At 41.7% G+C, this 64,665-nt stretch overlaps 2 protein-coding genes across 2 annotated transcripts; both read left to right on the top strand.

The window, feature by feature from the left end:
- Positions 1–4,473: 4,473 nt before the first annotated feature.
- On the top strand, positions 4,474–22,181 carry dnm3b (dynamin 3b; the record flags this gene model as incomplete). The annotated part of the gene is made up of 20 exons (XM_079225333.1): positions 4,474–4,634; positions 6,540–6,613; positions 6,823–6,972; positions 7,656–7,859; positions 8,833–8,931; positions 9,179–9,339; positions 9,627–9,769; positions 9,962–10,097; positions 11,416–11,483; positions 12,074–12,212; positions 12,396–12,482; positions 13,129–13,199; positions 13,360–13,414; positions 14,983–15,096; positions 19,030–19,139; positions 19,909–20,023; positions 20,468–20,632; positions 20,826–21,058; positions 21,139–21,312; positions 22,026–22,181. 20 exons carry the CDS (start codon positions 4,474–4,476, stop codon positions 22,066–22,068), a joined length of 2,502 nt encoding a protein of 833 aa, XP_079081459.1. The 3' UTR covers positions 22,069–22,181.
- A 4,184-nt stretch (positions 22,182–26,365) lies between these two features.
- Positions 26,366–40,646, top strand: LOC306750503 (SUN domain-containing ossification factor; the record flags this gene model as incomplete). The annotated part of the gene is made up of 24 exons (XM_079233938.1): positions 26,366–26,430; positions 29,588–29,702; positions 29,973–30,092; positions 30,388–30,620; positions 30,849–30,953; positions 31,129–31,270; positions 31,358–31,475; positions 31,577–31,701; positions 31,803–31,870; positions 31,988–32,095; positions 32,994–33,099; positions 33,536–33,556; positions 34,518–34,573; positions 35,257–35,339; positions 35,595–35,660; positions 35,756–35,821; positions 35,977–36,067; positions 36,426–37,754; positions 37,879–37,966; positions 38,291–38,395; positions 39,075–39,232; positions 39,581–39,654; positions 39,804–39,859; positions 39,969–40,646. 24 exons carry the CDS (start codon positions 26,366–26,368, stop codon positions 40,434–40,436), a joined length of 3,966 nt encoding a protein of 1,321 aa, XP_079090064.1. The 3' UTR covers positions 40,437–40,646.
- Between the last annotated feature and the right edge of the window lie 24,019 nt (positions 40,647–64,665).

Genomic DNA, 64,665 nt, shown 5'->3' with positions numbered 1-64,665 from the left:
CAGTATGCGACTGGACTGTTGAAAGGATTTGGGTTACGTAATGGGGCCACTGTTTTCTCCCCACTGATGACGGTTTATTAACAAGAAGGCTTTTCCACTGTGGTGCAAGTCAGGCTAAGATTTAGCGACTCTGCCGCCAAACTAGCTGCAAACAGGAGAATGAAGAAAACAGTATTTGCCTCAAACCGTGAAGCCATGAATAGTTTGCAACTTACTCTGTTTTCAATGTAATTAGGACAAGAGCGCAATTGAAGCCTTTGCTCACACCTCTATCTCTTCACATATAGTGGTTTGCTGCTTTATTAATGCTCTGAATGTCATGTATATTACTCTTTTAACTATGTTTTACAGTTGGGGGCTTTTCAGAAAACCAGCACTTTTTGAAAATCATGTTTATCAGCAGAAAGGTCATAAAGTATGAAGTTTTATTTCATTTAGCTGACTTGTTCTTGGAGGACATCTTGTTGTCTGCGGTTGATTTCTCTCTTCACCCTCACCGCCTCACACTTCTCCTCCAGAGCCTTTTCCTTGTCCGCTTTTTTATTCAGCTACTTCTTTACGAAGGCCGTCATAATGTTTCTCTGCTCTCAGGGAGTTGTAGATGTCGGTCAAAGCTTTTTCAACCTTGACTGTGTTGCTTAGCTCCTCAACCCTAAACTAAAGAGTGCCATTTATTTGGCTCAGGGCTTTGTTCTCTGGCTTCATTGATTCATAATTTGCCTTAAATGCATCCAGAACTATATGAGATTGTCATTTACACACTGGATTTTTTTCTGTACATTCATTGTTCTGAAGCTTTAAGGCGTCAGTCTGTTCAGCACGTCGTATTTTGTTTTCCAGTCTTCTTCATTTAGAAGCTTGTTGAAGGCCTCAGAGTGGGATTTAATCAGGACATTGTTTTGTCCCACTAGGTCTTTCTCTTCAGCTTCCAGTTCAAAACATAGAAATGGCATTCTCCGCATAATACTTCTGTATTTTTACAGTATGTAGAATTCTTAATACAGGAGGTGCATTCTCATTTCGTTACTTTTACTTCAACACAATATACGAGTACTTCCTCCATCACTGCTATGTTCTGGTGGTAATACTACAATACTACGGCATTGCTTTATACTATATAAAGCAATGCCGTAGTATATTGTATAGAAATGCAATAAAATGCATTACATTATATGCAATGCGCTGTCTTCTATTGATAATGTGCATACAACATATAATGCCATTCTCCCCACCTTCACTGCTGAATCACCCAGGGTCTCATTTTAACAGTGTCCCTGCTCTGTAGGCACAGGTCACCATTGAAGTGATTGCCAGGTCCTGAACTGAAAAAGGGCCCACCTATATTGTTAAGCCCTAAATACTGACCTGGCGACCAACTCTCCTGTTCCTGCAGACACCTCAGGAAACAGGATCTTTGGCAGGCGATGAAAGGGAGGGTGCAGAAAAGAGAGAGGGAGAGAGGAGGCAGTGGCGGTTCTACATGTAATTACGTCCCGGCGAGAACCCCCTCCGAGCGCCCCTCCACCCCCCGGATACCGGATACATCCGTCTGTGCGTAGCCTCAAACGTAACATCTTGACACATGTCATTCCATACGTTACCCCAAAAAGTGAAACTTAAAAGTCCGTTACAACTCTGTGTTCTGAATTGAAATCAAGGCAGAGTTACTGAGATCGCCAAAAAAGCTCTGAAACCCTGCCTCCATTTCAACATCCTGTCTTTGTGAAGCAGGTTTTAATGAAGTGATAGATTGCATATAAAGGTTTAAGGTACGGAGTAGAGTCAGTAGACTGGACATAAACAACAGACGTAGGGGCTCGGTCTTTTTCTCCCGTCACACCGAGACGGACCGGCTCGTAGCAGAGAAACAAGCTCAGGGCTCCACTAATGCAGCGTCATGGTGAGTTGTATCTTTATGCACTTTATAATTCTATTTATGCCGGTCGTATTACATCATATTTATTACGTCATATTTTTCGTCTACACCGTGAAGGCCGGTCCGGGAAAATATTGTCTGACACAAAACCGGTCCGTGGCTCAAAAAAGGTTGGGTACCACTGCATTAGAGCATGGCCCTATAGCCCACAGTGGATCCCCCCCCCCCCCCCCCCCCCCCCCCCCCCCCCGCGCGCGTCGTCCCCACACACACGACCCGCAGCCGCAGGGGGCGCCAACCCCCCACACAGCGACATGATAGATATTGGAAAAACGCTTCACGGCCCAGATGTTTTTTTTGTTTTTTTTTAAGTGGTCGTGCCGCCCCCCACGTGTCATGAAAAAGTGTGTCGTCCGTGCCCAAAACCGCCCCTGAGAGGAGGTGTTGGATTTATGTTGCTTCCATACCGCTGCTCACACAACTTGTCTCTGTCAGGTTACGTCACAGGGTATGAGTTTTCCTGTTTTTATGTCAGAAAAACTCTTCATAATATCATAAACCACGTGATTTGGCTACTTTCACCCCTGTTTTTCCAGAAAAATACAGAAATATTAAGATCGGAAATGACATAGGCCTACGCTTTTCTCACTTGATTGGGATTAAAAATGTATCTCCCTAAAAATGTGTCTCTCCCTATTATATTACCAAATCATTTTTGCATGAATTTTTGAATAAGTAGCAGACATCAACTGGGCCCAAGTGCAGAGCTGCAGTTTGGGTTATACTGTTAACGCCATCTAGTGTTACTTCAGCTTACTACAACATGATGTGCTGACGAGATCCATCTCCAAAGCATGCCTGGAAAGGACAAATACTGACTTAATCGATGAGATTTGACTGTCACGGGCAGATGGAAGGACATCCGACCCCTTTGCAGAGGGCCTCGATGCGCTAATTAGATCTCTCCTCCTCGATCATCTAGATAGGCAATGTTCACATCCAGTGCAAGAGAGACACTTGTTATCTGGCACAGAGGTTGTCCTGGGAGAGGTTAAGGCAGGTTGGCAGTGTCCTTTCTGTTTGACCGCCTCCACCAGCCTCGGTCGGCAGGGACCATCCGGCACCAAGCATCACACTTATTTTGTGTCCGGTTAAAGCGAACCCTTCTGGACTTCATGTTTCCAAACGTGGCCCGATATGGTCAAAGTCATAAAGGATGCAGCTCATCCTGTTATTGTGCGCAAGGCAACATACAATGACTGCCATGGCCTGTAGGCCTAACATGTATACAATGTGTATGGAATTTACGACCATGGTTTCTGCACCTACTGCAGGGATCTGAAGGAGCGCATCCACCTCTTCTGTTGCAGCGATGCGCAGCCGTGCCGCATGACTCACAACGACAGAAATGGCACGGATGTAAACAGGAGGCGGGCTCAGGTAAGCCTAACCTGTACCTGTCCAGCCAATGGGGTGCCGCGTTTCTCTGCCTCGTCTCCAATCCTGCGGTTTTCATTGGTCCTCCGCCACGTCGATATGGTGTAAGAGCGAGGCACAGCTTCGCAATTACACCGCGGAGCAAAGGAGAGGGGGGGGGAAATGATTAATCTGTCAAAGGCGAATTTGTGTTCGGGATGAGACCACTCTGACATTCAGCCGACCGGAACCAAGTCCACAGGCGAACACAATTAATGCACAGGAATTTGAGATCAAGCTGATGCACGGCCATAGCAGGTGGTGCTTGTATAATCGTCCAGGGTCTCGTCACTCGTCGTTGCTGCCTGCTCTGCGCGTCGTTTCAGCACCGGACAGCGACCGGGACCATCGGACACCGAAAACGCTGAGGGATTCCTGAGGCGGGGTAGGCTCACAACAGCGCACTAAACTGTCTTATTATTACCACGTTATATTTTCAGACGACACTATGTTCCACTGTGTATCAACGTCTAACTGCACGCTGCGAACGATGAGTTGTTTTGCCTTTATTATGTGCTATTCGTGTGCGATTTATGGATTCTGGAGGGCACGGGTTTGTTCGAAGAGACTGTATGGAGCTCATGAAGCTCCGCTCGCCAAATGCCCTTGAAAGTATATGCTTCGTGCTGCTCGCTGTGTACGTGTGTGTGTGTGTGTGTGTGTGTGTGTGTGTGTGTGTGTGTGTGTGTGTTTGTATGTGTGCATGTGTGCAAGAGAGAGAGAGAGAGAGAGAGAGAGAGAGAGAGAGAGAGAGAGAGAGAGAGGGGTTATGGTGGCTGTGGTGAGCAACTGCGCAATTGTCTGTTCCTGTCTGTTCATATCTCTTTTCTCTGCGCCCCTCTCTCTCTCTCTCTCTTTCTCTCTCTCTCTCTCTCTCTCTCTCTCTCTCTCTCTCTCTCTCTCTCTCTCTCTCTCTCTCTCTCTCTCTCTATCCTCTGCTTCCACAGTCGGTACGACCCTCGCTTGGCTCGGGGCAATGCGCGGCTAGATGACTTCACTAGCCTACATCAACAAGCACCGCGGTAGCCCGGACTAATATAGCAGCGCAACATCCCCCTCCTCTCTCTTTTTCGCTCTCCATTTTCATTCGCTGATCCCGAGTCCACCCGTCTAAAGGCACCATGGGAAACCGTGGCATGGAGGATCTGATCCCGCTGGTCAACAAACTGCAGGATGCCTTCAGCTCCATCGGCCAGGCCTGCAACCTGGACCTGCCGCAGATCGCAGTGGTCGGCGGTCAGAGTGCAGGGAAGAGCTCCGTGCTGGAGAACTTTGTCGGCAGGTAAAATTGACCACCAGAAATAGGATAATCCCTTCTCTGGTTAACCTTGAGGATGACATAAGAGGCCTATGGAGCCAATCTCTGTGCAGAGTTCAAACCATCTCTCCCGAGCTTTAATTGAGTCACTGCTGTTGCACCATGTGATGATGTATTTATTATGTTAGGAGTATTATTATTATTATTATTAATATTTTATATCCACACAACACTGTCCTGTGGCTACTGACAGAGGAGGGAAGCAGTATTTGGGTTACAGCAGCACCTTAGGGATTGCAGTCCAATCATTACCAACTGCAGTCAGGCTACTTCCCAGTCCTGGAAATATCCATCTCTTCCTCGTTTGGAGGGCATTACAATGCTGTCGTCTCCATAAAAATGACACTGTCATGTTCTTTGTCCCTGTAAAAAAATGCAGATTGTGCAGAGACATACCACTGCATGTAACCATTTTAAAACACCATCCTGCTGTACAGCACCCACTCCTGAAAACAAACATGAATATTCATCATCTTGCCCTGGATTTTGAGCGGATGCATTTAAATTGATATTTTTTAGATGAGGATAAAGCATTCAACAGCAAGGAGCGTGATTCTGTTGATAATACAAATTCAAGTGTTTAATTTAGTTAAATGAGATCCAAATCACACTACACCACTTCCCACAACAACTACCCAACAGCTACAATATGGTGTGCTTATGTCTGCTGCAAGAACCTTTTTTGCTGCTCAACAAAGCGGCACCATACTGTCTTATAGCCCATGCATTGCACCTTTTATATGATGGCTAGTTTAATATCCGAATTTGCTGAAAAACTACCTCTCTAAATTGACTAATTTATTGTAGAATTTATTTTGCTCTGCAGGGTTTGTGCCAGTTGATATAATATGTAAAACATTAAGGGGTCTCTCCAATCTTAAATGGGTGGTATTGAGTTAAAAAGATGAGAGCATGGAATTTCTAATGAAAGATGTAATGGAGTTGCAGTGTAGTAAATATAGGATACTGTGTTTTTGGAGCTTTATCGTGAATGTCTGAGCCTTGGTTGCTTCAATATTGACCGGGATTTTTTCAATCTGTGGCTCACAAATTCCCCAAATTTTGTGCAATATTAGCTACATTTTGTGCAACATTAGCTAGATTTTCTTCAGTGTGATCGAGTAGTTCATTACTTGTGCAGTTTTAACATGCGTGTTTGCAGTTCCAGATGGATGAATTGATTTTTTCCTATTCCAGCCCTCATTGGGAGTCGTGATGCTGAGTAATGGTCCATCTGTCCAGAACTGGCTCTTCTGTACAGTGCTGAATGGACAAGCAGTGGGCTGCATGGTCTTTTTTAAACTCATCCTACTTGAGGGAGTTCCAGAGAGAATGTATGTTAAGGTTTTCTTGGAACAGACCTTTAGCATAGGGGGTGGTTGTGATGGCTGTCAGGTGTGTAGCATACTCCCGTGTGCATATGCACACACAGAGAAATGGACACACACACGCACACACAAAACAAGTTGGTGTGGAACATCTCAGGAAATGGTGAAATCATCGTTTTTATCAGCGATGCAGCTTTTCATTTTGACCTGTTGTTCAGCAGGTCACATTGTTCTGTACTGTTGCAGAACTTGGTTGCAGCAGCTGCCGCTGAAAGCTACAGGAGTGGCTGTGTTTTAAAATGACACCTATTTCACTCAAACTATGTTGAACTAGCATATAATATACCAGATGTGTGACATTAAAAGGCATGCAGTAACTTGCATATAGGGTGTAATTATAATATATTTTCCCTTCAAAAGTTCAGAGTTTAAGCCTCAAGATGAAATTATAATTATGCCACCAATGACTATCTGTATACTCTTTGATAAATTGACATTGACTGTGGTTTGATATAATACGTTTTGATTGGTCTTTCCTCAGGGACTTTCTACCCCGTGGATCTGGAATTGTCACCCGCAGGCCCCTGGTTCTGCAGCTTATCAGTGCTACTGCAGGTGGGCGCACACACATTTACACACCCACACATGCTAGCATGCACACAAACACACACATACACACAAATGCAGCCTCCCCCTCTCCCTCCCCCCTTTAAAAAAAATGTTACTGTTTTTTTCCCTCTCACGCTGGCATTCTTTTTCACTCAGACACATGCAGCACAGCCACCACTAATCCCAGTTGTATATCTCAATGTTCTTCCTCTCAGAATGGGCTGAATTCCTCCATTGCAAAGGGAAGAAGTTCACAGACTTCGATGAGGTTCGCCAAGAGATCGAGGGAGAGACAGACCGTGTCACAGGGGCCAACAAAGGCATATCTGCCGTCCCCATCAACCTGCGTGTTTACTCCCCTCACGGTGCGAAGCTCTTCTCCCTTCCTTTCACTGTCAAGTAATACTACACAATAACACTTTTGAACCAAGATAGATTGTGTCAAGCTATGAGTCATCACACTTTTACTTTTTGTATTATTTGCTGGCAGAAAATGTTTTTTTAAACTGTGTCACTAAAAGCAAATAATGTGGTTTTGCCAGCAGCATACAGTACATGGATTCATTGCTTTGTCATTGAGGAGTTGAAGGGATGCAGCTTTTCCTTTTTAGTTTCTGTGTTAATATGGTTAAATATGGTATTTTCATATTCAACGCCATACTAATGCTATACTGATGCAATATGGATGTTCTTAGATTGTTTGCATTGTAAAAGTGAATGCTGTACATTCAACGTACAATTCAATGTAACCAGAGCCTTGAATTGAAGCGAATTTGAAATGAGCTCCATTTAGAATACAACTGATTATTTTTTATTTTATTTTGTTTTCGTGTTTTTTATGTTTTACTACAGCTGGCAAATAGGCCCCTCTCCTAGTTCTAGTTGAATATCCAATTGGTCCTATTGTAGGGGGCAAAGTTAAAGTACAGGGGAATAACTGAAAAAAATACTATACTAAAAAATACTGAAGATTGACCCACAATTGGTCACAGAAATGTCTCACAGGTATGGCCGGTTCTTTTTATATTGCATTTCTGTGTCTGTGCAGTGCTGAACCTGACTCTTATCGACCTACCGGGGATCACAAAGGTGCCGGTTGGAGACCAGCCCGTAGACATCGAGCAGCAGATCCGGGACATGATCATGCAGTTCATCACCAGAGAGAGCTGCTTGATCCTGGCTGTCACTCCGGCCAACTCTGACCTGGCCAACTCTGATGCTCTTAAACTGGCAAAGGATGTCGATCCACAGGGTAAGACGAGGGCACGATGGCATGGAAAGGATATTGGGAGTTAAGGAGGCTGTAGGACAGATGTAGAAAGTTGAATGGAAGTGAATGAAGCACGTAAAAGGTGGCCTTGTGGTTAGTGAAACTGACCTGAACAAGACATCTAATCTCCATCAGCTGCAGGGATGATGCTCAGCATCTGACCTTGTTCTCTGACCTCTCTGTATGTGAAAAACAGATTTTGCCTAAAGGGGTTGATCAAGTGTCACATTATTATTAGAAACGAGGGGCTGAGAGAAGGGGGGAAATGGAGAATAAGGAGAGCATCAAAAGATAAATGAGGAGAGAGGAAAAAGAAAATCAGAAAGAGATGGGTGGAATTAAAAAAAACACAGAAAAGGGTGACGGTAAGGAAAAATAGATACTGGAAGTGGGATAATGAGGAAGGGTATAAGGAATCAACTTAATTTAATGCCCAAGGAGTTTGACCTTCAGACAGGAGGACACAGTAGAGGAGGACACCGGAGAGGAGGATGGATTAGCAAAGAACAGGAGGTCTTGGACAAAGTGACCTTGTGGGAGGGATGAATAATAACAGACAAGAAGAGCGAGATGGAAGAATAAAGAAGGCAACAGAGAGATGGGATGAGAACAGCCAAAGAAGCTTGGAAAAGATGACGTGATGGAAGCAAAATGAAATAGGAGTAATGAAAGAAGTATGGAAAAGGGATGGAATAAAGGAAAGAAAAAGCTAGAGGTAAAGCTGCATTGGAATTGGGCAAAGCTCTTTAAAGGGCTCAACAGCAGTCCAAAACTCAAACATATTCCATTTACAAGTACATAAAAAAGAACAAAAGCTCCCATTTAAGAAGTTGGTACTCACAAGGGTGCATTTTTACTTTTTTAAAAGTGACCGAAACCATTAAACGATTAGTTCCAAAAATGATTTTAAAATTTCCATTACGATCTTCCTCCCTCTTTTCAACCGCTTTTCTAGGTCTGAGGACTATTGGAGTAATCACCAAACTGGATTTGATGGACGAGGGCACAGATGCCCGAGAAATACTGGAGAACAAGTTGCTGCCACTGCGAAGAGGTCTGTGTCTGTTGTACAGTATAGTGAGCTATGCCAGCCAGAACCACATTGGCTCTTGTACTTGCTCTTGAAACCTTTCACTCTCAAAGTATCACACTGTCCAATAACAATGTTCTTGTTCTAGCTTCTTTCACTTCACTGCTTGTTCTTCTGTTTGTCTCGCTCGTGATATCGCTGCCTTTATCTCCTGGGATTTATCTCCTTTCATTATTTCTCTCAATTTGTGTCCATGTTTATTGATTCCCAGGTTATATTGGAGTGGTGAATCGCAGTCAAAAGGACATCGATGGGAAGAAAGATATCAAGGCAGCGCTGGAGGCTGAGAGGAAGTTCTTCTTGTCCCACGCATCATACAGGCACATGGCTGAGAAAATGGGCACCCCACGACTGCAGAGAGTGCTCAACGAGGTGATCGTAGATTTACTCCCAGGGCTTTCACACAGTAGACTTTACATAATTAATAATTGGACTTTATTTTTTTCCGTCTTCCATTGTGTGGCACATCACTGTGAGTGACAAATGGAAAATGCACTCACTCATTCTAGTTCAGATCCTAATAATTTATAATTTCACTCAGACAGGCATTCCACATTTTCTCTGCTGCGTTATGCATTTCTATGATTGCAGAGAAATAGACAGTCTTAATTGGTACTGTACAGCAAAAATACCAATAACATAATCTACTTATTACACAGCAATTGACCAACCACATCCGGGACACCCTGCCAGCTTTCCGCAGCAAGCTGCAGTCCCAGCTGTTGGCTCTGGACAAGGAGGCCGAGGAATACCGGGGATACCGACCTGATGACCCATCCCGCAAAACCAAGCAGCTGTTGCAGTCAGTGCCCCATTTTTCTCACAACAAGAGCATTTACATGATAGTTAGTTGGTAAAAGTTTCCTAAAAAAGATTTGACCTCCGGCAGACATGTTCTCCCATGGCACCCATTGCTTATCCATTCTTATTTTAGATGTTAGAAGTCACTGCTGGTCTTTTATGTATCATGTTTATTTCATCGTTGTTTTCTCAGGATGGTGCAGCAGTTCTCTGTGGACTTTGAGAAAAGGATTGAGGGCTCAGGGGATCAGGTGGACACGGTGGAGCTGTCTGGTGGAGCAAAAATCAACCGCATCTTCCATGAGCGTTTCCCCTTTGAGCTGGTCAAGGTGATATGTTGCACATAGAGGAAGATGGCAAATTGCAAAAAGTGAAATAATCTGCTGGGGTGCAAATATTTACTTTTCTTATTGACACTTTAATGGAGAGTGCCGATATCTTGTGTATACAAGAGACCTCTTTAGCCAAACAAGACCTGGATAAACTTAATTCTGTCCATGATGATTTTCATGGGGCAGGAGAATCCACAACAGATCTAAGCAAGGGAATAGTGCGTGGCAGAGAAACCTGGTGGGGTCGCCATTATGTGGCGTAAAAAGTATGATCCACTGATCAGTGTGATTAGGCTAGAGGTGGACTGGTGCATAGCAATTAAAGTTCAAAAATCAAAAATAAAACCGGTAAAATATCCAGCATTGAAAACTACCGACCAATTGCTCTGGCCAGTGTACTTTCTAAAGTACTAGAACGAACTCTCTTAGGCTTCAAGAGTACATAATAACCACTGATCATCAATTTGGTTTTAGAAGTAAACATAGCATCGACCTATGTATTTATGCACTGAAGGAAATTGTTAGTAAATACAGGAGATATAACACCATAATATGTATGTGTTTCCTGGATGCATCTAAAGCTTTTGATTGAATTAATCATTTTAAATTGTTTGTCAAATTGCAAGAGCAAGGGGTCCCTCCATATCTGATCAGGATGCACTTTTGGTATTCACATCATGCGAGCTAGATGGGTTAAGAGTGTATCCGCACCCTTCCTAGTGACCAATGGCATCCGACAAGGTGGAATACTGTCATCTGCTCTTTTTAATCTTTATATGGATGACCTTTCACAAAAGTTAAGAGAGTGTAAGACAGGATGTATGGTGGGGGAAAATCTTATCAACCATCTGATCTATGCTGACGACTTAGTTGTTCTGTCTCCTTATAGCGCTGGTTTACAGCAATTGCTCAGAGTCTGCTCAAGGTATGGTGTGCACTATGATATAAAATTCAACTCTAAAAAGAGTGTCATCATGATAGCTAAAACCAAGGAGGATCAGAAGCTAGATTTTCCTTCCTTTTTTTATGGGAGACCAGGAGCTAAATGTGGTGGACAAAGTCAGATATTTGGGTCACATCATCAGGAATGACCTAAGCGATGATGACGATGTGCAGCGGCAGTGTTGCAAACTTTATGATCTTTTTAAAATTTCAAATCTGAAGAGTTGGTGGCTTAATATATTGAAATAACTGGAATCCCAGCATGTGTCATTTTTGTAAAATTGAAACTCTTCCTAGGTTGCTAAAATATTTTACAGTTAAGTAACTCTATTTTCTGTATCTGCTGTCTAAACTCCTCCTCTGTTCCCTTCAGATGGAGTGTGATGAGAAGGAGATGCGGCGGGAGATCAGTTATGCCATCAAAAACATCCACGGTATCAGGTAGAAATTAATCTACAAAACTACATTTTCATTTTTTGTTGCACCATAGCATCATACGTTTTACCCAAAAGGCACAACCATCCTTCAAATATTTGAGATATGCCTCCCAGTGATGCTACCACTGCCCATTAGCATTATAAAGGTTTAAATGAATTAATTAACATATATTAACATTGATGTGGTAAACATCATAACAAGTAAAAATACAAATCTTTGGTAAAAACCTAAAAATACATGGTTTGAATGAGAATTTATAAATAAGGGAGGACCCTGTCGTCTATTTTTCTTTCTCTCTTTTTTTATGTTCAGTCCAGCCTCTCTGTGTGTTTCTATATTGGTTCAGCAGCGTTTAGCCACCTCAGCCAAAATAATTGCCACCCAAGCGAGAAATCTGACATTTAAAGTTACACCACATTTTAGCCTGAAGTCCCATCAACAACAATCGCTGATCCAATATCTATCCATGACCGTTTGTAACACATCAATAAAAGATATTGCACTGCCCCCTTTTTACTGCAACCACAGATTACCACAGAATATATGTTCCAGTACAATTATACATGTTCTTTCTTCCTCTTGGTGGGTGTCAGGACTGGACTTTTCACCCCAGATATGGCATTTGAGGCGATTGTGAAGAAGCAGGTCATAAAGCTGAAGGGACCCTGCGTCAAGTGTGTGGACATGGTCATCCAGGAACTGATCAACACTGTGCGCCAGTGCTCCAACAAGGTAACTCATGTGGTTTATGAGGGTTTGGAAACAGAAATGAAATATGGAAGGAAGGATGGAATAATTGAAGAAGGAAAAGGAAAAATTAGGTCACTTTTGTTTCTGAGTTCTTTTCATTATTATTCGTTATTCCACATTCCTCATTGCATGGAGTGAGTGATAATGTGTGACATGTGTTTTCAGCTGGAGTGCTTTCCCATGCTGCGCGAGGAAACTGAGAGAATTGTGACTTCTCATATCCGAGACAGAGAGAGTCGGGCCAAGGACCAGGTAACACTCGTACATTAGCACACATCAGTTTGAAATTATGGCTGTACATATTTGTTTATGAGGGGAGGTCTGTGACAGATATGCACACATATCTTAGGAGCCAGTTGTATATCTGTATCTGTCTTTATAATGATATAGAATTATAAACAAGCTACCAATTAACCAAAAAGGTTCATGTTAATACACATTATGTATAACATAGCACATTTAAAGAAAACGTTTTGGGACATACTGAAGAAGATCACTGCCCCTGTCGCGTCTGTACAGTAAATACAAAGCTTCCACCTGCAGCTGGTTAGCTTAGCTTAGCACAAAAACTAGAAACAGAAACAGCAAGCCTGATTCTGTCTGAAAATAACAAACTCGACGCCAGAATCTCTAAAGCTCACTGATTAACATGTTATATCTGGTTTGTTAAATCTATTCAACAAAGCTAGTTATAAAAACAACACATTGTGGGAGTGTGTAGTCTTTATGCTAAGCTAACTAACTACTGGCTACAGCTACATATTTAGCGTACAGACATGGGAGTGGTTTCAATGTTCTCATCTAACTAAGCAAATAAGAGTCTTTCCCACAGTGTCAAACTATACTGTGTTCCTTCAAGAATGACTTGCTTCATGTTCAACGTTTTGTGTTGTTGCAGGTTCTGCTGTTGATTGACATCCAGCTCTCGTACATCAACACTAACCACGAAGACTTCATTGGCTTCGCTAAGTAAAGACTCCATCTATTAGCTTGGCTCCACCATGATCATTATGAACAAATATTTAGAAGATCACATTTACATACCACTGTGGTGTTTCCCCTCATTCTCTCTCCTCCACATTCATCCTGTCTCTCCTGTCATTTCTGTTTTGTTGTTTCTCCATCACAGTGCGCAGCAACGGAGCAGTCAGGCTAGTAAGAGCCAGAGTTCAGCAGGAAATCAGGTGAGAATTTGTCATGTCTTGTACGTCACACACAAACAGCAGAGCTCAAGGTCAAGGGAGTACTGCACACCCATACAGCAGCAGGATGGCTACTACAGGGAGAGAGAAATGCTGAAATCAAGATACTCTTTCATTTGAGTAAATCCTTTGCATTGCACACATTTGATATTGTATACATTTTAGCCTTATGTTGTCTTTGATTTTATTATTATTATTATTTTATGTTTTAGCCATGCATGGTGTATTATGTTTAGTGGGCACCAGTTGTGTACAGTGGTTTGTTTTGCTTCTTTGGTTTTATGATTTTATCTCATTAAAAGAATCACAATGGGTTCTATTACTTTATGCCACCATCATCACTGGCGTTGTTGTTGAGACGTTTCCCTTTGTTTGAACCCTTCCTGTGTCATCAAGGTGCCACTTTGCATTTCATCCCCATCCCTTAGTGAGAATCTCAGCTGCCCTCTTATGGGTGTCTGTTGGTGAGTATCGCTCATTGTGGGTTATGGTTTGCATTGTCATTTGTGCCTGCAATAACACTTCTGCCCATTGGATGGTGCTCTCCAGCACCGCTGCATTTTTGGGGTTTTACGCTGTTGACGGGTTCAAGAATTCCAAATTGGTTGTGTAAACTGTTGGGCAGAGGCATTTTCTTAAAAACAAGTTGCACGTGAAAAGTTACCATTTTTTAGTGCCACAAGGTTTCTAAATCCCCCACATTATGTTGCAGGCCTCCTCTCCTCCAGCATCAGGCCTGATTGTAAGAGGTTACTTTTCTAGTCGTTAACTCACCTCCTCCACCCACCAGCGCCCGAAGACTACAAGGGGTTGCCAACTAGAAAAAAATAAACAAAAAATCACCATGGTTTTGGCAGTTAAAATATAATTTCTAAGACAAAAAGTGTTAGAATGATTTCTTTTAGATCCAGGCACTAAACAGCCCTCTAATGTTTGCCTCTGACAGAAAGGCTTTGTAATGATTTGGGTAACCTCCTTAGTGAGTCTTAGGTGGTGCGAGACTGACAATAATGTAAACTAATAATCACTTGGCACTGTACCCACAGGCCTGTTTATGTAGTAGGGTTATGTTGTAGGGTTAACACACCTAACACAGTTGACAGACACATGCTTTATTGTGTGTTTGAAGCACTTACACAATGGTCACTTAACAAGCTAACACTGGCCTCTGCTTGAAGCATTGTGAACACAGTTCCTTGAATGAGCCTGCACTGACACACAGTCACATTCTCGGCTCCGAGTGAGTCACAACGACACAATGACACACCTAACCTGACCTCCACACACATTTCATTGCAATTCATGCACCGATTACCTGCACAGATTCATTTTGGCTAACTTTAGCCATGATGTGTTGAATGAAGTCATTGCTTTAGAGGCGAGTGAGTTGATTTATTTTTTATTTGTAATCAAAATTATTACGGATGAAGAGCTCCTATCATCCTCTTGTTTTTCTTGCGTTTTTTGTTTTTGTTTTGTTTTGATTCATTTTTTTAATTTAATTTTACATTACAGCAATTTCTGACTTTCTGACCGTACCCTTCACTCAGGTCATTCGCAAAGGCTGGCTGACCATCAACAACATCAGCATCATGAAGGGAGGAGCCAAAGAGTACTGGTTTGTGCTGACTGCCGAGAGCTTCTCCTGGTTTAAGGATGACGAGGTGAGCATAGCAGCACTATTTTTCATAATGACAATGGCTCAAATCACTCTTAAAGTAAAAGGGGTTGCTTTTAATAACAAATCCATAGATTATTTTCACTTACTGCAGTCCCACCTCGGCTTTACAAAGCATTTCTATTGTCTTTCAGCTCAGAGTATTTAGCAGCTAAAGAGACAGATATTTCCCTCAGGAGTTAGAGAGTTTGTGGTATTGTTTTTTAGTTCCTATTTGTGACCTTGATGCTTAGATCAGGATGAGGATACAATAAGAGGTCAGATAATAGTATGTCCCAGTTATATGTTTTCTATGAATGTGTCCTGGTGGTAATGAAATTACTTTAGAATGTGAAAATCATTGAGAAAATGTGAAAAATGTTCTTTGTGAAATTGCTCTATGAATTTAACTAAATAACTAAATAACTAAAACCAATGACAGTCAGATGTTTCACTGAATGGAACCAGGAATTAAATTCAAACACATGGTAGATAAATGACTTTGATCTCATGGATGAATTTTATTATTGTCATTTCCATTATCAGTGATAATACATCACAAAGACCATCAACAGCATACTGGTTTTGGAGAAAAGCACATCATTTGCGCCACTCTGCATTGACAGGATGCAGCATTTGGTCCGTCCTGCTGGCTTATTAGGCGGGCTGATGTCTATCTGCCTGTCTGTGCCTGCTGTACAGGTTGGAGGTTATTCTGCACAGCAAGTGTAGATAGGCAGACACACTGCAACTCCTTCAGCCAGTTCTTGTTGTTGCTGCATTGTTCTTTAATTATTGGACCTTTTTTTAGTATCTTGCCAGGGTGCAGTTCCAAGAGAAATACACAGAGTACAATTTGTATTTGTGCAAAAGGAAAACAATTATAGAGACAATGGTCTTCTCTCCAGCCTGGATTATAGAAAATATTTTTACATGTGGTTCCACCTAAACGTAGGTCAACTAACTCACTCTTTGTGAGCATTTCGCCTTAGTTGAAGAGTCACTCTTACATTCCCTTTGTCTCTGAGTTTCCCTTACTTTGTCTCTTTCTTCTCTTCCCATTTCTTTCCACTTGGAGTTCATGCATTCACTTCTTCTCTGCAAATTTGGAACAGTCCCTATCCCAACCAAATGTTCACTCACAGACACCCAAAATATATGAACGCATACTTAGCCCTCTGAGACCACATGGGCCGCACAGCACTGGGTCTGCAGAATGTCATTTGATACGTTAGTGTGGTAATGTAGGAAATTATAGACTCCACTGGCTTCGGCTTGTATATTTCTGTTTTACACCACATGAACTTTCTATAGTCACATACGCATACGCATGCATGTGCACAAGTGTGGATGCACACACACACACACACACACACACACACACACACACACACACACTCCTCACTCCTGTGGTTGGCAGTTACTTTGGAACTGCTCGCATTCTTGGCAGGAAAATCACAAGTTTTAAATCCAAACATCTGCCTCCAATGCTTAGGCAGAGAGAACCCCTCTATTAAATATCAATATCCTGACCTTCAACTTCATAAGCAGCTATCACTTTGTCCTAGATATTGCATCATATCACACCAGCAGTTATTAAAGTTTCATGTCCACTCTTTGAATTTCCCCACAGACCAACAACACAAGAGCTTACCTAAATAAAATAACACTTATTTAACCAACTAGCCAAATGTAACACATCCTGTGTGCACATATTTTCTTTGTGTACTGGGGATCTTGCACCATCTGCAATACACTTTTTCTACCAGCCCTTTGCAGATATTTGACACCACAGCAATCTAGTTTACATCAGTGTCCTTTGCCTTAAATCGTCCAACTTCATTTTGGCCACCCATTGAAATAACTTCACTGGAGGTGTCTGACTGTATTTTCAAACTCCACTTGATTGATTGGCCCTTGTTCCTTTGGCCTATGTCAGATGCTTTGCAGCCAACCTCACTCCTCCCCCTTCCAGTGGACCACATTTTCAACAGAGCACTAGACTAGTAGCCTGCACACTTACTAATTAATGCTATAAATTATGTGAGCTCGCCATTTTGTGAGTTTTGACTTTTAAATCTTTTATCGTTCTGGCTCAAAATTAAAATTCTTTCACACCTTTTTTCACAGCGAGTTGTCAAATCTGCAATTATTGTTGAACATTTGTGATGTATGTTTATTCCAAAAAGAAGTGAAAAGAAAATGGTGAGTGTTAGAATGCACTTATGACAAAATACAGATGAATATAGATCCCATACAGATTATGAATAGATGAAAAATAGCAAAGGGTGAGACAGAAGGAACGGATGCAAAAAAAAGCACACATCTTGAAGACTTAAAGTGCCCACAGAGAGACAAAGAGAGCGACACAGAAAGACAGACTGACAGAAGAAGGTCCATGCCCAGTCTAACCAATGTGCAGACTACTGTACACCAGTATGATAATGAACAGGTAGTCTGAACACTGGGTGGACGGAGCCGGAGTTAAGAGCCGGGCCCTGTGTGCTGTTTTCTGCCATTCCAGATGCTCGTGGGCGACTCTGTCGTCTGTGCTCTCCCTTCGCCCATCTCCATTTTGGCAGCAAGGATCACGTCTATCGAAAACCCCTCAAAACTGCGATTTGCCTCATCCAAGTTTGGCTCATCCATGTTTGGCGCCTTCCCATAGCCTTTTGGTGCACGTCTCTTGCCGTGTTTGTCTGTTTTGGTAGAGGTTTGAGCTCTGGGTCCCCTCGCGGTCCGTTTTGGTCACACCGGCCATGAAGAGTATCCAGCCTTGACGTGGCATATTCGCTCAGACGACTGGGACAGACTGGCTGCACGTTCAGGGAGGGGGTATTACAAAAAAGAGGGAAAGAGAGAGATGGGGGGGGGGGGGGAGCAAGTGAGTGAGAAAGGGAGAGGTAGAGGGAGGAAGAGGGAGGAGACCCATGTGACCATATATGGGCTGTACTGACCCCTTGGGGAATAAAACACAGAAGAGTCTGCAGAGTTTAGTTGCCTTGTCTTTTTTCCATCTCTTTTCATCCTCGTTAATTCTTACCTGCGACTATCTACCACCTCTTCCTGGACCTTGAGACCAGATGTGGGTTTTCTTCTGCAAATCTTTTGCAAATCCACTTATGTGTTTCTTCTTCTTGGTCTCTCCTCCTCCTTCATCCGCCAACTTTTTAACTTCTCCCTCCTTCCCTGGTTCTCCGTGTGCTGCTAAGCACTACCAGATGTTGGGTTTTAACGCCAGGCTGTCATTTAATCTCTCCCTCTCGCTCTCTCTCCCTCCTTCTTAAAAAAAAAACCCGGCAGGAAGTGGGCCCCTCTGGAATGGAAAGGAAAAATATTGAGAAAATATAGAGGGGGAGGGATAAAAGAAAAAACTCGAAAGATGGAGGCTAGGATAGAGTGTAAAAATGAAGAGCAGAGTTTCATCAACCTAAGCATCGGTCAAAGGCCCTCTTTGAACGTGATACAGCTGTGCTTTAGCTTCTACCCCTGAGGAGGAGCATTGTGTTTGAGCACTGGACCTCCAGTGCTTAGACATATCTGCATTTTCCCCGTCTTGCTCAGTTTACTCAGCCTGTAGCTACCAGCTCTCGCTGGCAAAACGCACCGTGAAGAACAACTGTGTCTTGACCCACACTGTAATGACTTCCACATGTGCTTTCTTTTTCCCTCTTCGTTCTCTGTTTCTGCTTCCCCCCTTCTCCACACACTCTCCCCCTACCTCCCACTCTCATGTCTCCCCCATTCCTCCTCCCTCCTGTCACCCCTTTCTCTTTGCTTACCCCCTCTCCCCGTTTTAAAAAACCTGATTTCACCTTTCTCGCTTGCACATTTGGCGCCAATTTCTTTGCACAGGAATTCATGAAAATAAGAAAAAGAGCAAATTGCATTAGTCATAAAAGCGCTCGCGATCCATACCTTCTGTTTTTCTCATTCACAGGAGAAAGAGAAGAAGTACATGCTCCCTCTGGACAACCTAAAGGTCCGCGATGTGGAGAAGAGTTTTATGTCCAGCAAGCACATATTCTGTATCTTCAATACAGAATCAAGGTCAGCTGTGAGATCTTAACATTTTAACTTCTACTTTTCATGTGGCTGCAAATAAAACCAGACTTTTGACAGAATCACATACCATCGATGAAGCTAGAGAGTCCACGGCTTGTGTGCTGGTGTGCCGGCTGAAATGTGTTTTGGATTGTGTCATTTGTACAGTATGTGAGCATGAATGTATGCATGGTTGTAGGCTTGGGCAAACTTTAACTATTTCTGATAGATCTACAGTTCAGTTTAAGAAGTTTTTTATATTTATATTTATATTTAGTATGTTCAAGAAGTACAAAGATGTGTAAAATAATTGTTTACAATCTCAGACATTTTACAGTGAATTATTGCCGGGGATTATTATAAAAACAAGTTCTTGATTTTGTAATAGTAGATTGATAACACAAATAAAGGAAAATCCATGACACAATGAATCTGTTAAGTATCAGGCATGCGTGTTTAGCAATTGGAGAACAACATCCTGTAAAATGTTTTATGGCAATTCAGTTTCTTCATCCCTCTTGGCTCGGACCCCAAAAAAGGATTAAACAACAAAACATCTCACATGGAAGGAGGCACATATTCTAACACTGTCAATACTTCCAGATGTCGGAGTTTATATATTTTTGCTGAACACTTTTTGTAACAATGAGGAGCATTGTCTATATGTTTTGAAATAGGTAATCATTCATAGATTAGTTGGATCCAGTTGTAATGTTCCTTTAATTAATTGGTAGTGTAAAATGAGTGCATATTATCCTGTCTCATGGCTATTTAGGAATGTGTACAAGGACAATCGCACCCTGGAGTTGGCCTGTGACTCTCAGGAGGATGTGGAAAGCTGGAAATCTTCTCTCCTACGTGCCGGGGTCTATCCTGAGAAAGTCTTTGCGGTGAGCAAACTCACTCAGGGGTCCACTCAATTGGCCTTTTACTATCTGGATATGAGTTTCTTAGCTTTGGTTCCCCAGTTATGGCTGATCCCAACATATTATTATTTGCTGACTCTACCTGTCCTCTTTTTACATTATTCGTATTTCATTTCCCACCACAAAGATACATTATCCTTTTTTTATATTGAAAACTTTCCATATTTGAACATATTTTGCATGGCAATACTGGAAATAAACATATTTGGCAAATGGCAAAAAAAAATCCTTAGTTTACTAACATTAACACTTCTGAATGCTCTTGCTATTATTTCACAAAACATGAACACATCCTGTATTAAATAGTCAGTTTCAGACAATATCTTTTGTAAATGTAGTCCTGTTCTCTCTTAAGCACCTCTCATTTTCCCCCTTGTTTCAAAGTATTTCTTCTTTCTCCCTCTACAGGTTGAGAGTGAGACCACCGCCGCCACAGAGAACTTCTCCATGGACCCTCAGCTGGAGCGTAAAGTGGAAACCATTCGTAACCTGGTGGACTCCTACATGGCTATTGTCAACAAGTGCATCCGGGACCTCATGCCCAAGGCTATCATGCATCTCATGATCAACAATGTAAGAAAAGATCACTCAGATGTTCATTTACATGGGCCACGGTGACCACTTTATTTAGCTGTTACTGTATTAAATGTATGTATAGTGACATGAGATCCACTGAGTGAAAGATAAAAATATTGGAAGGCCTGTACTTTTCCTTTATTTTCACAATTCAGATTAATCATCTTGCATTACCTCTTCCTGCCACTAGGTTAAGGACTTTATCAATGCAGAGCTGTTGGCCCAGCTGTACTCTGCAGGTGACCAGAATGCCTTGATGGACGAGTCCCAGGAGCAGGCCCAGAGGAGGGATGAGGTGCTGAGGACCCACCAGGCCCTGAAGGAGGCCCTGGCCATCATTGGTGATATCTCCACCACCACCTTCACGGTCCCCATGCCTCCGCCTGTTGACAGCTCCTGGGTGGGAGGTGCAGGTGGTCGCAGGTAAAGTTACTAGAATGAAACACACTGCATTCTTTCTGTCCTAAACATTATTCGATGCTATATCTGCTCTTCTGCTCCAGGTCTCCTCCATCCAGCCCCACTTCGTCCAGGAGGATGTCATCAGGCCAGCGCCCGGCGCCCCGAGGGGCCCCGCCACCACCAAACCGTCCAGGACCTCTGGGGCCCTTCAATAACAGTGCTGACAGCCCCCAGGCTCCCAGCCGCCCTAACAGGGCCCCTCCTAGCATCCCCAGGTAAATGCAGACTTCACATAACTTATGTCAGGAAGATGCAAAAAAAATGCTCTTTTGATGTCTTTGAGGGTAAGAAAGATTAAGACCATGCAAAGATTAAGACCATTAAAACTACAATTTCTCATTGGAATTAATCATACTCTATTCATGTATATCTCTCCAAACTGAATATTTTGATCTTTTGCACTTTATATAACTGAAAATACAACAATATTATTGTAAGAGTATTCTTGTGTTGTTCTACCTTATCAAGCCTACCTGCTCAGAATCAAATCTCACCTGCTCTTATCAACTGCTTTATATCTGCTACTAGATCAAGAGCAAATTTCTTTCCAGCCATTTATGGAAATAGGTGTTTATTTTTATTTTTTATGAGTGAAATGCTCAACAAATTGTTTGGAGAGCTCTTTCCAGGCAAGGTCTTTCCCCCGTTTCCAGTCTTTATACTAAGCTAAGCTACATGCTGATGGCATAGCTTCATATTTAGAATAGAAACTTGACAGTGGTACCGATCTTTTCATCAACCTACGCATTTTTGTTGTCGATAATTTTTACTTTGAAACAAAGCCTCACACATCTCTTTAAGCTGCGTGAAGACTAATCGTGTCTCTTTTCTTGTCTCCTTTTGTCTTATTTACTACTCTTTTCTCATTTGTCTCAACTCTTATCTGTCCTGTTCTCTGACACTTCTCCTTACACATTTTCTACTCAAGCCGGCGGCCACCGCCATCTCCCACAAGACAAGTCCCACCATAAACATCTAAATGGGTTTCTCATGCACTGATTTCCCTTCCTCATCTTCTCCATCCATCCTCTATTAGCCATATTGCCGTCCTGGTCCCTCCTTAGTGCAGACACTGAAGTCTTTGACCCTTGACCCTCAATTCCCTGCCAGGTGACGATGTCCATATATTTATGTACAGTATGGTACTTGTATTGTGGTGTATGTGTATGTGCGCTTGTTGCTCGCCTGTGGTCCAGGTTTGCTTAGCAGATCCACTACCCAGTATCGGTCCCTGGAACCTCAAATCCTCCCTCCCCCCACAATCTCCGCATCAAATTAGCCACTACCCCCACTTGCTGCTTCTACATAAAAATACGCTCAGCAGCCACACTCATTCCAAAATGCAGCATGGCACATAAGCTGCTTTTATTGCATGGGAGTGTGTGTACTGTATGTAGAGTGTGTGTGTGTGTGTGTGTGTGTGTGTGTGTGTGTGTGTGTGTGTTTTGTGTGTATGTATACAGGGGAGGGACTAATTTGCCTATATGTAGGCTGGGTTTGATTTAATATTGTATTAATTTATTGTATAATGCCCCCTTAAGTGTTAATTATCAGCTCAATGTTCTCTTAGGAACATAAGTTGTATCTTAGTATGTGTGTGTGTATGTGCGTGTTTGTGTGAGAGTAACTCTGTGTAGGTGTGTGCGAGTGTGTGAGGACATGTGTGCATGTGCTGTCCGTCTGCACGTTTGTTGGCGTTTCAGTTGTATTTGTTTTCATGGTCAAAGCTGTTAATGATGAATCATAAAACCCTTGGGGGTAAATTAAATGTTGGACTTTTGTGAGTTGTTCCTGTATTGTAGTAGCAGCCATACACACATAGCAAGGCTGAGGAGCACCGTCAGTATTCTCTATATGGAAACAGCCTCAATAATACATTTAACCTTGTCATAGGTGTCCACCTGTGCTGTATCAATGGTCAAGTTGTGACCCTTGCAGCCTTAAGCTCAGGTTTAGATGCTGACCTGTGAGATGGAAAAAACAACAACAACAACTTAACACAAGTTCCCTCTTGAACGAACAAAGAACACGCATTTACATGTTTCCATTTAGCCTTTTTCTCAGGTTTGAAACTTGCAACTCCATGCCCATCACAAACTAGCACTCTCTCTTTTCACAACTCTTCTATAGTCTCTCGCATTTCCTCTTCTCTCACGACCATCGAAGCAGCTAGTCAGTCAGCATCTCCATCAGAGCTTAAGGTGGTATTGTCAATGTTCAAGTGCTTCTCTGTCAGTTTGTTATTGTGTATGTGGGCCTAAACTGTGTTCTAATGTATATAGGTAATGATAAGGAGATACTGTACCCGTGGACTATTAAGACCTCATCAAGGATCCTAACGCTTTAATCGTTCTCTGTGTCTCTATTCACTAAATGCTCTCTTCTCTCTAATTTAGACTGCCTTACCGGCATGAGTTACAATTCTGTATTGCCAAAGCTAAATGTAGAAAGAGAATTGGAAAGTTGAAAAAATCAAATCTGACAACAACGAAATGGTTCCAGTTCGAGTGAGACGGCATTGTTTAGCAGAGGGCATAATGTTAAACTGGGGAATTGCATCAGTTGTTATTTTTTGTGTCTCTGTATCGCTCCTCAATAAACTTTTTCCTCATAATGTCTCACTTTGTCAACAGTCTTTTTTGTGGAAGCCACCAGGTTAAATAACCTCAAGTAATAGTATTACTACATGCAATACCAAATGATTTATTCAGATCACAAACTTAATATTGAATTCTAAGACTATGAGCAAGTCTTACATTCATACATTTATTCATGGTATTAATTTGATAAGATTTTCTTTTAGCCAATAGATGGCATTAATAGATCATTTTCATCACGGTGAGGCAGTACATTACAAATCAATATTCATTTCAAAGATGAAATGATATGTATAACTTGTAAATTAAAACTATTGCATATAACAAATAGTCTTCCATATATCAATAAAAAAAAAGGCAACTGGCTGCTGGCACCTTCTTCCAAAAGTCTGTTTGTGGAACAGTGCTAATCATTTTACATCTTCTGCCAATGGTCTAATCATGTACATTAACACAATCAATGTGTTTGATATAGGCAAGGCAAGGCAAGGCAAGTTTATTTGTATAGCACATTTCAACAACAAGGCGATTCAAAGTGCTTCACATAAAACCATTAAAAGCATCAAAACATAATGCAGATTTAAAAACAGTTAAGAAAACATTAAAACAGTCAAAAAACAAAATAAAAGTAGAAAAAGCAACTTAAAAAATAAAAGTTGAATAAAAGTTGCAGTGCAGTTTAAGAAATAAAATGCAGTAGTGAGATGCAGTAATTGAATCTGGTTCAGTTAAAGGCAGCAGCAAACAGAAAAGTCTTCAATGTGGACTTAAAGGAGCTGAGGGTCTCAGCAGACCTGCAGCTTTCAGGGACATTGTTCCAGATATGTGGAGCAGAAAAGCTGAACGCTGCTTCTCCATGTTTAGTTCTGACTCTTGGAACAGAAAGTAGACCCGTCCCAGACGACCTGAGTGGCCGGGATGGTTCATAAGGTAGCAGCAGATCACAAACATACTTAGGCCCTAAACCATTCAGTGCTTTATAAACCAGCAGCAGGATTTTAAAGTCAATTCTTTGTTTGACAGGGAGCCAGTGCAAAAACCTCAGAACTGGAGTGATGTTATCCACTTTCCTGGTCTTAGTGAGGACTCGAGCTGCAGCGTTCTGAATCAGCTGCAGCTTTCTGATTGACTTTTTACAGAGGCCTGTGAACACACCGTTACAGTAGTCAAGTCTATTGAAGATAAATGCATGGACAAGTTTCTCCAGATCCTGTTGAGACATAAGTCCTCTAACCCTTGATATATTCTTCAGGTGGTAGTAGGCTGATTTTGTAATTGTCTTGATATGGCTGTTCAGGTTGAGGTCTGAATCCATAACTACACCTAGATTTCTACCTTGGTTTGAGGTTTTTAACATTAGTGATTGAAGCTGAGCACTGACTTTCAATCGTTCGTCCTTGGGACCAAAAACAATTACTTCTGTTTTATCTTGATTTAATTGAAGAAAATGCTGGCACATCCAGTTATTGATTTCTCCAATGCATTTAGCCAGCCCTTGTATGGGACTATAGTCCCCTGGTGATATAGTTATGTAGAGTTGTGTGTCATCTGCATAATTATGATAACACACTTTGTTGTTTTTCATAATCTGAGCCAGTGGAAGCATGTAGATGTTGAACAGAAGATATAGGGGATCAAATCTATGGCTGCAGGTACTAACTAAGTAACTATTTAATATTTGTTCTTCCTTAGAAGTCAAAAGATATCTAAACCAGACAAAGTATTTCATTTCAATAGAGCTTGATCAGGAAAAACAGGGACAACAGTGATTTACTCATCAACAGCTGGCATGTTAGATGATAATGCGTTATATATATCCTAATGTGTATTTGAAGGTGACTGCTCAGTCATATGCCCCTGTGGTTACAGATCCTTTGGGCACAGCGCTGGTCAGGAGGTGCCCCCTTTATTCATTTATTCTTTATATGATGAAAACGTTTTGTCCCTTGCCCTCACCAATGGGGTTAAAATAATTGTTTTGAATGTTGTGTAGTTGGCTCCATCTAGTGACTTCAACATATTGATGCATTTACTGTCAATTGAGGCCTACTGCAGTATTTCTGTTCTGACAAAAAGAGAAGTGAAGTCCCATGGCCGAATTACCACTACTCTTTTGAGTGACAAATTATTACTGGACATGCATGCACAGTAATGTTATGTCATGAGATGGTTTTGTATTCAAACACGGTTAAATCAAACTTCAGAGATTATGTATGGCAATAGTTTGAGTCAACATCAGCTTCCGTGTAATCCAGACACTGAACACCACATGTCGGTGACGAGAATCGTGTGCCATATGTTGGGACTATTTTGATATGAGTAAGTATCACAATTATGGTAAACATTTGAAAGGAGTACCCGACATGTACGCCTCAATAAAAATAAGCACCACTCACGCGGGCAACCGTCTTCCACGAAACGAACGCCCCTAACACGTGCTCAGTTTGAACTGCGCAACGGGCTCTCTGCCTCCTGATTGGACAACCGGGAGCGAGAGCAGCAGGTTGACCGCGGCTAGCATCACACTTCACTGGGGAAGCCGCGAGCGTCCGCTACGTTCACAGGAATCAGCGGGTGGATTACTTATCTACTCAGCCCGGCGGATCGAGAGGAGAAAACCCTGTTTCTGAGTAACGTCGCCGGCGAGGATGTCTGTCCCAGCGGGAGAGGGATGAAGATGAAACCACTGTTATGGCGAGTTGCGTCAGTGTGGCTGTGTGTAGCTGTAGTCTGTCGGTAAGTTAATTTCATCTGTTTGAACCGAGTCTTGTCATCACGTCGGTGACGGTGAAAAGTATCAAACCGTGGTTTAAACTCCAGTACAAAGTATCGCATTAGCTCGTTAGCTAACGTGATGCAGTGATGTGGCACCTGGCTGACTTCTGACTGGTGCTCAGACTCACGGTTAGTTAGCTGGCGTTTCAGACCGTGAGTGGTGTTACTAGCGTGTTAGCTCGGTTTAACACAGCTAACGTCAGCTGATAACAAGCGGAATACCTGAGATAGTAACTATCTAGCGTAACACGTAAACTCCTCCACCTGAACGGCATTGTTCTTACGCTAACGAGTGATTTAAAGCTAGAAGAAGTGACGTTAGATGCAAAAGTTGTCACGTATGAATCTCTTTACGCTCAAATTGACAAGCAACGTGTGTGAAAGTCTTCTGACTAAAACATGTCGCAGTGCTAATGTTAGCCGACGGTTCATCAGCTGTTGACCGGATTATTGGCTGTTCACATCCGTCACGGAAGTCCTCTCGAAAGCTGGAGGTGGTTCTGTCTTGGCGAGTCTGACAGAAAACATTAAAGCCAGCAGAGATTATGGAGGATGAGTATGGGCTGCAGCCATGACATTATATTTGAGGACACACACCGAGCACTGCAGTTTAGATGGAGCTTAAGGGAGGAAGGGACATGCTGTGTTATTATGTTTCGAGATCTATTTTGTTGACCTTGCCTACTTTCACCAGCGTATAACTTTGGTTCTCATTGAAGCCGTTGTATGTTTGCCCTTTTGATGTCTGTCTCTACTGGTCACCAGTACAACTTTGGGATGAACGATTTTGAAAAAAACAAAACAAACAACTAATTGCAATTATTTTTGACTGATATTGCGATATTATTTGCTATATATGGGGTTTTATAGCTTTAACATAATCGTGCTAATTTTCATTGGCGCACATTTAAGTGATTATGTTGTAATTGTAATTTTTGCTGGGATCTGGACCAAACACAGATGTTTCCTTAAGTCTGTAGAATGCGACGTGTAGACCAGGACATTTCTGCAGCACCACAGTATTTAATATAGAATGACTTACTTTTGGCTCTTAACAAGTGTTGGACCACCTGCGATTTCAATTAAATGTGCAGCATTGCTACAATTCAGTAAGAAGAAGGAACTGTGGCATTTTGTCACTTTAAAGATGTTAATTTACTTTTTCTAAGGTAAATGCCGGTGTAATTTATAACAATGATAATGAATAAAATGGTACCATAATTTACTTAATTTATTGTCCCCAGCTATTACATGTCAAATGGTTGATCAGACAGAAAGGACATGTGATTCCTATTTTAAAGTCATTGCATTGGTTGCCTAGCAGTTTTATAATTCATTTTAACTAAGATATTCTCACTAGTATTTAAATCATTGAATGGCTTGGCACCAGCCTTTCTCTCGGACATGCTTTTTACCGACGTACCAAGCAGGTCCCTCAAATCCTGTGCAGCTGTATCCTGGTTCTCCTAAAGATCTCAACAAAAACGCAGAGGGAGTGACTCTGAAACAGTCTGACGGAGGATACATCATCCATGTGATGCCATATTGCCACATACTAAATCATCTTATCACATTACTACACAGATACAAAATTGGAGTAATCAATGATGCATCATGTCGTGTGACTGAAGTTGAGCGACTCAGAGGTCACTTGTCAGTCCGATATGTGTCACATACAAATGATCTTTGCACGTGTGGGAGACGTGTTTATTTATTTAATTGGTTGCATAGTAGGCAGCTCCCTTCTGTATATCCAACCTGCTCTGTTTTCAGTATTGCACAGGGTTTGTACTCTTTAATATTGTAAAACTGCACTGTATGTAGAGCATAATAGGCTCGCCCAAAGAGGGAATATCCATTTAATCATGAAGGGTAAAAACCTTTTTGATTTTATACCATTTTCTTTGTAAAGTCTACTGCTTTAACTCTTTGTAACCAGTTAGTTAATTATTGAGCAAGTCATGCCTCAACAACCATGCTTGCTCCTTTGGGGGCTTTCAATTAGAAAACAACTGCTCTGCTGTTCTCTAACATGTCTGTTCCTAGCCTAACCCCTCAGATCAAGTGGCCATTGGTCAAGTAGTGTACTTGACCTGGAATCCAGAATATAATCCAGCTAATTGCTCGGATTGTTGACAAGGTTGCAGTCGCTGTTGGAGTGTGGCCTTTGAGACTGTACAATTAGGATCTTTTCCCCCCACGGGAACTTTCCATTATTATTGCAGTTATTTAAAGTATTGTTACTGCTAATTATTGTTGTTTCCCTGCCAGGAGGGAGCACAGTCTCAGTGAACCTGAACATTGTTTCTGGCACAGTATCACTCATGAGAACAGTGGTGTTTGAAAAAAGAAAAGAAAACATAGAGGGCTTTATATATCTATTTACACAGTGAAACTTAACTAATTATACAACATTAAAATATAGAAGCAAAGAAATCTAATGTTTTTATTCTTTATTTGCTTGTTAACTTGTATCTCACTCGGTAAAAATGATGTGCAATACTGTTGTCATATTGTTGTGCCTTTTATGTATTTCCTATACTATTAGCATTTATAGCAATGTTAATTTGTATTCTTAATTCTAATTTGTTTTACCTTTTAAGTTTATTGTAATTCTGTGCAAAATAAGCTTGTCATTGTACGGAGTAACTGTCTGTTATCTTTGCATATGACAATACAAACATCTTGAATCTTGCCACTAAACTGGTGACGGTCACAGTAGGTTTCAGACAAAAGACAAAAACAGAACATGTTGAAATATATATCACATTTAAAAAATGTGCAGGTTTCACATTTATTTTTCCGGCCCTACAGTCTGGTTGAGCGATGTGAGGTGTGTCTCTAATAGGACAACATTCCCTGACTCTGCATACAGATCAGATAAATTGCCTACGTTGGGGTACAGGCCGCTGGGACTTTCTCAGTGTGTCACACTGTGTATGACTCACTGCAGCCAAACAAAATGTTTAGTATCTTGATTCAAGAGTTTATGAATACCCATATACAGTACTTTTACTTCTTTCCCAGATACAGGACATTTGTTTTCCAATGAATTAACAAGTGACAACTTGACTCTCATGGTATTATGACACAGATTTCCTTTTCCCTTGTCTCGTAGGTACCCTAGTTGTTATGTCGGTTGCACAGAGTCGCACCAAGAGGCCCAGAGGCCCGTGTCCTCACAGGACGTCGGTCCGGAGGAAGAGTCGGTGCAGAAGAGTCATCATCACAAGGTAGCCTCAGCTGTATATTATCATGGTACAACTAATTTCATTGCCCAGAGGTGTCACAGGTTGCTGTATAAAAAACTCACGTGACAATACACTTCCATTATATATTTTCTAGCTTACTTTAGCACACAATAAACCTGCTGTCATGCTCGTATCGGATTTACAGTAGTTGCACAACAATATCAGTAGTATGATTTTGTTTTTTTTGCGACTAATCTATCCCCTTTGTGCTGTCAATGTTATCTGTGCATGGATTTGTGTGTTTTTCTCTAGATGGAGGAAAACCAGGTTTTACCAACCCAGTCCTTATCTAGAAATGAGCAGTTGATAGAGGATGATCGTCAAATAGAGGAGCAGATGACACAAGAGGTGGATGAAAAACAAGTTATAGAGGTACAGTAGAAAAATGCAATAAATAGTACATATTCATTTTGTGCTGTGACGTTTGCGTAATGTACCTGAGTGGTAATTTCATTGGTTTAGGTAAAGTTTTACCATTTGGTTTCCTCCAAAGCAGCACAACAGTTTTTTAACTGGATCTGCGCTGTACCACCCAGTCCTTTTTTATTGATCGTTCCTCGAGCATGTGCAGCTTTAAGTGTTTGGTTGATACATCCAACTCTGGCTAATGGGTCAGCCCTTTTAATATTTCCCTCTACAGCTCACATATCTCAATTTTATCCATCAGGCCTTTGAAATAAAGGAGCCGGCTGTAGAGGAAGAGTTGGTGGCAGACAAAATAATTTCACAACCTGAGCCAGAACCTGAGCAAAGCTCAGAAAATCAACATCCTGAAACCTCCATCACTCTCGACCAGGACTCAGCCTCCGTGCTGCCTTCCTCCCACTCTGTCTCTGAATTTTCTGCTGAGCTTGAAGACAACTCAAACACCCATAATCTTCAAGACAACATCCCAGATAGGCAAGATATTTTTTTTTTTTCACAAGAGCTGTTCTGTTCTTTTAGTCTGTCAGTTCTTTTAATTAAAATGATTGGTTTGGTGTATCTCATGCTGGTGTTTCGGGAAATGTACATTGCTTCGGTTAACAGCACTGTATGAGAGCAAGTTCCTTTTTCATTTTTTCTTAGCCGTTTCCCTTCAATTAACATGGCTGCAAAAGTGTAACATGGATTGTTGTTTCATTTCAGAGTTTCAGATGATTCAGCTGACGTAGCTAAACCCGAGGTCATTGATTCGGACCCGCCTCCAGCTCCCTGTGAAGAAGAAGAGAATAACCCATATGACAATGAGAGGTGGGTATGGTGAATCTTGTGCCCTACTTAGTGAGCTAAAAATATCTAAAGTAATATTTCTCTAGCGTTATTGTCAAGTTGGCTTTCACTGTAAACAGCAGAATTAGGTCATCTTAAAAGACACAAGGGACTCATACACTCTCAAACAAAACAGCAATGTTTTTTTTATTTTCAGCAGTCCTCCAATTGTTCTGGAGAACACTTCCAATGTCCACTCTGCAGGTACTAAAACCCACAGTGACCCACCTCTGACTTCTCAAGCCGGTCACAGCACACAACATCTGGAGGACAACGCATCATATGTGCTAAAAGAGCAAGTAAGAGACTCGGATGCTGTGTGAACTATTTTCCTCTCTCTATCAAAGGAGGTGCCCCAGCTCTCATTTTCTCATTATCTCTGACAGGACCCGAGCTCCCCTGTTACCAAAGGCACAGATACCACTGTGATCAGCAAAGACCCCGAGGACATCCCCACTTTTGATGAGTGGACACGGAAGATGATGGAGGTTGAGAATGAAAAGAGTAAGATTCCAACTTTGTCCTTTTTAAAGTCAAGACTGTTCAAACTGATTTTTCAGAACAAAAAATATTCTGGTTATTTGTTCCGTTTTCCCTCTCAATAGCTCAGTCTACTCATACTTCTAACAATGGGGCTCCTCCTACGGGGAAGAAGGCCCAGAAGAACTTTAATAACTATGCCTCAGTGGAGTGTGGAGCCAAGATCCTTGGCGCTAACCCAGAGGCAAAGGTACTTTATGTCTGATACTCCAGCCTATTAAGGAATCTGCTTACTCTGATGGATGATGACAAATACAAGTGCATATTGATTTGTGAATTTGTTCCATACAGAGCACTTCAGCCATTTTGAAGGAGAACATGGACTTGTACATGCTAAACCCCTGCAGTAATAAGATCTGGTATGTAGTATGCTTGCATCTCCTGCTTTCTATCCACAGATTCAACCTGAAGACATTTATTTTCATCTCCACTTGAGGCTAGTGTTTTTGTAAGGCTTTTTTCTCGTTCTCTCCCAGGTTCATCATTGAGCTCTGTGAGCCCATCCAGGTGAAGCAGCTGGACATCGCTAACTTTGAGCTATTCTCTTCTACCCCTAAAGACTTTCTTGTCTCCATAAGTGATAGGTATGCACTGCAGCGAACATACATACAATATCCACAAATATAATACCAATGTTGGTATTCTTTCAATGCATTTATTTTTGATAGAAAACTACACTGTACACGTTTATGTTTATTTACACCTCACACACTTCATATACACATAAATACTTTGCATTTTTGCACTTCTATTGTTTAAGTTTAATTTAATTCCTAAATTAATACTGTTTTTTTTTTGCTGTAAATATCTTTCATCCCAGCTATTTTTATTATTATTGTATATATCTTGCATTCCTGTTTTTATATTTTATTTTTTGTCTGTAAATTGCTGCTACTCCGACACCAAATTTCCCCTCTTGGATTAATAAAGTATATATTCATTCATTCCTTCTCAAAGAATGGATTGCTGATAGCACCATGAATTGCGTATCATTTGCAACAGCTACCTGTTGCACAAATTATATTAAAATGCAAACATGCCCATAAAGATTTGCAGCTGAGGGCAACTGCTCCATGAACACACTATGCTGAGCAATGGCAGAGAGAGCAATTACAAATGATAATTTCCAGACCACAAGCTACAGGACCTAACCGACCTGATCTTTTTCTAATTTGAGTGTGGTTCATGATATGGTGAATAGAATTGCATTTATATTGTGCCTTTCTCGCATTCCAACCACTCAAAACGCACACCTTAATTAATACACTGAAGGCTGCCATACATATTGACAACCTGTTCATCCGGTTATCACATCATTTACTCACACTCGTACAGCCTTCAGGAACAATTATATATAGAAATCATCATATTTTAATTTTGAAAACGTAATATCATGATTATGAATGACCCCACGTTGTAATCCTAAATGCCCAGACAAGCATATAACTGAACTGACTATGTTGTGCAAATCTTCTTTCATAGATATCCAACGAACAAGTGGCTAAAGCTGGGAACCTTTCATGGCCGGGACGAGCGCACAGTCCAGAGCTTCCCATTAGATGAGCATCTTTATGCTAAATATGTGAAGGTGAGTTTCTCTAGACACATGAGCATTGCATCTGTCTCTACTCTCAGCTAATGTTGTGCAGAGGAATCGCTGCAATCTGTTAATGCAGGTGAGCATTTAACTGTTCAGCTGTTTCAATACATTTTCTCTCTGAATCTCTTTCAATGGAAGTTTTGGCTTCTTCATTGTAGAATGGCCTGGAGAAAAGGAGGTTGTGACCTTTGTGTGTTACAACTTTAGTGTTGATCATTTGGTATGTTATATTGGATAAGTGCACCAGGCATTCTTTCGGAAATGTAAAATGTAATTGTTTTAAAAAATATAGTTTTTAATATTCTAGATTTGGACATTTGGTTAATTTGCCTTTTGAAGTGGCTCAAATGAAAACTGCTCGGTCCTGTTTTGAATGCATGTATACGTCTCTTTTAATTCTTTGTTTCTGTCTCTCTTGCTTCAGATGTTCACCAAGTACATAAAGGTTAGCCTGCTTTTCTTGTAGAGGTCTGTGGTTGTGTGAGCTGAATAGTAAACATGGAGGGGGATGTATTTTGTGTCTTTCTGTTTGTCTGCGTGGTGTGATCAACTCTAAACAGAATCAGATCTAACTTGCTATGGTAGCTGCTAACTCATTGTTACGTCAATAAATACTCCTTGAGTTAAAATCGCATATTATGAACATTTGATAACCTCTGAAATGATACCCACCAATCATTCAAATAAAAAATGTTCCTCAGGTTTTTACTAGTCAGACTATTGTAACTTGTATGTAAATGAATATCAGTCCTCAGGCAACACATTGTGTTGATTTTACAACAAAACAAAATCATGGCTTTGCTGTTTGTAAATAATAAAAACACGGCACGGACTACAATAGAGTGCTGCGGGAAAAAGTCCTGAAGCATCAAAATGAGTCAGCATTGTTGCACTTCAGGTTCCCTTGTCTTGAAATCAATGTTTTTTTTAGGGTGTTTTTGGTTAGATGGCTGAAAAAAGGTCTGTGATTAACACAAGTTTAAGAGATTTAATGATTTGTTATATGACATAAAATACTACAGTAGCTACCTAGTCTACCCATGGTTACAAATAAAGTAACCAAACCCATCTTGTTCAAACGTTAAGCTCTTAAAAAAGGCGGTTGGTATCAAGTGCCTAAATGAAATGCCATCACCCCAACTAGTCCGCCTGTACAGTCACGTTATATATACTCGGTCATGTGACTGGTGTATTATTGGTGTTTACCTCGCTTCAAAAATCATAAAAGTGGTTTTCATTTGTCAAGATTAAGTCCAAGATCCAAGAGAAAATCCCATTGGCTTTTTTGTCGAGTGAACCAGTGTGATACTAAATTCTGGGCTTTCAAAAACACATAATCCCTGCAGCACTCTATACATCACCCACGTCCTTACAATATCTGACTAATGTTTCTTTTCTTTTTTTAGGTAGAGCTGGTCTCTCACTTTGGCTCTGAACATTTCTGTCCTCTCAGTCTCATAAGGTTTGTAACTAAGCAATGTGAGGATTTTCTAACATACTTGCAAACATGATTTGAATGTTGTAAGAGAGAAACCGTACTATGGAACACAAAATCAAAAGGGACATATTGATACTTTTATGGATCCGTCATATTACATTTATTCTTATTATTGTACTTATTTATTGTTTTGTGCATCTTTTTTGTTGCTTCTGCACTTTTCGTTTCCAATCAACGCTGATCAAACAATTTGGCTTAAAGTGTGTCTGCCAAATGATATCTTGTCGCATACTTTAGGAGCTCTAAATGGTGTTATGTAATATTTGGCACGTGGTCATGGCCAGATCACCCTAACCACACTGTCTTTGTCCACTATGTACACACAGGCTTTGGTGGGAACATGGAGAGCTAATGCACATGTTAACCGCTGTTCTTTACACTTCTGCGAAATTCATCTGGCTGAAGTTTATTTGTAGAAATTGAAACTGTCTCATGTTGATAAAGAGGACCAGCTGATGGAGGACTCTCCTATACAATATTGTGTGTGTGTGTGAGAGAGAGTTTGTGTTGGAGAGCCTTTAGGAGGCAAAGGGCTACACTAAAAGACCTGAGAGTCTATCACTTTTATGTTGCTGGATAAAACAGATTAGATTTCACTGTAACATGAGCTTAGTTATAGAATGATTTTGAGTTACCTTTTTTGCCAGGGTGTTTGGCACAAGCATGGTCGAAGAGTACGAGGAGATAGCAGATCCCACAGAAAGACCAGATGATCAGGGTGATGACTTGGGTGAGAACATAGATCATCACATATTTGATAAAGTTAGTAGTTTTCTCAGCACACAAGACACACAAACCAATTTGGTACAGTTTGTATCACACAGGAAAATATACTAAACGAGTCACATTGAACTGACCCTGTTCATGTGTGTGTTCAGACATGATGTTGCACCAAAATCACAGAGTTTACAGTTATACTTATAATTACCCTTTAATGGTTTGTCATGAGATTAATGCGTGTTATTAAGTACACTGCTCCCGACAGATTATCCTCCTGGATGTGTACCTGGTGAAGTCAAATTACCCACGAATCTGATTGGATCAGCAACGGGTAAGTTTGGATTTCTACTGCATAAAGTTGACTAGCATTATCCCAAACCTGGACAGCTGTATTGACTTCCTCTGGTGTTTACATTGTCTCCTCAGATGTGATTTTGAACATGGTAAATAACATTGCTGTCAATGTTCTCGGTGGAGGCTCAGAGATGCAAGGTATGACCAACACGACACACAGCTTGACGTATCTGCCTGGTAGCTCTGACATCCAGTTTTCAGTTGTTGACCATACATGTCGGTGATGATTTTAGTAATTTATATTTATTTGTGCATTTACTTTCAATGTTGTTTTTCTTATTTACTTTTTCTAGGTAATCTTTCATCACAGGAAGTGAACATGACTGAGCCGTCAGCCCAACTTGAAACGAGCTATCCTACTACCACTAAAGACCTCACTTCAGTGTGAGTACATGTTCAATGAATTCACAACCTACAAACCTTAACCCCGTCATTGTTTTCAAGGTTGAACAAAACAATGTAATTTCATTATACTGAGTGATTGAAATGTTATTGCCTTTGCTTCTGTAAATGAGGGTCCAGTGTACACTATTCTAAAAGAGATTAAAAAGGAAGCAGTGAAGCACTGTTCCCACTTAAAGAGCTTTTATTAGTTCCTCATAACTGGAAAATGGCTTTTCAATTAGCCAATAGTTTGTGAAATAATGGATGACGGTTGCTCTACATGCTCTCACAATGTTATATTGTTATTTTCCTTTAATGTATTTACTCTATTTACTATGTTGTCCTTCTCCCTCTGTAGTCCAGACTCTGAAGTGGAAGAGATTTTTCCAGATCCCAACATCCCTGCATCTGTAGCCCCGTCCTCGGAGACCTCTGCGCCAGAGATACCTACAGCTGAAACAGGCACACATGAGCTCCCCCAAGTGGAAGAAAAAATTGTCATTCCTTTACAGAAAGACGAGGAAGAACCAATCGGCTCTACAATCACTCTTTTGGATAAGGAGGAGTTTGATGTAGAAAAACAGAAAAAGGATCAGCATGAGCACCGACAAGAAATCCAGAACTACTGTCCACTACTTACTTCCTTTTCTTCCTCTTCCTCTTGCTCTTGCGCAGCTTCCCTCCAGGAGTATCTCCATTGGCAGTGTTCAGCGCTGCTGTCCAAAAAAAGGAAATGCCAAACTATGAACAGAAAGACAATGATTATTCCCATTCTAACACCCACATGGCATATACCCCTGTCTCCCTCTGCCTGCCCTGACCCTCAGCTGCATTACAGTGAGGTACATCAGCCCCATGAACGAGAACAAGCCTCTGAACAGGAGCTAGAAAGCGAAGCCAGACCATCAGAAACACCACCTCCTCCAGGGAACACAGTAGAATCTCATAAAGAGTCTATGTCTGAACCTCCTGTGTTGGAGCCCAGTCAAGCCTTGAACCTCCCTAAACCCAGTGCCACTGACTCGTCCTCTGCCAAACCTACCCCGATTGTGGAGACACCACAGCTGTCTTCTGAGGAGCCAAAGCCAGAAAAGAGCCAGGATGTGCTGGCAGAAGAGAAGCACATTGAGCCTTCAGCCTCTCTCAGTAGCTCCATCTATGTAGAACCAAAGGTCAGTGCAGATGTGAACGATTCCTCAGTGGCGCAATCAGAAGAGAAGTCTGACATTGAGGTTTCTGTACCAGAGATAAAGCCCTCAATTCAAACCGCAGATAAAATAGATGAATCCCAAGTTCTCCATCCCACCGCCTCCCCTCAATTAGAACATCACCCTGACCCACCAGCTGTACCTGACAGTAGTACTACTTCCTCTGAAGTATCACACCCTGCTCCAAACACCATTACAGAACTTGAGCCCTCTGGTGGTCACTCGGCCATCACAGAAACTAAAACGGAGGATTTCGCGGAAGACATCTCTACATCGTCAGGTGGCAAGCCTTCCTCGCCGACCTCACCGTCTCTCTCGGACATCTATGCAGAGCCACCCAATGGCACGGATCAGAACGGAAACACAGCGCATGGGTCCAGCCAGAAGGAGTCCGTGTTCATGAGACTCAACAACCGCATCAAGGCCCTGGAGATGAACATGTCGCTCAGCGGACGCTACCTGGAGCAGCTGAGCCAGAGGTGAGAAACAGGGACACGGACCAGTGCTCCAGAGAAATAAGCACCGTCTGGTTGTTGTTGTCCTTTGTTTATAAACTGAGTAGAGGCTGATATTCAGAATTAATCTTCCATGTTTTGATTCAAGATATCGAAAGCAGATGGAGGAGATGCAGAAGGCTTTTAACAAAACCATCATTAAACTCCAGAACACTTCGAGAATAGCAGAGGAACAGGTGAGCAATGAAAGGGTACAGATGTTAGTCCAGACAGTTGGAATTTAGAGATAAATGCTTTTTGTGTGACTTTCAGCAAGTGGGCCATGTTATATTGATTTAAGATGCAGTACAATCTTGCCACAGATTTGTTTTCCGCCCAAAAGCTTTCTGCTGTCAGTTTAAAGCTCCACTAATCAATATCATAATACCAGCAATCGATCAAATGACTACATGTAATGTGAAAACGGTCACACTCGTAGTGTCAAATATTTATTCATATACTATTTTCAATGACGTCATTGTCTGTGTGGTTGCTTAACTTGTTGTCTTTTCCTCCCGTAGGATCAGCGTCAGACTGAGTCCATTCAGTTGCTGCAGGGCCAGCTGGAGAATTTGACTCAGCTGGTTCTCAACCTGTCTGTCAGAGTCAGCCAACTGCAGGATGAGGTAGATACAACGCTCCAGGCACAAAGCCTCCATCTGTAACGAGGAGTTTGTTCAGCCCGATAGTAAATGTAGTTTTTCCCTGGGACCATGTCATTAGGATGACACGTGGGACCTGGCCAGTCTTGGAGTAACGGTACAGAGTTACGTCATAAGGGTACATGCAATGTAATTGTATTCTGTTACAGTTACAAAATTAAAGATGAAATCAGATTGCCAAAACATTTCATGAAATTGCGGATCATAAACGGGATTGCAATTTTCAAATGCAGCAATAATATACAGCCATGATTATGTGCACACATTACCACACTTCACCACACACAATGGCCTCTAATGTGAGTGAAAACTATGCTTTCACTAGGTGGATATTTGACATCATTTTGTATGTAAAACAGAAAAGGGTACATTGCAAGTTATCGCGGCGCAGCAGGATGGTTTGCGCACTTTCCAGTTCATAAAGATTATCCTTTCTTGCATCCCAGCATGAAAAGTGTTTAAGAAATGCTTGTTCCAGCAGTCATAGTAAAGGACAAACTGGGAAATTTGCATGTAGGTTATTTATAATTGAATTCATATGGTTACTCTATAATAATTTTCTTCAGTGTATTTTTCTGTCGTCACAGTACATCAGACATTGCCACTGTTTTATTCATAATGTAATCAATGGTCTGTCTCCCAGGTGTCGGACAGGCAGAACTACCTGCTGCTGTCTCTGGCGTTGTGTCTGTGTCTCGGCATGCTGCTGTGTGCGAACCACTGCCTCATGCCCACCCTTCCTCCAACCACCGAACCAGAGCCACCCATACCGAAGAGCTACACCTACTGCTGCCCTGAAAGGTAGCAAGACAAGCAGACATCAAAAATATATATGATGACGCATACTATCTTTATAACAAGATAAAAGGAAAGGCTCAGCCACACATACATGGTAGCGAAGGAAACACTGGAGTGGAGTGGGTAAGTGTGAATAAGCAGTGCGTGGCATCTCCAAATGGGCTATAACATCTAATGGGCAGAGGTTACTGTGCCTTGAACGGCTTCTACTCATTAAGCCAGTTTATTGATACAATTAATCATCAAGAGCATCGCAACTGGAATCTTAAGTGATGACACAGCCGTGACTCATGTCTTAATAAAGGTGCTACATGCAGTCGCTTTCCTCAACCATTACTGTTACCTTAATAGGCAGTTCTCCTCCTGTGATGAGACGGGCTTGAAGAGGAGTGCATCCTATCCACTCATACACTCACTTGCTGAAGGTACGGTTCTACCACATTAGTGCTATCAGGGCAACAATAGTAATGTTTCTAGGTTGTTTTTTTTCCTTCATATATCTTGAATAGATAATCAATCGAGTTTGAACTATTTGTTATCTTGCGTTAAATTAACCTAAATCTTTGGCTCACAGGCCCAGAAATGCTGCATGCAGAGGAAACACAGAGTCTTTGTCCAGTGAACAGAAAGGTGTGTAAAGATTAAATTGTTGCACTGCAGAATAGTTTTGTTCGATATTGGTTTGAAATACTGGTTGTAACTGGTTAACAGTTCTTTCTCTTGCTCTTTCCCCACACAGAGGAGACGCCGTAAGATGAAACCCCCGGAGAAGGTGGAGACTCTGAAGCCCTCTTTTCATGCTGCTCCAGAACTGTGTAAGGGAGTGGTTTTATGTAACGGTGTACCTGTCACCACAAACCCCACACCCCTTGCAAAAAGGTTGCTTCAACCTTTGTTTAGAGACTCCCCATCAGAGGGCAGCTCAGAGGGGTCTTCACATTCAGATGACCCTTCCTTCTGTGGCATCACCACAGCTTGCAACCGAATCTGTGATGGAGTCCCTCCACCAAAGACCCGATCGGAGAAACGGGCATTTAGACGCAGGCGTCCAACGCCTAGTTGTGCGGGGGTGGACTTGCTTCAGGTCCCACGGAGGGACAGGAGCCAACCGTTGAACATCTCTACCATACAGGACATCATGAACAGGAAAACTGAGCAGAGCTCTGGGACTTTTGGGGTGAACGTTGCCCTTTCGGGTCCTGTTTGACAGGACTTCTTCTCACTGACTGCTTAACTCTTTCCAAAAGAGGATGGATGTTAGTTCTGTAGCCACTGGCAGCTTTAAGCTTCAATATGAGACAATCCCTTCACTTTAGTTTTTTTGCGTCTATGTTCTCGTCAGATGTATATATTTGTTATACTTCAAATCATAGAAATGTCTTCGCAGCTTTCCATTAAAGATTTTATGTTTCGTTTGAAAATATGTACTGTGACTATTGATATATGAACAAAATTATTCAATCAGTCAGTCTTATTATCGACATGCTGCACACCAGAGACCTGCGGTGAGGTTCGGGGCTGTTGAGGCACAGACTCTTTCAGAGTCCTATTTACAAATATATGAATTTGCCATCGCAATTCCACAATTTATACTCATTCAATACAAATAGGCCATATAGACTACTGCAGTGTATGCATGGTCCTACCTTTACTTGTGAATTAAGTACATTCATTCGTCCATCCTTCTGGACCAAAATATTTATTCTGATAATCAAGTTTAAATTTGCAGTAAATTCAGAGAATATTCAATGTGCCAAAAAATTATCTACGAAATATTATGATCAGTATTTCGTGAAGCTGGCATTATGTTTTGCATAATTGCAATACCAATGACGAACCTCAAATTGCAATTTGTCAGATTTAACCATATTATGTACATCATTATGTACACCACTGACTGGGACACCTCCAACCACAGGGCAGTTTAGGGCAGAATTGTGACCTTGGGAACAGTGTTCCTTCTAAGCGGCGCGCGGGCGCGGCCGCCAGGCCAGTCGAAGTGGCCGCGCAATAGATTTTTCAGACCGCGCACATTTTTCAGACCGCACAAACGATTTTCTTTCAGGGGTTAAAAATCTTTTTTGCTCCAGTTTTTCTGAGCTAGGAGTGAGCCATCTTCACAATAATAAGATCTTTGATGTGTCGAGTCTTCTTGGCCAATCAGCGTCCCGTTTCTCGACATGCGCTCTCTGTGCCTCTGCTAGCGCTCTGCCTCAGTTAGCACCCCCCACCCCCGCTGTCCTCCTCTGGGCGCCAGGAGTGAAGCTCGCCCAGAGCGCCACATGAGCTAGGGCCGGCGCTGTTTAGGCTCCTCTTGGCGGGCCCTACTCCAGCAGTTATAGGCTACCATGGCGAAAAGAAAGGCAGAGCAGGTGCCCCAGAAAATGGTCTGCCTAACGTTCAAACATGAGTGGCTAGATGAAATAGTCCAAACTAACAAAGGTAGGATGAAACTTTCAGACGTATTTAAATATGAAGTTATTAAATTGTTTATATAGGCTACCTTTAGGAAAAATGACACCATGTCAATTTAATAGGCCTATAATTGTTGTTAAGCACTGCATTAGCATTTTTCTTTCAATGAAGTTCCACTTAAATGTTGTACCTTCTGAGAAATGACTAAACACCTTTGATACTTTTATTTTATATATATATATATATATATATATATATATATATATATATATATATATATATATATATATATATATATATATATATCACATTATCAGTCATAACCAGTGAACCAGTCATAACCTCCCCTTATTGAAGTTCAACAAAGATCCTTTAAGTTCAACTAAACTGACTGGTAAAACACCATCATTAAAATGTTCCCAAAGTCCAGCCATTATAAAGGATATTGAATAAATATCAACCTTGTTTACGTATTGATGCATTTGCTGTCATCTCTTTGAATCCCCTATGGCTAACGCAGGCTTGTGGTCATTTTCGGCAGGTCGCGTGGTTGCGAATTGCTCACAGTGCTGAAATGTGCGCTCAGCAAAAAAATGTTTTGCTCAGTGCTGAAAAAAATTAGAGGGAACATTGCTTGGGAATCCTCACAGGACTCATAATAAACACACACAGGAGGCACTGATGTAAATTTTCATTAAAATTTGACCTGAGAACAGTGGGATCTTGATTTAATAAACATGACTTGATACACGTAAGTGCTTCAAACCAAGTATCTGTTGAAGTTAAAACCAAAAGATATCTTCCCAAACCTTTTTTAAGATTCTTTCATTCATCTGAAAATGGTTTAATGTGAAAAAAACTCCATCCAAAGTCAACACTAAAGGGGTCAGAATGACTACGAACCAGGCCAGCTTGAGATCTGACATATCTTACTAATAATTCCAGCTTACTTAATAATAAATATCAGTAGAAGGTCTCTAAAACCCTGGTCACAGATGTGTGGTTTCCTGCAAGATCGTAGTTAGTCTGCACCCTCCATGCATACGACCAGCTGATCTGGTCCAAGAGCCCCCTAAAATCCTTGATCTCTGCTTAAAAAGTATATGGATTGTAATTACCCAAAACATTGCCAATTTAGCTTTAATGATATTTATGATCTGCTGAGGTATAAATAACAAGTGTTTACACACTGAAAACACAGATGAAGTACAGGGAGAACAATTAGATTCAACACCATTGAATGAAAAAAAAAAAAGTATATTTCATTTTCCATACAGTTTGGCTTTCTGTGTTCAACAAAGCGGTCCCATTATAAAACATAACCATGTGAAAAAAAAAAGTTTTCTCTCATTTGTCTTGTTAGCATAAGTATGGCAGAGACATATTTTGCCATTTACAACTCAGAGCTGCACTGAATGGAAACAAAACACTGAAAAATATCATACAAAATAATAATAAAATAAAATGTTTGAAAAATGAGAAAATAATTAAAATCTCTTTCCGTCTTTTACAGTCGCAGCGCGTCAGTACATGCCATGGAAACAGAACGATGACCCAACAAGGTTATAACGGCAGCGGACCGTTCCGATTCCTCCTTTTGCAGCTAAACACGAGCTGAAAACCTCGTTAACCCAAACTGTAGAGCCAACTCTTTGAGTTTTTAACGGCTAGCTAAAAGCTACTTGTACGAATATCGTTTGAGAACAAAACTACTGAATCTCTTCTATTGTGGGCAACCGAGAAGCCTGAAAATGGACCTCAACCACGCGCTGCATTACCTGCTGATTATTGCTTAATGTAAACAAGCCAATAACTCCAATTACTCTCAATAACCCTAGCACTGCTTTTGTTGTCTAGTTAGTTCATTTAATACCTATTCTTTTTCACTGTATATAGTTTGTATTTTCTTTATTATTTAAGGATTATTATTAGACTTCCGGTGAGCGTTTCAAGATGGCGTCGTAGATCTAAGACTCTCCTGGTCAAATTAAGAAAAAAACAATTTATAAATAAAAAAAATGGCCCAGAATGAGTGGGGCTTGAAGCAAGAAAACAACAATGAGCAAAAGTAAGAGCAGCGGGGGAAGAGGGAACAAAGCGGCGTACGACAACACAGCCGCCACGGAGGAGGAAACGGAGTCTCGTGCAGAAGAGGGTGTTATGTCTACGGTTGAGGCCATCCAGAACCTGGGAAAAGATATCCAAAGCCTGAAAACGGAACTCAAACAGGAACTAAAAGACTTCAAAAATGATTTTAGGAACGACATTAAACAGGAACTCAACAACTTTAAGATGGACATAAACCAAAAACTACAAAATGTCGCCGCAGATATCCGCAACCAAGGTGAACGGTTAGCAGAAGCAGAGCAGCGAGTCGAGGAAACGGAGACCGTGAAGTCCGAGTTGAAGGACGCGCTGCTTTACTGCCTCAAACAGCAGGGACGGCTCCAGGCCAAGGTGACTGATCTGGAAGCAAGATCGCGCAGGAACAATATTCGCATCTATGGGATTAAAGAAGGCACGGAGGGAAGCTCAATGATAACATTCATGGACAACTTTCTGAAGACGATACTAACTCGGACCTACAGATCCAGCAAGCCCACCGGTCACTCGGCCCGAAACCTCACGATGACACAGTCTCAAGGTCTGTCCTGATTAACTTCCAGAGATTTGACACTAAAGACAAAATACTTAAAGCAGTGTGGGCTAAAAAGATCACCTACGAAGGGAAAACAGTGGCGTTTGCACAGGATCACCCCACTGACGTAAACAATAAACTTAAGGAGTACAAAGACATAAAAAAGATCCTTAAGGAAGAACAAATACGCTTCCAGACACCATACCCTGCTAAGATGAAGATCCACTGGAAAGACGGCCCCTGCATCTATAACAACACCACATGAGCCGCCGAGGACATGAGGAAGAGAGGCTACTCACTGGACCTGCCGCGGACACCCGACATCAGCTGGGACCAGCAACTCACGCAAGGCGCTCACTGGAGCAGGAAGACCGGGAGCGGCACCGGCCAGAACCGAGAGAGGCCCAAGGATGACCAACGCCCAAAAGTATGAACAATAAACGACTGAGATTCATCAGGTATGGACAGTATGATTTACACACCGCTAAAGAGGTGTTTAAAATAAGATACACTGCCCGGTAACAAGATCAAAGACGTACACACGCACTTAGTGCGCCCCGCACTTGTAGTAATGAGCTTGATATAATGACAATTCCGACCCCCTCCCCTCGATTTAATAAATATATATATATACTTTTGTTTTGTTGATCTTTTGCTTGTTCTCGGGCTCCGCGATATAAGGAAGGAGTACAAATGACCGGGAGAAGCTAAATTCACGGCGCAAGAGGAAAAGAGACTTTGTTTTTTTGCAGAGAGGGAGCCCCTATTTGAGGTAGGATTAATTCTCCACTAGTAGAATAGGATCGTGAAGATAAGAGGGCAGTGTAAGACCCTGAGGTTGGAAGTCAATTTTAAATTTGTTAATAATGGTTTTGTTTTCTGTTTTGTTATTTGCCATTGTCACAACACTTGTGCGTATATAGCCAACACACACAGATCAAACTGTTGTTATGGGATACAGTAACTTTAAGGTAGCATCCTGAAACGTGAATGGTTTAAATAACCCGGTTAAGAGAAGCAGAGTATTATCCAAAATGAGAAGAGATTTTTTTTACAGGAAACTCATTTATCACAAGTCGAACACGAAAAATTTAAAAAACTTTGGCTACAAGAACACGTTCTATAGCTCAACGAAAACCAGGAAAAGAGGAGTTGCGATATTACTACATAACTCAATCAATTTTGACTTGGTTAGGGAGATCAGGGACACTGAAGGCAGATATGTCCTTGTGCAAGGCAAGATTGAAAACAGATTGACCACACTTATGTGTTTATTTACCCCCACAAAGTGACCAAAGAACTCTGAAAAAAATACTCAAACTGATTTCTTCAGAATCACAAGGCACATTAATATGTGCAGGGGACTTTAACACCGTAATAAGCAATTAATGGGATACCTCTAATAATAAGAGAAAAGTGTCCCCGCCGTCTAAATTGCTGAGAAGAGGCTTGGACGAGGGATTACTTGACGTTTGGAGGGACCTACACCCAGCTGAAAAAGATTATACTTTTTACTCGGCGCCCCATGCAGTCTTTTCAAGAATAGATTATATTTTTATGTTTCAGAGTGACAGACATAGGATTCAGAGCTGTGAGATAGGAACTAGAGATATCTCAGATCATTCACCAATATATCTATCATTACATTAAGATAGTAGGCCAAAAAAAACAATCTGGAGACTGAATACAAGTGTGCTTAATAATAAAAAGGCAATACAGCAAGTGAAATTGGAAATTAAAACATTTCTTGAATTAAATGACAATGGGGAAGTGAACCCAAATATATTATGGGACACCTTAAAAGCAGTGATCAGGGGTAAATTAATATTGTTCACCTCAGCTCTCAAAAAAGAAAAAGAAATGAAACTCAAACATCTGGAAAAGAACCTAAAAGAGCTGGAAAAACAACACGCCGAGACTCGGGACACTCAAATGTTGACCAAAGTTAAGGTCATTAAAAATCTGACCTTGGACATTTATAAAGAAGAAACAGAGAAAAAAATACAAGTTCTTAAAACAATCATATTATGAAATAGGTCTGAAAGCTGCAAAATTACTAGCTAAGAAAATACGGAAGAAACAGATCACACACTCAATATATAAAATACTTAACCCGGATTCAGGACAAATAAGTAATAACTTGGATGAGATCGACACTGCATTCCAAACATATTACAAAACCCTGTACTCTCAACCAAAACTGGAAACTAAAGAGAATATAGAAGCATTCCTAAAATATATAGACCTGCCCTCAATTGGAAAACACCAGAATGACAACTTAACAGGTGTCTCGACAGATTGTTTAGATCAAAACCACTATGTACGTCAGTTATCACACTTGTTATTTAAACCGATCTTTTTAACACATCACATTTCAACTTAAATAAACAATGAAATAAAACACATCTTTCAACTTGTCACACTCTCTCCTACCAAATAAATGTTGTCCTGACATTCACTCAAGCATTTTCTGACATTAAACAGTCTCTTATGAACTTGACGCTGAAGATCCTCTTCTGCAAGCTGGTGCTTGAACAAAGGTCAATGGTCATGGTTCAAATACAGTCCATATTCACAATTTGTGTTTGTTGACCGCCATTATAATACAGTCCGTAAATTGTCCTTGGAAACAATCTGAAAGAACAGTCTACAAAAAGTCCATGGTCCTTCTGTCGGATTACTTTTCCTAGAGTACATATATACAGGGTGGTTGAAGGTAGTATGGCTGTAAGGGTGGCAACCATGGGACCAGTCCTTGTGTAGGGTAGATCGGTAACAGCTGTGGTGGTGACTGGATGCTGTAACATGAAGGGATACCAAGCGGCTCATAGGTGATGCGTCTTGGTGGATGCCTCTCCCTTTGTGGCAGCTGGTAGGTCGGTTCTCCAAGTTCAGCACTTGATGGTGGAGAGGTGAGCAAGCATCAGACAGATTTTCAGCAAGTGTGCTGGCTTCCTCCAGCAGATCTCCATCAGAAGGCTGTTCTGGCATAGCAACAGGGACTGTCGCTCCGACTCTCTGTTCCACTGGTGGGGGCCCATATTCAGGCTCCATCCCTGATTCTGCAGGCAACGTGGACACCTGAAATGGCTCATAGTGAAGGTCATATTCATCTCCACTGTCTTCAGACTCTTGAGACTGTAATGTGAGCTGATATCTTTTCTTCCGTTTGCTTTTCTCATTCTTTCTCACTTCTGGTTGTGTCTCAAAAGGTAAGTGGTCACAGGACATGAGCAGATTCCTGTGCAGGACCCTGGAGCGTCCCTTACCCTTTTCTGGTCTTAATTCATAAATCGGCAGGTCAGAACCCATTTGTCTCACTACTGTGTGAACTGTGTCTTCCCAATAGTCACGCGGTTTACCTGGTCCTCCTCTTGGTGTCAGATTTTTGATCAGAACCCGCTCACCAGGTTGTAGCACTGAGCTCCTAACTTTGGAGTCATAATGCTTTTTACTCCTTTAAGCAGCTTTTTGAGCATTCTCATTTGCAATGGCATATGCTTCCTCCATACCTTTTTTTCCATTTCTCCACATAGTCTCGCTGGTCACTGGATCCTGATTCTGTGTACAATCCAAACAGCAGATCAACTGGAAGCCTAGGTGATCTCCCAAAAAGGAGGTAAAACGGTGAATAACCTGTCACTTCACATCGGGTACAGTTATAGGCATATAACAGTTTGTTAAGAGACTCCTTCCAGTTTGATTTCTGTGTTTCAGTCAGTGTCTTAAGCATCTGCAACAAAGTCCTGTTCATACGCTCCACTTGACCATTTCCCATCGGGTGATAGGGTGTCGTCCTAGATCCCGCCATGCCACTGAGGTTTTTCAACTGAGTGAACAACTGATTTTCAAATTCTCTCCCTTGGTCATGGTGGATGCGAGAGGGGAACCCAAACTTCAGGACAAAGTCGTTGAAGATGAGATTTGCAGCAGTTTTTCCTGACTTTGAGGTGGTGGCATATTTTTGAACAAAACGTGTGAAATGGTCCACAATCACAAGGATGTACTCATATCCACCTTTGCATTGATCGAGATGTAGGAAATCAATGGATACCAGTTCAAAGGGCTGTGTTGTCACAATATTTGTTAGGGGAGCTCTTGTTTCATGGGATGTTTTTTCTTTTCTTGAGACAAGTACAAACCTTAGTCACATAGTGCTCAATCTCAGATTGCATATATGGCCAGAGGAAGCGGTCTCGTACTAAAGATACAGCGCGGGGGTCCGCTGTGGGCTATGGAGCCGTACTCTAATGCAGTGGTACCCAACCTTTTTTGAGCCACGGACCGGTTTTGTGTCAGATAATATTTTCACGGACCGGCCTTCACGGTGTGGGCAAAAAATATGACGTAATAAATATGACGTAATAAATATGACGTAATACGACCGGCATGAAGACAATTATAAAGTGCATAAAGATACATCTCACCATGACGCTGCATTAGTGGAGCCCTGAGCATTGTTTCTCTGCTACGAGCCGGTCCGTCTCGGGGTGACGGGAGAAAAGGACCGACCCCCGACGTCTGTTGTTTATGTCCAGTCTACTGACTCTACTCCGTAACTTAAACCTTTATGTCACTCTGTCACTTCATTAAAACCTGCTTTACAAAGACAGGATGTTGAAATGGAGGCAGGGTTTCAGAGCTTTTTTGGCAATCTCAGTAACTCTGCCTTGATTTCAATCCAGAACACAGAGTTGTAACGGACTTTTAAATTTCACTTTTGGGGTAACGTAAGGAACCTCTTGACATGTGTCAAGATGTTACGTTTGAGGCTACGCACAGACGGATGTATCCGTTTTTTTTTCAAAATAAAATATTTTTCCGACTTTTTTTTTTAATGCCCTCACTGCTTCAAAATCTGCTGGATCAACTTTGCTGCCCTCTGCAGACACAATTCTTCCCAAATAACGGACCTCAGGTTTAAAGAGATCACACTTACTTGGTTTGAGTTTAATGCCATACTCCCTGAGACGTTTCAGCACTTTTCGCACATCATCCACATGACTTTCAAAGTTCTTACTGTAAACCAGTGTGTCGTCCAGATAAGGGATGCAGATGTTATCCCGGAGCCCTTCCAAACATTCCTCCATACAAGGCTGGAAGGCAGCAGGGGCGTTCATGAGGCCAAAGGGAATAAAAACGGGAATAAAAACGGTGTAACAAAACCTGTCACTGGTCTGCTCTCTTCGGAGATAAATCCCTGGTGATAAGCTTTTCCCTGGTCCAAGAGGGAGAACCAGGAATTATCACCCAAACTGTCCATGATGTCTTGAACCCGAGGGATAGGCTGGCGGTCAGGATATGTCTTCCTATTCAGGTCTCTATAATCTATACACAGCCGAAGGGTGCCATCCTTTTTTCAAACACACACGACAGGTGAGGAATATGAAGAATTAGACTTTCTCACCCAACCCTGTGCTATTAGGTCATGGAGGTAACCCTTCATCTCCTGGTACAGGGGTTTTGGCACTGATATGTATGTGCGTTTGACTGGTTCAGGGTCTTTGAGAGAGATGTTCATTTTCAACCTTTCAATGCAGCCGATATCATCGTCTGACCTTGAAAAGGAATGACATTCTTCTCTCAGCATCTGTCTAACTACCTGTCTTTGTCCTTCATCTAGGTGACTTACATCTACAGGTGGATCCCACTGTTCAGTAGTTTTACAGGGAGTTTGGGTGCTAGTGTGATTCACTCTAGCTGATGTGGCAACTTTTTCAAAGATTTGGGTAGGCATCACAGTCAGAATGGTTTGTGCTGTTCCAATTACAGTGCGCCCAAACAAAACAATGTCATGGTCAGTTGGGTTAGAGCAGGGGTGGGCAAACTTTTTGGCTCAGGGGCCACATTGAATAAAAACAATTGACAGACGGGCCGGGCCAGTATCAGATGGATGGATATTTTTACATACAGCTTGAAAATGTTCTCCACTTCCACAGTGGTAGCAGTGCGTGCAACGTTCCTCTGACCCTGCCTGCTGGCAGACAAAACACCTTCTTGCAACATAAGCAGGGCGGTTGATGTACAGGTGGTTGTGCATAGGGCTGTGACTAAAACATATGCTGCTGCAATGTTTCTTTAATCTGAGCTATTTCTGCACTGAGGCCTTTAAGAGAGGCAACACCTGTCCTCAGGTCTGCTAACTCTGTTAACAACTCAGGGGGCACTTTTGTTTAAGCTTCCTTTACAGGAACCTTTGCAAATGGCGGGTCTTCTGACTGTACTATGCTTGCACTTGTAGCTGGCTGTGGAGTGCTGAAGCTCTTCTTGTCTCTTCTTTTAGTCTCATTAGCACAGGCAATGTTTAACCTCTCCAGTAAAAGCTCATTTGAGGTGTCAGTATCTAACAAGAGGGGCTGCATATCTATCTTGATACTGTCATTCTGAAGACCAGTAAGTACTGTGTGTAAACACATGCGCTGAACTAGAGCTGGATCATACTTAAGCCCTGATTCTGACTCTTGGGACGCAAACAGTACTTTCTGTCTTAGGTCTAAGGCTCGCATCAGGAAACTTTGAGGGGTCTCTTTGCTATGCTGTGCTTCTGAAGCTAGCTGCTTGTAAAGCTCCGTGGCGGTCTTTTCTTGGAAGTGCGAGCGCAGAATCATCTAAGAGTGGGAAGGGTAAGGTGGGGTTTTCCCTCCAAGTAGCTGCGTTGCTGTGAGCCAGGAGAAATAGCCCTGATTACAGCATCTACTATTTATATCTCAGGATACCCTCTGCTTAGTCCATTCTCAATCTGGTGAGCAAGACTGTCAGTTTATCTCTCTGGCCTGGTTCGCCAATTTGACCAGCAATTTTTAAATCTTTGCGCCAGTATGTGCTCTGCGGTGGCTGAGCACTGGCTAAGGGCTGCCTGGGCAATTGTCGGCCGACAGGGGTTTGGAGAAGAATATCGTTAATGTCTTTAACAGTAGTAGTCTGGTTGAGTTTCAATCCTGGTTGTTGCTCCACTGCTTCTCTCAGTGTTCCTGCCTTCTCGTCATGTTTGTTTTGTGACACCTCAAAGATGTAGTCTTTCAGTACCAATAATTCAGACATGCCATCATCTTCTAGCTCTGCCAACTCCTCTCTTTCAAGGTGGTTCAAGATATGAGTCACCAATGACATGCGTGACTTTCCTTTAATAGTTGCTCTTTGTTTATCTGATAAGTTGATAAACTCACGGATTTCGAGTAGATTGTCTTTGGTCAGGGTGGGTAATGCACCTACTATCTCTTCCTGTAACGCTTCCAGGGTTGTCATCATGGTGACAGGGCAGGATAGATGTTAACTGTAAAGGAACTCTGAACTGGATGGTCTTTTCTCTCCCTGATGATCTCCAACCGGCCTCAGGTGACATGTACTCAACCTCTAGCTTCCAGCTCTCCTTGAACAGCAAACTTCCTTCACTGCAACCTGCCTGGGTTGTAATGTGGGGATTTAGCTGGCTCAGAATTCAGCAAACAGGTTGTGGACACTGGACATCGGAGCAGCAATCCCAGCGGTGCCTCCAAAATGTTACACCAATGAAACAGGGGGAGAAATGATCACAAGAGTGATTATGCAGTTTCTCTCAGTAGAACTTTTACTGAAGTGAGGGAAAGACCACAATTCCCCCGAGGTATGTGGGCGTAGACTAAAGTAATCAATCTCAGAGTTTGGGATCAAGGCCACTAGGTATAGGTGGAGACTAAAGTAATCAATCTCAGAGTTTAGATCAAAACCACTCTGCCTGAATGCAAAGCCCTGCTGCACACTGGCCCTGTGAGCATCTCTATTGTGAAGACATTCTTGTTTCAATCTCAGTTTTCCATCTATACCTTTTATTTAATTGAAAACATAAGTTCTGACCTCGATGTAAACCTGCTGTCAGTATATTGTTTCACATTTGCAAGAGCAAGCTGTCCCTGAACATTTACTTTGCAGGTATTGAAAGTGGAAAAATACACCAACAAAACAAACTGCACCATGCAATGTTCTACTGTTAGTTTTTGATTTAGTGAACCTGAAAGAGAAGAAATGTGTCTTTTGCACACAACATGTGTAAATGTATTTAGTGATACTTTATACAGCTAGCATCTGGTTCTGGAATAAACTTAAATGAAACCACTCAACCTCAAAATGACCCTTTTAAGCAGGTGATTTGTTTTGCAAATCTCCTCAAACAATTAAAAAACCTAAAAGCTCTAACAATTGATTGACATTCGAAGGAGGGAGAAAACACACACACACACGTTTATGAAACCTGCTTGCATCATTGTGAGTTTATGTATTCACGAGTCTAAGAATGGATGATAAAATCATTTCACTCACGGCTGTAACCTCTCTTACGTAAGTGTGTTGTTGTTTTGTCCAGCAGGGGGCAGTGTAATCCTGGGATACACGTTCTTGGTATGATTTTTGATCCTACCCTCACCATCATTTTCCACGTGATGAGTCATTACTCAGGATGGAAGTAAATTAGTTCAAGGGCTATTACTGCTCTCCCCCATGCATATTCATTTGCTTTTGTCTTTGCCACCACGGAGCCACTCAAACTGCTGTCCTTATTACCATATTTGTGCTCTTTTATGAAAATGCACTTGTTATCTGAAGCAAAGAATATTCAGACCAAATGTGCTCACTATTTTGTAGTGTTCATTTGAAGTGTTTCATGGAAACCAGAACACTAGCTGAAAATGTGTTTGAAGACAACATCTTTTGATGTGCAGCCTCAACCAAAAGCATTTATCGTATGGCTCCAGCTGTGTATTTCAAGTAAAAAAAAAAGGATTAATTCCATTACTTACACACACTGTCCCTAGGTCGCTGCGGTCAGGCATGGTCAGAACGGTGGTGGCATGATAAATTAGGTTAAAACCTCTTTATTCATCTGACCCGGTTGGGTAGCAGGAGCCTTTCAGAGATAAGCAGGCCTGATGCTCTTTTTTCCCCTTCATTTTGTTAACACAATTCCTAGGTTTCTCTTTGCCCTCCCTCGTTCCAAAGATTATCTGTAAATGCAGGGCTGCAATCCTCTTTTCCCGGGCACTTTATCCAGGTCTGTTATGGACTGGATATTCTCAGTGTGCTGTTGTATCTGTATGATTTTTGTTTGATATACTGTCTGCTCAGATGCGTTGTTAGCTAGCTTTCTCTCTTGCCTGAATCCCGACAATACAAAAGAAATTAAGTCCTGACTTTTGCCTGAAGTGGTTTTCTAACACTATAAATATTTAGTCAAGAGGCATTCCACCAATTCTACCCATAAAGGTCAGTTAATGTCAGACCAAAATATGACATAACCCGTGAAAAACTAGGACTATACACAGGAATCCAAATTCAACAAGGTCCATTTAGACTGAATTTACTCAAACAAAGGTCACAATAATGTCTAACTAGCGCTATGATTTAGTCCCATGCATATTGAATTAGTCTGCAGTTGTATTAACGTCTGTATGTATTCAACAACTGATTGTCAAATTAAATAAATAAATAATAGCTCAACCATTGTTATTGTCAGTTTTCAAATTGAACTGAATGAATTATAAATAATCTAAAAGGACTGGATTAAAATATATATATATATATATATATGCTTTCTGTTATATATATATATATATGTATATATATATATATATATATATATATATATATAACAGAAAGCTTTTGAAAAATGTGCATCCTAAAAGAAAGTACTTAATTTTAGACAAATGAATTGGATGAATTGCCATGCAGCTCTAAATTCAGTTCATTCAGGTGTGAAGTGATGTCACCCATAAAAACCACAATATTATATTCTTGTCAGCTTCTTATAAGATGAATTTGTGTGCAGGGACTTTATCTGTGGTTATTAAAACCACTTGTTTCAGCTCTATTCCACTCACATCATTGTTGGGCAGAGAATGAATGTGTTCAGATTCAGATCATATTGGGCTCAAAGGTTTATTTTTCTGTCCATATGTGAGTGGGTACATTTGCTCAAAAGAGTTGTGCTTTGTTTCTGAACATATGAGACATACTGGTTTTGAACTGCCGGTGGGATGGTTAAAGGAGCTGGTCTCGCCTTGTTAAAGAACTCCTCGGACTCACGTAATTCTCTGACTACTCGGTTTCTCGTTCAGGTCCAGATACAATGGCGTCTGGGTCTGGAACCGGACCACGGTCCGCCAATCAGTAACCCCTGACATAGGACATAATGACTCAAATAGCATGGATTGGGTATCGGTGACAATAAAAATAAAAACAGGTCGGTGCATCCCTGGTGAAAACAGTTGTGTAATGTAGGAAAATAGGATGATGTTGTGTTCAGGCAGAAAGTGAAGCACAACTTTTTCTTATGTTATTTGCTTTAATTTCCTCGCTGGACCATTTATTAACCACAAATTGACTGATCTCAGAAATCACCAGGATTTAATTGTCATTTTCATCGCTCTTCTATTTCCTATAGTCTCGGTACATGTATGATGTAACACTAGATTCTTAAAGGAGGATAAGTGCATCTTTTTCAGTCACTGCCACCAACACATCGTAGCCTGAATTCGCAACTCCATGTGCAAATTGCCATGTTTTCACACCTACTCATGTCTTTCTACTGACTTTACACGCAGCAGCATGACCTCTAAAATGTAACTTGTGTTCTGGCCGAACACAGCATGAGACATAAGCCCTGGTGATGTCATCAGGGTTGTCTTGTTTAGGCTGGAAAGGTGAACCGAAAGGATGCTGTTGGTTGCATTATGGGAAATGTAGTATATTTGAAGCTCGACCCATTCAAGAAGAAGATACCAATATCTATTGGTCTTGATTTTTTCCTTGCGTGTGTGTAGATAGTTAAAGGCTTCTAATTGGGCCTTCAAAAGGGAAAACCCTCACTTTCATTTCTTCTTCTTTTTTCTTTCTCTTTTCTTTTTCTTTTTCTAGACATATCTTTACATCTCTTTAGGATTGACTCACTGAGAGAGACTCACTGAGAGAGAGAAAAGTATATATATATATATATACACTCTCAGTGTGGGAGGGGGGCTCGGTTACTGAGGGGTGAAGGATCCCATCAGTGTGAGCGTATGCAATTGGAGGAGAATAATCCTCTGAGTGCTTTGCTTTCTTAGATTTCTGTGAGAGGGGAGAAGGGGGGCTTCTTTGATGTTCCGCAGATACAATTTGAGAGCGCAGCATTAAATGCGGATTTACAACTTCTGTCATAGATTCTCCCATCCCCTCCCACCTCCGTCTTCGTGAGTGTTATTGCTCATTTCCTTCTTTTTCTTTAAATTACCTCGCTCATTATATTTCTTCGACCCAATTTCCTGCACTTCCTCACAGTGGTGCACATCACAATAACCGCACTTGTAGTTGTGATTTAGTTGCAGTTAAATCTTCTTCCTGTTTGAGCTACAATGGCATTCTGACAGGGCCGTTTAGCACGGTGCTTAGCAAGAGGCCGATAAGACGTTGGAATCAATTCGGCCATGCCTTACCCTCGGTAAGCCCACTGTCACAGAAGTCCCATTCCCATGCGCTTGTGATTGAGCCCGGTGTCTGGGGCTGAAGTAGACACTCCAAAAAGTGCTGCAGACATGCCACATTGGATAAGCCTTTGGTTGAAGATATATGTATATTATTAACAGTCTCCTCCAGGGAAGCTTCTGCCTAATGTTTCATGGACTTATTTCCTCTGTGTCTATCTGTCGTCTGAGATTTAATGCTGTCTGATGCGACACACAGAAACAAGAGGTGTTCCCCATCACCATGGCTCATCTGACACAGAAGCCGGAGGTTTCCGAGGGGTGACAATGGATATTCGTCACATATCACTCATCCATCATATGTCCATGCGTTCATGTGGCGTGAGTGCAGATGTATGTACATACAATATTAAGTACACATTCACTGGGTCACACTGTGTTCTCGACTGAGACACACACACACACACACACACACACACACAGAGATGAGATGTGACATGTTGACTAAATACAGGATAGGATGCACATCATTCAGCCTAGAGTAAAGAATGATCATGCATGACTTGCACTTTCACAGAAGCGTGGAGCCTAACCTTTCCCCTGCTGATGAATGAGTCACAACCCAGATGCCAAAGGTGACCTTACTCAGTGTGTGCTTCTGACTGAACCTGAAACCCATCTTCAGGTCTTCTCTGCAAATCATATCTGACATTGTTGATTGGTCTTGTCTTTGTTTTGAATCCTATCATGTCGGCGCTTTTCAACTAATTTGTTAATTTTTTCAGTGATACATATTATAGCATATTACATATTTGATCACACACATATTCATGATCTTAATCTCTTACACACACATCCAGTATCAATGTTTTCACTAATTATATAACACCCAGTATGTTGAATATTTATGTTAATGGAACAAGTCATTCATGAACTAACTGGTTGCCTCGTTAAAAATACGATAATGCTCTACTTAACACGAGAGGACACACAAATGGTTGGTAGTGTGAAAGTAATCATGAAAAAAAGATGTATTGCTAGTAACAATTCAGAATATGTCCACATTACACCAGCTAAATAAAAAAAATGCAACAAGCATGCCACCTTTTGCATGAGCAAACATTTCGTTATGAAAACACGTGTTTAATAGTTTCGAATGTTTTCCCTTTTTGTTGTTGAAATTACGAGAGATGGAAAATTAATGTGGAGCATTTGAGTTGTTTAAAGGTACCTTTGATGGAGCTGGGCTGAGAAACAAAAGTAAAGCATCCAGTAATGTAACACATTACCTTTTGAATGAGTAACTCCCAATACTGGTTCCTCACTAAACTAATCTGCTAGCACTATAGATATACCCAGTTTGTAGACTGTTTTCAAAAAGCCCAGTATTCAAAATGTCATCTCAGTGTGGGCAGAGGGCCAAATAGGGAAGGAAAAACATGTGTTTTTAAATGTAGCCTTCCATAGTAAGGACATACAGTAAATAGGTGTACCACTTTAATGGAGAGTACTTACTAATATGTACAATATTGATTATCTAGCTGCTGATTCAAAGTTGGTCGGGAAAGAAAAGTGAGTGTAGATACACAGCTGAGAGATCTAATCTTTAGTTACATGTTCTTCAATGAAGTAAATATTGTCAATTGCATATGCCTGGTTTCAGAGTTCTTCAGGAACCACAGGTTTGAAGAAGATACAAAGTACACATAGGACAAACACATGGAAGCACCTCACAAAACTAGAGACCATCTTGAGAAAGGTCACATAATTGGGCATAAAGTGGGGCCGAATACCCCCTTCCTCCCCTTCCCCACTTTCCAACCCCCTGCTACCACACCCATCTTTGATCCCAACTACACTCAAATCATTGTTCTCTGTTGAAACTAAAACAATTTCATTATCATTCGTGACATTGCATTGTTGCAAGGCAAACCTAATTCACCAGAAATAGAGACAATGACTGCATGGTCTCATGCGTCTCTGTAATGTGCTAATTAGTATTTAAATGAATATGAATATCTTGTGTGGCTGCCTTTTGTAATTGTGATTCATAGTGCTTTGAACAAACACTGCATTATTATGTAATGTGGCTTTGGGAAAAGCCTCAAATGGCAAACGAGAAATTGTCTGCCGTGTCGGATATATTATTCACTTCTGGACTTCTCACTATGTTCCACTCATGACTCCAATAAAATATACTATACTCTGCAAAATGTGGAGCTTCCTACACAAAAGCCTCTGTGTGTCATGAATGTCATTCAACCTCAATCTCAAAGGATGATTCATTCTCCATCTGAGTCGAAGGAGAAAAACATGTTCATGGTGTTTTAGAAGAGGAACAACGTCTGATGAATTCCTTTTAAACAAAGTAGTTTTCCGTCGTGTTTTAGAGAGGCAGTTTGAAGGCCACTGCACTGACCCTGACACTCAGAAAACCTCGAGGGTGAGTGGCCCCTTCTCGTGCAGGTTGTTGCCATGGTTACACATAATGGGGGTGCTACAGATGAAGATATGATGATGACTATGGTGTTGGTTGTCGTAGTTCGTTCCCGGGGCTTCTGCTTTCGCATCTGGCCCACCGTCCTCCGCATCATGACCCCTGTCACCTACCCTGGGGAGACACTGGCCAGGTGAGGAAAGCACGCAACAGGAATTATTAGAAGGACCAGGTCGGCTGTTTGCGCGCTCCCCCGAGCAAGGTTGTGTTTGGCTGATACGTCTGTCCTTTTCGCTCATTTCATAAATACAAAGCAGGTTATTTTCTTCCCACTAAACCAGGAAATGGATGGACTAGCTGATACACAGCATAACGAACAGAATAGACTTGTGCTAAATTAGTTTTTACGGATTAATCATTTACTTCAACTTTGAGCCCATTTTATTGTTTAAACATCTGAGAAAAAATAATGTTTTCAGCGAGTGATGAAGTTATTCTTTTAGTGACTTAATGAGACAGTTGTTATGATGTTTACAAGGGAACATTCAAATGAATGTGCACACTATCTGTCACAATTTTGATTATTTCACATGAGGGATTTCTATATTTCTATATTGCTCCTCTCGCTAGTGATTTAAAGTGGGTGGGCCTTGGTTGGTAATTTGTTGTGGGTTCATCACTACAAGCAACACCTTTCACAAACACTTCGTCATTTACTTATTGTTAACATACAAATATGGGTATGGCCTTAACACACCAGGGGCATAATGATTAAACAACAATGAAATGCGAAACACTCGCCTGCGAATATTAATCATCAAACTGTTCATTCAAGTTGTTGAGGAGTTGATCGGGGATGAGCTGCCTCGGGCAGGGTTGAAAGTTTGCCTTCTTGGTTCGGTCTATGGAGATTCTGGGAGGTTGTACACAGTGCACATTTTAATATGTCCTTTCTACACAACGTGATATATTCCTGTTGTGAAAGTTCAGTTTTGTTTACTGTCCATAAAATTTAAACACATGTTATTGTAATGCTAACGGTTTTAAACCAGAACTATTTCCAAGGGAGTCACCTTGAAATACTGATGCTGCACATCCATGTTGGCAGCCTCCCATGCGTAACAGTGGAAGAACTCCAAGTCTTTCCTGTGGTGGCCTATCACCATTTGGGCTCTCTATTTTTTGTCTTTGAGTGAGAGGTTTTAATGTTCACGTATTAAAAGTGAACTTTTCAGAATCACAAAAACACGACAAGTTAATCCTTTTTCTCTTAAAGGTTATGAAGGAGAGAATGTGTTATAGAGCAGAAACCAGACTATGAATACCTTCATTTATATGTGAAACAGAGCCCCACCGTGCAGGCTGAGACCTTCCTAATTAAACTCCCTCTCTCCCTCTTTAGTTTTGGGGTATGCAGAAGGATGTTGTGACGCTTACACAAGCCTTGTATTGATCATGTTGATGCCATATCGGCTCTCAGCTCATACATAGTGTAATGAAGGGCAATTATTTGGTTTGAGGCTACAACAAGAAGGTGGGAGAGCAAAATAAGTGCCTGCAGCTTTAGTCCAGTTTGGTGGCTGAACACGGTCTCTCGTTAAACCGAAACACGGGCGGTGTTTATGGCTGCAAGCTTTTAAAAGTGGTGAGAAAAAAAATGCTTGTGTTTGTAGCGCCCATTTTAAAGCTCAATAAACTCAAAACTCAGAGTCTCTGTCATGGTATTTGACGTTCTGTTCATGACCACAGATAACATGGTTGTAAGCATCTGCTGACGTGTATGCTCGTAATTTCTCGTAGTTTCAACCTCAAAATCAGAATTACGTCTGGAAAACTCATATATACTTTACAACTTTGCAACTAAACAAACCAAACAAATTGAGGCATAAATGCAGTCTCAAATAACCTCTACCATGTCGGCTATTAAGTCTTCTTCTGCTGACAAAGGAAAGGCTCTCAGCTCAGAATTAATCTTTATCCATGCCATCTGCTAAACCTTCATGCGGAGTCACATTTGGTCTCATCTTTGTGCATGTGATTGTAAACATGGGTTTTTTGTGTGTGTGTCTTAGGTCACATGTGTGCATGAACAGAGTTTGCTCCCACAGAGACATTCAGTCTTGTGGGCCAAGTACTTCGCTCTTTCCTATACAACAACCAGGTCTATATAGGTTAGCTGTTTTCACAAAGAGACCTTCATACTAAAGTTTACATGTGAATGTTGCTTGAAAAAAAAGACAATGGTTTGTCAAATACACTTCATCTTGCTAAAATGATTAATTCAGTCTTCTGCCTTCGGGTCCAAGTTCATTAAGAACGCTGTGTTAATCTCCGTGTGAGGGGGCAATCAGAAATAGGCCTATGATTTATTTTGGATTTAGACTCTTTGGCTATGACTAATCACTGCGCGCTGACTGAGTGACCAGTGATTGCATGAGGCCTTACATGATGCTGTGTCCCTGGGTGGGCTTTCAGAAAACAATCGGCAATGTCACACGTTGAGAAAAACTTGTTTCACTGACTCACACTGAGGCCATTTACAGACCCTGTGTGGAAGGAAATGCCAGGCAGATGAAATAAAAGACGAGAGACAAGAGCTCTGATGCATCATGGGTAGTTAAGACTGCACAGAAGCTGGGTGCTCCACATTGGAGCAGCTATACTGTACCAGCGGAGTCCTTAGGCTTGCTTTCTGACATACAGCATAAGCAATTTAATTCCTCCAGAGTTACTTTGTGCTACAGACCTATCCACTTGAGAGCCTTGACATCATTAATCCATTAAACTTTAAATTCCAGAGGACTTTTAGCCCTCCCGCTCCCAGATTAGCAGTTCAGTGCGTTTCTGTGTCAGTTCACTGGGTTGAAATTAATTTCTCGACTAATTTGGTAATTGCACGCCAAAGATTTTCTATCTGTGTGGAGGATACGTTGCATCACACTGCTGCTATACTGTCGGCAGGTTAGATGTTTGGGAAAAATGTGGTTATGTACATTCTGTGTTTTGGCATCAATACTACAGTAGTCTGCTCATAATGCCTCATGCATGGGCAAATAACTCACAGTCTGGATCAAAGGCATTTTCTATTCAACATGTGAAATCCAAATTGTAGAATATTTCAAGCTGTGACTGCAAGAAAGCAGGAATTGTATGTCGACTGAAACATGATGATTTGCGCAAGCTTTTAACCATCTTCTCTGAATGTCTACTTTAATTGTGAGCACTGTATTATACAGGATGGCTTCTCTGTATAAGTGCTTGATTCACTGCTACAGCCTGCTTTGCCCATTATGGATAAGCCTGTCTGACACACTGATGTAGCGGCTACTTCTTTCATATGTGCCACGTGTGTGCGTAACCTCAGTGTGAATACGCTCTTAGTTTCTGTGGGTGGTGTGGGCTGGATCATGTGGGCACTTTCTCTCTGTCCCTCACTCCCCTTCCCTTTCACAGTGTGAGTCACTGTGTCTGCCTTGGCGCCTCCTCCACTCTCCAGAGATGATGTAGACACACACACACACATACACAAATGACAGTTCTGTGCTGACATGGGACGGCTGGATACTGTCCCCGCTGATCACCCACCAAGTCTGACATCTCTGCCTCTCAGCCCTATTTGAGCTCACAGAGGTCGGGGGGTGTCATACGAGCACATCACCCAAAAAGATGGTGTCTCCTCTACTGTGGATCCACTAGCTTGCAGCCTCTGAAAAAAAAATGACAGCGCTTGAAATGCACATCGGCGCTGTTGTGACACTGACTAGAATTACACTAAATTACCAGTTTGTAGTGAGGTGTAATAACAGCATTGCTAGTCATTGTTCCCATGGCGCCGGCTGCGCTGCTTCACTCATATGAGGCCCATCTGCCGGCTGATGTGCAGCTCTGTCTTACAAGGCACACGTGAACATGAGGTGCACCCTGTTATCACGCTTCGCTGACTCTCTCTCTCTCTCTCACACACACACACACACACACACACACACACACACACAAAAGCGTACTTGCCTGAGGTGTGAGAGTCGTGATAATGGCGTGTCTAGCAAACCCAGTCATCACGTGTCACTTCTGACAGTCATTGCTCGCCTCCCCTGATGGCATACACATATGCACAAATATGTGATTGTTGTCACAGAGTTATGAACAACCGAAAGTGACACGTTGTGATGAGGAAATGTGTTGTCCAAACGTCCTGTTCGGATGTTCAGGAATATCTTGAATGTATTGTCGCCACTTTGAGATGTGTTTTTGTCCCTTCTCAGCTTCTGTCCTCATGATATATTTTAGAGCACACATCTTTCACAGATACGGACATAACGTTATCATTAGAGATGCACCTTTACCGATCTGTATTGAGTCCGATACTGTGCTCATGTACTCGTATTCATGAAACTGCTCCGATACAGCCGCACCTGCTACCACTACGGCATTGTGACATTGACCTCGTCTGTAGAGCCTCATGAGCCTGCACAAAGCTGCACAAACACGTTTATAGCATCATTTATCGGCAGCTGCAGTGTTTGCGTAAAACAGGCAACCAAGTCCCCAGTTCACCTTTTTGGGAGACATATAAGCCACGACGTTGCGTGCATTTTCATGGACACGTATAGCCACTTTCCCAGTAAAGTCTCCACTGCATCAATTAGTTTAGCTGCGAGGTTGTCAGCTGTGTGTGTGCCTGGTATACTCTGTGTTTCCGCCAGCCCGGTGTGAGGGAGTGTCTGGTGGAGAGAGAGCATGCGTGACAATGAGCAGCAACGTGAGAGCTGAGGACGTCACAGTGAGGTGTGTGTACAGCACATTTGTGTACAGCACATGTGTGTACAGCTCATGTGTGTACAGCACATTTATGTACAGCTCATGTGTCTTGCTCGGCAGCTAGTTGATGATAAAAGGGGGGTTAGCTACAACTCTGGCTCAGGTGCACTTAAGGTCGATTGACCTTTAAGGTGGATCAGCACTATTAAGCGTCTTTGAGAATCTAGTAAAGCGCTATCTAAGTTTGAATTATTATTCTCATTTAAGTGACAAGCTTTTTTCAGTACACCTATTGGTACTCAAATAAGTACTTGTACTTGATCTGAAGAAAAGTGGTATTGCTGCATCCCTAGTTATCATCTGTTGATATTACTCATGGTATATTCTGAAATCTTCGGTCAGCTTTCTAAGATGGCATTTGTGATGGCAATTGAGCCAGTGCCTGGTGTCGTGCATTTGGTTAGAATCGTGTGTTCTCTGCCATCATCCCTAGTCAACCCTAATCCTGTGACTGCAGCTGTACAAACAAAGGGTAAATCCCAAAATGACTCAATTGTGTGTGGAAATAAAGACACACGTTGGCCATGAAGAGGAGTTATTTGTTAGAGCATAAGGGGACTGTTGTTGTGTGTTCATTGGGGAAGGGTGAATGGTACCAAATGTTCACCTGCCAAAGGCATGGATGGGAACCAAATGTGTCTCCTGCTGCTACCAGCAGAGAAGTAAAGTTTTTTCTCACACGAAAAGAGCATGTCAAAGAACTGGAGTTGCTGGATAACACAGACTAATGTGCATGATTTAAGGTTATAAACATCACATGGCAAACACCGGCTTTTCTCAGAGTGGAGGAGCTTTTTATCCGGTCTATGCCCTACACAGACAAAAATGAATTAGAATATTCAAGAGATTGGATAATTTTTTGCTAGCTGGTTATGTGCTCAGGGGAAAAAGTCCAAACTGTAGCCTTGATTTCCCGTTTACAGAGGGATGCCAGGCACAGAGCTGAGGCTCAGTACAACCACAGGCCGTCTATGTGGATGCCTATTTGTGGTTTACGGAGCCACTGACCATGCTTGTATGTGTCAGCCCGCCGTGGCCTCTATTTCTGCTCCTGCTTCACTGAATTATGTGCATTGGCTCAGATAATGAGCAGTCCAACCCAAGGGGGACAATTAGCTTGTTAATGTCTAATCTGAATGGAAATCCTGCGGAGGAGTGAGTGCTGCCATGCTTAGGCCGTTGCAGCCTATGAGGACACAGAGAGGATCAAACTTAAAACACAAGCCCTCTGTCTGACACCACTGTGTCTCCCCGCCATGTAAGGAACACGAACCCCGCAATGCATTTGGGATTCGCTGTCTGAAGATTTTTTTTTGCACAGTGCACCCCCACAGATTCCTACTGCTCTTAACACTCGAAGCCGACAATTGCCTCGAGGAGTTGAATCCAGTACCTTTGTCTGGAAACCCTCTTGACACACCAATCAGGCAAAGAGGGAGGGCAGACACTTGGAATTTCAATCAGAAAGAGAATATTGGGTTTGTAAGATTTGAAAATTTGCCTTTCAAACAAAATGATGCCAACCCTCTTTGATATGGAAAACTACTACTCCTCCTTCATGAATTAAATTATTTTCCCTGTCTGTACAGTTGAGTAGCCCAGGGCACTATGACCCTCATTACATGAGTTGTACATATGAGAGAAAGGCCTCCATGTCCCTTTATTTGCCCTTCATTTTTTAGACTATACTTATTTTCTC

Source organism: Taurulus bubalis, assembly GCF_910589615.1.
Source record: "Taurulus bubalis genome assembly, chromosome: 1".
NCBI lineage: Eukaryota > Metazoa > Chordata > Actinopteri > Perciformes > Cottidae > Taurulus > Taurulus bubalis.
This window is presented reverse-complemented; position numbering and strand designations above follow the sequence as displayed.